The 72,089-nt window shown below is 37.2% G+C and overlaps 1 protein-coding gene across 4 annotated transcripts; it reads right to left on the bottom strand.

Moving 5' to 3' along the window:
• Nucleotides 1-48,723: 48,723 nt before the first annotated feature.
• LOC131166912 (transcription factor BIM2-like) lies at nucleotides 48,724-71,625 on the bottom strand. 4 transcript variants are annotated; one of them, XM_058125546.1, is made up of 9 exons: nucleotides 71,460-71,625; nucleotides 71,269-71,358; nucleotides 71,095-71,185; nucleotides 61,487-61,556; nucleotides 61,313-61,408; nucleotides 54,321-54,742; nucleotides 50,822-50,951; nucleotides 50,092-50,198; nucleotides 48,724-49,229 (listed from the first exon to the last, which is right to left on the bottom strand). In XM_058125546.1, the coding sequence occupies exons 2-9, from the start codon at nucleotides 71,354-71,356 to the stop codon at nucleotides 49,190-49,192; spliced, it is 1,044 nt and encodes a 347-aa protein (XP_057981529.1). In that variant the 5' UTR covers nucleotides 71,357-71,358; nucleotides 71,460-71,625; the 3' UTR covers nucleotides 48,724-49,189. The 4 variants fall into 4 exon arrangements, with proteins under 4 accessions (XP_057981529.1, XP_057981536.1, XP_057981543.1 ...); XM_058125553.1 differs by having other exon boundaries at nucleotides 48,724-49,219; nucleotides 71,460-71,616; XM_058125560.1 differs by having other exon boundaries at nucleotides 61,313-61,381; nucleotides 71,460-71,616.
• Nucleotides 71,626-72,089: the final 464 nt, after the last annotated feature.

Genomic DNA, 72,089 nt, shown 5'->3' with positions numbered 1-72,089 from the left:
AAGGGTAAGTTTTGTATCTAGAGATGTATTTGGAGTAGTCCCTAGAAGTTTTTGTGGATTTTTTGGGAGATGTATATGTATGTTTTAGAAAATACTAAAACTCTGGTATTGTAAAAGGTTAATGTATTTTTATGTTATCCGCTGCAAAGGTGGTATGCTTTGTGAATAGGTATCCTCGGTACCACTTGAGGTCCGAGACGTTATAGTGGATATTATTATACGTAACAAGTTGTATATATATATATATATATATATATATATATATAATTAGAAATAATTTTGGGGTCGTTACAAGTTTGGTATCAAAACCTATAGACTTTAGTGCACAGCAAAAAATAATACCGGAGTATAGGAATAGATTTTGATGAGGATAGGTAGAGGATGGACTAAGATTTTGGTAAAGTCAATGTGAGGGATTAATATGAGAATTTAGGGTTTTGTCTCGCAGTTTGGAAGCAAAAACTTCGTTGTGGTTTCTGTGATTCGTTTTATTGCAGGATGGACCCTGGAAATAGTAATGCACATGTCGGTGGTAGTAGTGATACAAGGCCTTATAGTATGGGTGGTAATAACTCTGACCATGTGCTACGCAATGTAGCACAAGAAGTTATGGCAAAAATCGCCCGGAATACCAGAGAACAAGATACCCACTAGCTGATTGGGGATGTATGATCCAGCAGTTCACCAACATGAATCCTCTAGCGTTCTCAAGGGGAGCCAACCCTACAGCTGCCAAAAATTGGATGCAGGAAATTGAGAAAATATTGACGGTACTACACTGTAATGATGATTAGAGGGTCCTCTATGCCACGTACAGGTTGACGGGTGAGGCTGAGAGGTGGTGGATAGCTATGAGACTGTTAGAGGAATAGAGACATGTTCCAATAGCCATGACCTGGAACCAGTTCAAGGAGGTGTTCTTCGACTAATATTTCCCTACCATTGTTAAAGAAGCTAAGGTAGAGGAATTCTTGAATTTGATGCAGGGGCATCTAACGATCCAGCAACATGCAGCAAAGTTTATTGAGCTGTCATACTTTGCCCCATATATTGTCCCAAATGAGGCGAAGAGGATAAGGAAGTTTAAGAGATGCCTAAGGCAAGAAATCTATGAACAGGTGGCAGTTCTGAAGGAGCATGATTTCTCAAAATTTTTCGACAGAGCCTCTGTAACAGAGGTGAGAAGGCAGAGGGGTACTATGATACAGAGCCAGAGAAAAAGGCTCACACCTCTTGGGTTTCAGGTAGGCACTAGTCGAGGCCCATAGAGGGGAGAGCGGTACGGCAGAGGTTAAAGGCAAGTGACGGGAAACTTGTGGATATCAAGGTGAGCATACTTTTCCTATTTGCCCTAGATGTGGCAGGAGGCATATGGGAGAATGTCGTGTGGGAGAGAACATCTGGTATCAGTGTGGGGGACCTGGACACATTGCACAAGCATGTCATGGGTCATTGATCAATGCACTAGCTCCTAGACCATTTCAGAAAAATAAGCAGGCACCCCGAGGAAACCAGTAGATGAACATAGCCCCAGCGAGGGTCTATGCGTTGACACCAAAAGACGCTGAGGCTGCGGGTGATGTTGTGACAGGTACTATTACTGTTTTATCATATAAATCTGTTGTTTTATTTGATTTCGGGCCACACATTCTTTCGTGTCTATAGACTACGTCAAATTTTGTGGGGTAGAAACTCAACTGTTAGACACCGAGTTGCTAGTAGCTACATCGACAAAGTCAGTAGTGAGGTGTCGAAAGGTGCTTAAAGGTTCAGTGAGAACTCAAGAAAGAGTATTACCAGTTGATCTCGTGGTATTAGATATGCGGGGGTCTGATATGATTTTGGGTATGGACTGACTAGCAGCAAATTATGTCAGTATTGATTGTCATCAGAAAGAGGTGATATTTAGGCCTCCTAGAAAGAAGGAGTTTAGTTTTGTGGGGTCGTGCTTGCGTTCCTCGCCACACTTAGTGTTGGCCATACAAGTGAGGAGACTGCTCTGAGACTAGTGCTGAGGGTACATAGTTTGTATAAAGGAAATGCCAGAGGGAGAATTGAAACTTGCTGATATTCCAGTAATCAGGGAATTTTCAGATGATTTGCTAGAGGAGTTACCCGATTTATCACCGGATTATGAAATTGAGTTTGTTATTGATTTACTTCCAAGGTCGACACCCATTTCTAAAGCACCCTACAGAATGACTTTAGCCGAATTGAAAGAATTGAAAGACCAGTTGTAAGAATTATTAGACAAAGGGTTTATTAGGCCTAGTGTGTCGCCCTAGATTTGTAAAGAAGAAAGACGGGACGATGAGGATCTGTATCGACTGCAGAGAGATAAATAAAGTGATAGTAAAAAACAAGTATCCTCTTCTCTGTATAGATGACTTATTTGATCAACTCCAGGGAACCCGGGTCTACTCTAAGATTGATCTTCAATCAGGATACCACCATGTAAAAATTAAAGCAGAAGATGTTCCGAAGACAGCCTTCCGAACTAGGTATGGCCACTCCGAGTTTTTGGTTATGCCCTTCAAATTGACCAATGCACCGGCAGCATTTATGGACCTAATGAATAGGGTATTCTACTAGTATTTGGACCAATTTGTTGTTGTTTTCATTAATGATATTCTGGTCTACTTAAAGAGTTTTAAGGAGCACGAAGATCATCTAAGGATGATGCTACGGGTGTTAAGAGAAAAGAAGTTATACGCTAAGTTTAAGAAATGTGAATTCTGGCTGAGGGAAGTTACGTTCCTTGGACATGTGATCTCTAGGGATGGTATTTCGATAGATTTGAGCAAAAAAGAAGCGGTGGTGAAATGGACGAGACATAAGAATGTTCGAGAGATCCGAAGTTTCTTAGGTTTGGCGACATACTACCGACGGTTTGTAGAGGGTTTTCCAGATTATCAGGTCCTCTAACACGACTCACAAGGAAAAGTTTGAAATTCAAGTGGACCGATGAATGTGAGCAGACCTTTCAGGAGTTGAAGCAATGACTTGTCACCACACCAGTTTTGACCATCCCATGAGGGGATGGAGATTTTGTGATCCATAGTGACGAGTCTCTAAGAGGACTTGGATGTGTATTGATGTAGTAAGGAAAAGTTATGGCATATGCTTCTCGGAAACTCAAGGAATATGAAAAGAATTATCCGACGCATGATTTAGAGTTGGTTGCAATGGTGTACGCCTTAAAGATCTGGAAGCATTATATCTATAGTGGGAAATGTGAGATCTTTACAGATCATAAAAGTTTGAAATATTTCTTCACATAGAAAGAGTTGAATATGAGGCAGAGGATATGATTGGAGTTAATTAAAGATTATGACTATACCATTAGTTACCACCCACAAAAAGCAAATGTGGTAGCTGATGCCTTGAGTCAAAAATCAAGGAATGCCTCTATGTCAGCAATGGTGATGCAACATTAGATAAGAATGGATTTGGAAAGGCTTGGAGTAGAGCTAGTATAGGGAGATCACTAGGCATTTATTGCTAGTCTGGTACTTCAGCTAACTTTGCTGGAGAAAATTAAGATCGCCCAGATGCAAGATAATACAGAGTGGATAGGGAGCCGATTTTACTATTTCTGATGATGGTGCTCTGAGGTTTTGTACCATATTGTGCGTACCTGCAGATATTGAAATTAAAAGAACCATTTTAGAGGAGGCGCATCGATCCTTGTTTACAGTGCACCCAGGAAGCACTAAAATGTACACGGATCTTCGGGAAACCTTTTAGTGGAATAATATGATGAAAGAGATAGTTGAGTACGTAGAGCATTGTTTGACGTGCCAGCAGGTAAAAGCTGAGCACTAGAGAACGGTGGGACAATTACAGCCACTCCACATTCCTGAGTGGAAATGGGAATATATTTCTATGGATTTCGTTACAGGATTGCCGCCAGCACTTCATGATCAGGATGCTATCTGGATAGTCATAGACTGGTTGACAAAGACTGCCCACTTTCTTCCTATTAGAGTTGGCTACTCCATGAGTAGGTTGGCAGAGATATATATACAAGAGATAGTGAGACTACATAGAGTGCCTGTGTCCATCGTTTCTGACCGAGACCCACAGTTCAAATCTCAGTTTTGAAAAATTTTGCAAAGAGCCATGGGTATACAGCTGACATTCAGAACAGCCTTTCATCCTCGGACCAATGGACAGACGGAGAGGACGATTCAAATTGTCACGCACTGAACCCGCGAACGGGTCCCAGGTGTGAATATAGTGACCTAACCTGTCTCTGTATCAATTAAACATACATGATACAATACTGAATGAGGGTCCGACCCTGTGGGGTACACGTGAACCCTATACACATTCACATACACATCCATACTCATCAAATATGCAACGAAAAATGTTCTTTTTATACATACGTCATACCATACCAGAGTCTATGCAGAATTAAAATATACGTTCCCAAAATTACAGTACATACTCCGGGTGTCTACAAAACCCAGCACTGAAAAATTGGTTACAAAACTCGTACCTACACAGGTACTAAATGTAGCTAAATGACACCCCCGCTTCCGAATGCTAGGATGCTAGTTTCGGCTACCCGAAGGACCTGAAAAATATTTGTATATTCAGGGTGAGACACCTCTCAGAAAGGAAAAAAGCAAGTTATATCAGTGTGTGACATACGAGTGTTATTTCAGCATAAAACATAACACAATACAATACGATACGATACAATTCAATGCAGTTCTGGTATTTTTCACAATCCAGTTCCAGTACATACGATATCCAAACATACAGTTAGTGTCATCACACTCAAGCACCCGATACCCTGCAATAGCTGAATCCTCACAATGATATCGTTGCCAGTACGGTATAGTTCACACCCATTAATGACCAGCCAGAAAGAATAGGCGATATTTCACACCCTCAGATATAGAGCCGGACACTCTCGCTCACGGTAATTAGCCGAGACATGGCATCAGCGTATGGTAATTAGCCGCCACTAGCTGATTTACAAAACCTAGAACAATTTTGGAACTTATGTCCCTATACTCATCAGCGTACGGTAATTAGCCGCCACTAGCTGTTATTACAAAACCTGGAACATTTACATACAACAGTTCATTCCATACTTATTTGGTATACATCAAATCATATCGTTTTTAATTCAAGAATACAGTTTAATACAAATATGGGTACGGTCATCTCAATACTACAATTTTAGTACAACATGTGATTTTCTAAACAAAATAGAGATGATAGCCGAAGCCCCCAAATTTTCCCAAAAACTATAACCCAAAAATCCTGCATTTTTACCCTATAGATTTCCCCAAATAAGTGGCCAAAACATACATACGATCGTAAACTACAGGTTTACTGATCCTGATTTCAAAAATAAACTAATATAAACAGAATCCCCTTACCTTTTTCCCGAATACCAAAATACAAACTCTATAGTTCCAAAACTACGAACCGAGCCACCAAAACCTAAATAACCAAGAACAATACTCCCTTACAATTCTTACTAGTAGACATATTCCAAACCTAAATTGAAATCGGACCCTTACCTCGATTTTTGGGTTGAAACTCGAAAATCCTCAAAATGACTTTTTGATCCACTATTCTTGAAGAGATTCCTCCCTTGATCTATAGAGTAACGTTGGATCGTCAAATCGGGTGATGATCGGTGAAGAATCGAAGAGAGAGAGAGAGAGAGAGAGAAAGAGAGGAGTTTTGGCTTACTTAGCCAAGAAGCAAATGAAACAGATATTTATAGCCCTTTTGACCCGGCCAACCTCGTCGACGAGATGGCGCCTTCGTTAACGAATCATCCATACATTTCATCGACGAGCCAGCCCCTTCGGTGACGAAACCTATTCCGATATTTTACAACACGTTCGGTATCTCTTCGTCAACGAGACTCTGAATTTCGGCGACGAAGAGTATGAGGGCCTTCGTCGATGAGAACAATGGCTTCGTCGATGAAGCCTACAAAATTTACCTTTTTACCCTTTTTCATTTATTCAATCTATATACCTCGGGTCGGGTTCTTACAACCTCCCCTCCTTACAAAAATTTCATCTTTTAAATTTGTAATCTCTCTTTTACCAACTCAACTACATACCCAAACACATACCCAACACTAGGAAGAGTCAGCAGCCACCCACATAGCAACCCCATCCCAAATACATACATACCCTCACTTATGGCAGAGGATTACTGTGGTTACATACATACATTGTCTCGGGAGCTCACAATATTACAGAACTCTCCTAGAGACTAACCACAATTTACTACTACGATAACAGAGTATTACATACATACATACATACATACATACATACATACATACATACATACCGACCCTGCTGTCAAAATTACTACTCAGAACAACTACAGATATTTTTGGTGTATTTTTGTCTCTAACACCCAAGAAGCTTCCTCAATGGCGTGATTCAACCATAATAGCTTTACTAATGGTATCTCCTTGGTATGTAACTTCTAAACTTTACAGTCCATAATCTAAATGGGTATTTCCTCATATGCCAAAGCATCCCCAATCTCTAAGGACTCGCAACTATTCACGTGCGACGGATCCAACACGTACCTCCTCAACATGGATACGTGAAATACATCATGGATCCTCGAGAGTGCTGGAGGTAGTGCAATCCTGTAGGCTACCGGACCCACTTGCTCAAGTACCTCGAATGGTTCGATATACCTCAGGCTCAGCTTACCCTTCTTCTCGAATCTCATCACTCCTTTTATCGGAGCGATTCTCAAGAATATCTTACCCCCAACTTCGAATTCTAACTCACGATGGTGAACATCCGTGTAACTCTTCTACCGACTCTGAGCTGACTTAATCCTATCTCTAATCAATCTGACCTTCTCAAAAGCCTGCAGTACGAGTTCGAGACCCAATATCTGTTGTTCACTGACCTCATTCCAATACAAAGGAGACCGACACCTTCGACTATACAATGCCTCGAACGATGCCATCGCGATACTAGCCTAGAAGCTATTGTTATAGGCAAACTCCACTAATGGTAGAAACTGAACCCAACTACCACTAAAATCTAATACACAAGCCCGTAGCATATCCTCCAAGATTTGTATCGTCCTCTCTAACTGTCCATCAGTATAGGGGTGGAATGTTGTACTGAAAGTAAGCTTCGTCCCCAGTGCTTCCTGTAAGCTCTTCCAGAATTGAGATGTAAACCTCAAGTCTCGATCTCAAACAATGGACATCGGTACCCCGTGCATTCTGACTATTTTCTGCACGTACAACCCTATTAGTCTACTCAAAGAGTAGCTAACCTTTATCGGTACAAAGTGAATAGATTTAGTCAATCTGTCCATGATTACCCAGATGGCATTCTGCCCGTGTAGTGCTGGTGGTAACTCGGTAACAAAGTCCATGGAGATGTGCTCCTATTTCCACTCTGGAATACTTAATGGCTGCAATGGCCCTACCGACCTCTGATGTTCAGCCTTTACCTACTGACACGTCAGACATTGCTCCATAAATCGAGCAATCTCCCGTTTCATGTCACTCCACCAGAAAGATTCGCGCAAATCTTGATACATTTTCGTACTACCCAGATGTACCATATACAAAGAACGATGTGCCTCCTCTAGAATCATCCTCTTTATCCCCTCATCGTTTGCAACACACGGCCTAGTCCCAAACCTCAGCACACCTCCCTCAGAGATGTTAAAGTCTGTAGTCAACACTTACTGCACTTTCTCTACAATCTCGACTAACTCCGCATCATTAGCCTGCACGACTTTAATTCTCTAAAATAATGTTGGCCTGATCACCAAGCTAGCAATGAAAGCTTGATGATTACCATTCACCAACTCCATGCCAAGACTCTCAAGATCTCGTCTGATATGATGTTGACCTACTACTGTAAATACTAACGCATGCTCTGACTTTCGACTCAACGCATCAGCTATCACGTTAGCTTTTCCCAGGTGATAGTTAATCATGCAATTGTAGTCCTTGATCAGTTCCAATCACCTCCTCTACCTCATATTCAACTCCTTCTGTGTGAAAAAGTATCTGAGGCTCTTGTGGTCTGTGAAGATCTCACACTATACACCGTACAAGTAGTGTCTCCAGATCTTCAACACATATACTACTGCCACCAACTCCAGATTATGCGTAGGTTAATTCTTCTCATACTCCTTGAGTTGCTGAGAAGCATAAACAATTACCTTACCCTTTTGCATCAGCACACATCCCAACCCCTTCAGCGATGTGTCACTTTAAATCACAAAACCACCGTCCCCAGATGGGATGATTGAAACCAGAGTCATGACCAGTCAGTGTTTCAACTCCTAGGAACTCTACTCGCACTCTTCTGTCCAATAAAATCTCACACCCTTCCTCGTCAACTGTGTCAGAGGGCCAGATAACTTAGAGAATACCTCCACGAGTCATCGGTAATACCTAGCTAGTCTTAGAAACTCCGAACATTCTGTACGCTCTTCGGTGTCACCCAATCAACCACTACTTCTATCTTACCAAGATCAACTGAGATACCACCCTTCGACACGACATGGCCTAGAAACACAACCTGATTCAGCCAAAACTCGTATTTCTTCAGCTTAGCATACAGTTTCTTCTCCCGCAATACTTGAAGTACCAACCTCAGATGGTTTTTATGCTCTTCTGAACTCCTAGAGTATACTAGAATGTTGTTGATGAACACTACTACAAACTGATCCAAGTATTCATGGAAAACCCTGTTCATTAGGTCCATAAATAATGTCGGAGTGTTAGTTAACCCAAAAGGCATGAATAGAAACTCATAGTGACCATATCTGGTTTGAAAAGCAATCTTCACAACATCCTTAGTCCTAACCTTCACCTAATGATACCCTGACCATAAATTGATCTTCGAAAAGACCTGCATTCCCTGTAGCTAATCAAATAGATCATCTATACGAGGCAGTGGGTATTGATTCTTCACTGTTACCTTATTGATCTCACAGTAATCAATGCACATTCGCATCGACCCGTCCTTATTCTTCATGAACAACACTGGAGCTCCCCAAGGTGAAACACTAGGTCAGATAAAGCCCTTGTCTAGTAGTTTCTGTAACTACTCCTTCAACTCTCTAAGTTCAGCTAGAGCCATATGGTATAGATCTTTAGAAATCAGTGCCTTACCTAGCAGCAGATCAATAGGGAACTTCACCTCACGATCAAGAGGTAAACCGGGTAAGTCTTCCGGGAAGACATTCAAAAATTTGTTAACCACTCGGATATCTTCAAGTTTCACATCATCCCGAGGTGGTTCCTTAACACAAGCTAGGTACCCCTGACAACCCTCTAAGAGTAACCTTCTCGCCTAAATATTTGATAGACTCTATGGCATCGAACGCACACACGATCCCATGAACTCATACTCCTGCTCTCTAGGAGGTCTGAATGCTACTACCTTCCTACGATAATCAATTACCACATAACTAGAGAACAGCTAATTCATACCCAATATGACGTCGAATCCACACATGTTGTATTAGGTTCCTTAATAGTTGTTTTCCCTAAATAACCACTGGACAATTTCCTAATATTTTACTACAGATCGTTATAATCCCAGTTGTTGTAGTCACCGACAACCTTTCATCCATCACTTGGGTTTCAACTCCACACAATTTCACTAAACTAGTAGATATAAATGAATGGGTTGCTCCTGAATCAAATAAAACAATAGATCTATTCGAAAGCAATAACATGGTACCTGTCACCACGTTCCTAGCGTGTTTCGCATTTTCTGGAGTAAGGGTGTACACCCTCATCGAAGCTGTGTTTGCCCAATAGTTTCCCCAAGGCACCTTATTACTCCCACGGTTCTAGCTCTGTGTAGGCATTTCGCTCCTTTGAGCCTGACATTTTCGAGACATGTAGCTTGATTTGCCACAATTGCAGCAGTTACCCCAAAATGGCGGGCATTCCCCATCATGCCATTTACGGTACTTGACGCATGGTGCGGAGGATAAATCCCTATAAGAACTCAGCCGCTCGGTATTCTACTGATAACCTGAACTATAGTTCTTCTTCTTCTTCCACTGTCCCTATCAAGGACCATTTTGAGAACCAGAAGATACTGGCCTCTTCCTCTGCTCCTGTACCACCTCATCCCCTTGGAGGTCAACCTTGACTATGGTGGTTTTGTCCACCAAAATAGAAAACTCTCGAATCTGTAGCATCCCCACAAGTCTGCGGATGTCCTTCCTAAGACCCTTCTTGAACCTCCAAGCCTTCTCATACTCATTCGAGACCAAGTACGGTGCGAAACGAGATAACTCGATATATCTGGAAGCATATCTCTGCACTGTCAAGGTTCCTTATGTCAAGCTTGAGAACTCATCAGCCTTTGCATCATGAGTGGAAGCCAAGAAGTATCTCTTGAAAAATACCTCCTTGAAGCGGCTCCACGTCATATCAGATGGACTAGCTCTCTGCTTCTCAAGCAGACTCACCGTTGTCCACCATCTTTCTGCTTCTCCTACTAGATGAAAGGTAGAATAGAGAACCTTCTGCTGGTCAGTATAGTGCAGAAATTCCAATACCTTCTCAGTCTTCTGCACCCAATTCTCTACCATTATTAAATCAAGTCCTCCCGTAAACGTCAGAAGGTGCATGCAGGTGAACCTCTCTATAGTATACCCATAGCCGTAGGAGAGTGCTCACATCTCCTAACACTCCATCCAATCTCCCACATAACCTGTCTCTTCAAACCTCGAGGCACAGAAAGAGACCCATCACTCGCAATCCCCTTGAAGCTACTACCCAAGTTATTATCCATGGGCTCCATTCTGAAAATAAGATAAGAATCGGTTAGAATTCTTATATCTTACACAGATAACACAATCATTGAAAACTAATCATGTCAACTACAACTCTCACGGGTCCAGGTTAGTCCTACCACATTGACACGAAGCCATCAATTGTTTACCGTGATTTTACAAAAATCCTCATTCCTATAAAAACACAGAACACCGCCAATGAGTCTCCGTCCAACAACAAAACAACCCTGGACCTACTCTACCCATTTCCTACATCCTATACTCTGGTATGTACTCAAAGCTACGCCTAACCAAGTCTACAAGACCTAATAACCTAGTTTTGTTCTGATACCAAGCTGTCACGCCCCGAACCTGCGAATGGGTCCTAGGTGTGAATATAGTAACCTAACCTATCTCTGTATCAATTAAACATACATGATACAATACTGAATGAGGGTCCAACCCCGTGGGGTATACGTGAACCCTATACACATTCACATACATATCCATACTCATCAAATACGCAGTGAAAAATGTTCTTTCTATACATACGTCATACCATACCAGAGTCTATACATAACTAAAATATATGTTCCTAAAATTAAAGTACATACTCCGAGTGTCTACAAAATCCAACACTGACAACTCGATTACAAGACTTGTAACTACACAAGTACTAAATGTAGCTAAACGACACCCCCGCTTCCGGATGCTTGGATGCTAGTTTCGGCTACCCGAAAGACCTAAAAAAAGTTTGTATATTCGGGGTGAGACACCTCTCAGTAAGGAAGAAAGCAGGTTATATCAGTGTGTGGCATACGAATGTTATTTCAGCGTAAAACATAACACAATACAATACAATACAACACAATGCAATATAGTTATAGTATTTTTCACAACCTAATTCCAGTAAATACGATACCCAAACATACAGTAAGTGTCATCACACTTAAGCACCTGATACCCTGCAATAACCGAAACCTCACAGCGATATCGTTGCCAATACGGTGTAGCTCACGCCCATCAGTGACCAGCCGAAATGAACAAGTGATATTTCACACCCTCGGAAATAGAGCTGCACATTTTTCGCCCACAATAATTAGCCAAGACATGGTGTCAGCGTACGGCAATTAGCTGCCACTAGCTATTTTTACAAAACCTGGAACATTTTACATACAACAATTCATTCCACACTTATTTGGTATACAGCAAATCATATCGTTCCTAGTTCAAGAATACAATTTAATACAAATATGGGTACGATCATCTCAATACTACAATTTTAATACAACATACTGTTGACCCTATGGGTCATACCCTGTTTTGATTATGACAAATACTCAGGTATTTAATGATTGCCAAGTTGATGTGCAGGTTTATCTTGGCAGTATCCTATGATGGCACTCGGAGACCCGGAGGAAAACGAAGACTCTGAAGACCCTTGATATAATTGATTTGTTGTAATTTATATTCGGGTCTGTAATATTTAAGTAGGAAAGGTCTGTAATAGTAAATAGGTCTTTGGTTTGTAATAAGCTCACACACATCACATGCATGATAATACGTAAGCTCAAACAAACCATGAATGACAATGGACTTTAGAAAGACCTTAGGGTTTTCCCTTCAGTCGACCTTGGTCTACCAACACCTGACTTTTTTGGTGTCTCCAAATTGGACCCCAAGTGCCCCTAGGACACTCACACTTTCACATATAATTGTTAGGCACTTGAATAGGGCTTGTTTGTTTCAAATGGGACTGAATTGCACACACGATGCACTTTCGGTCGACCAGCCAAGCCAGTTCATTTTGGCCTGGTCGACCGAAGACATCCTGGGTCAAAGTTTGACCACCTGGTCAAGCAGCAAAGGTAGTTCAAAAGGGCCTGGTCGACCGAAGCTCCTTTGGGTCAAAGATTGACCACTCGGTCAACTGAAACTTGTAGTTCAAAAGGCCCTGGTCGATCGAAACCCTCCTGGGTCGACAGTTGACCATCTGGTCGACCGAGAACATTTGTACTACAACTACCTGATCGACCAGAGGGTTCTCGGGAGAATTCCCAGTACTCTGGTCTACCGAACCAGGCAGTTCAAAATGCCCTGGTCAACCGAAATTTGGAAAATTGGGAAATCGCCCTCTCCGGTCGACCGAGCCTTTCAATTCAAAAGTCCCCTGGTCGACCGAGCCATTTGAGTCCTAGTCGACCAAACCATTTCTGGTCGACCGGACCTCTCGGGTTGCTCCTATTTTTTTACCGCGATTAAATGGTTTAAGCAGGGTTAAAATACTTGAAAGGTCATTAAACTTTCCTAATTATTCCAAATAGGTCCCCAACGGTTATATTTCAAGGGTTGTCTATAAATACCCCCTCATTTGGGATAATTAGCATGGGATTAAAAATATTGATTAAGAGAAAATTCTCTGAAAATCCCAAATCCTATAATACTCATATCCAATCCCCATTCACTCATGCTTACCTTCTTCGATCTCTTAAATCCTCTGTAAGTCGATTGAGTGTTTATATTTAATAGGTTTGCTCTCCCATTCATATTTGATTGATTTATTTTCATTGAGAGCTAAACCTAGGTATTCTTAGGAGACTTTGTTAATAAGTCTATCCTAAGAAGACTTTGATAGATCTTCTAAGATTTGCACCTTCATTGCAACATCTTAAGAAGATTGAATTTGTTTTTGGTTACAAAACATTTTCAAAATACTTTCAAATATCTAGTGTGCTTTGTCTTGATAAATCTTTAAAGAGATATTTGTTTGTGTGCGAAAAATCTTTGTTGCAATATTCATTGATTTATATCTACAGTTGAATACAAAGATTAAACTCTTTTTGCAAACCGAACTTATACATTGCTAGAGCTTCATATACATATATATATTGAGAAAACTTGTTGATTGAAATATATGAAGTTTGGATAATATCTTTGTTTGAGCACTTAGATTGAATATCCTGTGATACAAAGATCATTTAGGTTTGCACTCTCACGCACTCATTACAACGATAGTAAATCTATTTGAGAGTTGACATCTTAGACCACATTGAGTTTACATATTGAATCATACTGTGGTGTATGTTATTACGCGCATCTGGGTACATATCTGCTTTACACGAAAGCACAATCACTGTACCATTTGATTGTAATACACTTTGGTTGTATTTCCAAGCACGGGCCTGAAGAGGGAGACTAGCCTTGGAATAGTCCCGGATTGGCTTAAACCCGGTTTGGAAAGCTAGGTGCGTCGTCCTGTTAAGGCGTGTAGGTTGAGGTCAGCCCTGCTAATTGACCTGGTTAAGGTTGAGGTCAGCCCTGTGTTAATTTGACCTGGTTGTAAACGGTGCTGCTCCACCCTTAAGTGAGCTATTAGTGGAATCCTCTAACTTGCGAGCTTGAGGCGGGGACGTAGGCACAGTTGGCCAAACCTCGATAACATATCGTGTGTTTATTTACATTTCTGCACTTTACATTTACCGCACGTGTATGTTATTATGTGAATGATGCGCTTAATTTAAATTTTCACATATCTTTTATATCCGCGCATTTGGAATTATATAGACCAACTCTAGGTTGTTTTATACGAGTATTTTATTTAACCTAGGTGATAAATTTGAAAATTCCAATTCACCCCCCCCCCCTCTTGGGAATACACCAATTCTAACACATACGATTTCCCAAAAAAAATAAAGATGATACCTGAAGCCCCCAAATTTTTCCAAAAACTGTAACCAAAAAATCCCGCATTTTTACCTGATAGATTTCCCCAAATAAGTAGCCAAAACATACATACGATTGTAAACTATAGGTTTACCGATCTTGATTTCAAAAATAAACTAATATAAATAGAATCCCCTTACCTTTTTCCCGAATACCAAAATATGAACTCTATGGCTCCAAAACTACGAACTGAGCCCCAAAACCTAAACAACCACGAACATTACTCCCTTACAATTCTTACTACAAGACATATTTCAAACGAAACTAAAATCGTACCCTTACCTTGGTTTTTAGGTCAAAACCCGAAAATCCTCGAAACGACTTTTCAATCCACTATTCTCGAAGAGATTCCTCCCTTGATCTATGCAGTAACGTTGGATCGTCGAATCATGTGACGATCGGAGAAGAATATAAGAGAGAGAGAGAGAGAGAGAGAGAGAGAGAGATCCCGCTGGTTCTGAAGAGAGAGAGAGAGAGAGTTTTTGCTTACTTAGCTAAGAAGAAAATGAAACAAATATTTATAGCCCCTTTGACCTAGCCAACCTTGTCAACGAGATGGTGCCTTCGTCGACGAATCATCCATACATTTCATCGATGAACCGGCCCCCTTGGCGACGAACCCTATTCCGATATTTTACAACATGTTTGGTATCTCTTCATCGACGAGACTCTGAATTTCGGCGATGAAGGGTATGAGGGCCTTCGTCGACGAGAACAATGGTTTCGTCAATGAAGCCTATAAAATTTACCTTTTTACCCTTTTTCATTTATTCAATCTACATACCTCAAGTCAAGTTCTTACACAAATAATGGAGGATATGTCGCAAGTCTATGTATTAGATTTTTGTGGTAGGTGGATCTAGTACATGCCATTAGTCAAATTTGCTTATAATAACAGCTACCAGGCCAACATTGGGATGGCACCATATGAGGCATTATATGGCAGGAGGTGTCGATCCCTGTTATATTGGGATGAAACTAGTGAGAGACAGGTTTTGAGGTCAGAGATGGTTCAGCAAACTTCAGAGAAAATCAAACTCATCAGAGATAGAATCCGAACAACTCAAATTCGGCAAAAAAGTTATGCAAATACTCATCGGCAAGAGTTGGAATTTAGTGCACGAGATAATGTATTCCTGAAAGTGGCACCAATGAAAGGGATTATAAGATTTGGGATGAAAGGTAAGCTGAGCTCTAGGTATATTGGGCCATTTGAGATTTTTAAGAGAGTGGGTCCAGTTGCCTACAAGTTAGCTTTACCATCGGTTCTGTTTAGAATCCATGACGTATTTCATGTATCCATGTTGAAGAAATACGTCCCAAATCCCTCTCATGTAATTAGTTATGAGGCACTAGAGTTTGGTGATGCCTTGTCTTATGAAGAAAATCCAGTGCAAATTTTGGATCGAAAAGAACAAGAACTTTGCACCAAGAAAATTCCACTGGTGAAAGTTGTAATGCCCCAAACCCACAAGTGGGGCCCAGAAGTCACATGTTACATTCACCTATTACTGATACCATACTCCACAATCATGCAGCGGAATTAAAACATACAACCTCAAATTTAAATACCAGATTCTACCTATATACATATTTGTACCTCATAAACAACTGCCAGTAGTTATTTATTACATACCAGTACTTAAAAGCATAAACTATACATAAACTGTTTATACAAACTTTCCAAAATTACCCAAAACACTACCCTACCAGAGGCCTAGGCTCGATCTCCCGATGGACCTGAAAACATGATTACCCACTAGGGCGAGACATATCTCAGTAAGGAAGAACAAATCATAGCAGTGTGTGGCAGAGTGTTTAAATATTATAAAATATATATTTATTCTTTTGTCATTCGCCATCAACCGCAGCTAAGAAACACATCATTAATATCAACATTTATCTTTGATTTCATACTCACATCTAATATGCATAAAGACTGGCTTCTAATTTCATACTCACATTCATAATTATTTTTAATAATAAAACCCGAGAATAGGGAAGATTACCCGCCCATACAAATAGCTTCCCTCTGCTCAAATACTAGTATCAGGGCAGTCACCTTACTCAGTAAGCCCTCCGGCTATGTATATAGACAAAGTCTCTAAGAATAAGGAAGTTTATCCACCCATACAAGTAGTTTCCCTCTGCTCTGGCATCAAACTAAAAATACTAGGGCACTCGCCTTTCTTAGTAAGCTCTTAACAGAAAGTTTTACCTTGCCATATATATATATATATATATATATATAAAATTAAATTATTATATCATTCATCATATCAAATCATATTCCACATAAACATACTGTCCACACAAGACTCTCATTCATACAAAACACATGGTCCACACAGGACTATCATCAACACATGGTCCACACAGTACTGGTCCACACAGGAAAACATCAACACATGGTCCACACAGGATTGGTCCACACAGGACCAATATCAACACATGATCCGGATAGGACTGGTCCACATAGTACAAACATCAATGCATGGTCCACATAGGATCGGTCCACACAAGACTAACTTCACACAAAAACATATCGTGGCCCACACCGGCACCACTAACCACCAGCAAGAATCCCCATGACCTACCCGTAGTGTATCAATAGAACAACCTCCTCAAGCCTACCAATGCTCTACCCCAATATATAATGACAATATACGAACTCTTCAAGCCCGCCAACTTATATTGTGATTACATCTAGGCAATATAACAAACTTCTCTGGCCTGCCAACGTTATATTGTGATATACACAAATAACCACACAAAATGACCCATATACACACATCGCAATGTTTGTCACACAACAATCTCAACAACAGTATTTACAATCAATCAAAATTTATCACACATCAGTATTCACAACATACCAGTATCCATCACCAACCAGTGATCACAATCCAACAGTATATTTCCTCGTTCTATACCCACAATAGCCATTTAAAATTGTGAAAGTTGTATTCCGACCACACAATTTCTTTTCCATATACATATATATATATATATATATATATATATTATCAAAGGTCAATATTTTTTTCCCAAATGATCAACTTGTTCAAATACATCATACCTATATATATATATATACATATTTTATATTCCCAAATTAACCGGTTTAAACTTTAATAAAAACCCTACTATAATTAGTTCCCCTTACTTGGTTTTCCTAGGTTTCGCCTACGGAAACCCCAATACATCGTCTGCAGCACTCACTTGAACCCTAATTCAAAAACCTGAGTTTATCAGCACAAACTTCAATAAAATGCTATTTTATCATTTCCTAGGCCCTTTATACTCCATTTTATTAATGGAACTTAAAAATACCCTACTTACCCTAGTTTTGGAGTGGTTCCCAAGTACTCCAAACCGAAAATCTGCTTCGCCTAAGTTGTATAGAATCACCCCAGGATCATCGTCGTAGCTTTTAATCATCGAATCAGGGAGAAATGGGGCCGGAATCATAGAGAGAAGGTAGAAGGGCCGAATTTTAGGGAGAGAAAAGAGAGAAAAGTAAATTCTCTCACTGAAACCCGTCTTTGGCATATTTATAGGTGACTTGCCACGTGGCCTCGTCAATGAGATACGTGGACTTGTCGACGAGCCCAAGAAGACCATTCGTTAGCGAAGCCGAGAGTTCGTCAACGAGATTCAGAAGATCTAAAACCTCTCTCGGTATATCTTTGTCAACGAGACACGGATACTCATCGATGAGATTCAGAAGATCACTCATTAACCAGAAAACTAAGTTTGTCAACGAGTGCCTGTTTGCTGCCTTTATTAAATTCCTTTTCCCTTTCTTCTATTTTCCCTATTTCATTTATTATCTTTCTTATTATTTTAATAGTTAAAATTTTTCGAGTCATTACAAAAGTGCTCTAAAGGAACCATGTAGTGGAGGAAGCCTTATAGGAGTTAGAGGAGGAAATGCGTCAGAAGTACCCACATCTGACTTAGTGGGATTCAGCATCAACCAAAGGAAGGCAGTGGTTCAAGTAAGAAATTATGTATGTATGTAATTTTGTGCAGGTTAATTAGTGAAATGTAAGAGTTTTTTGTTTTTATAGTTTTGAAGAGTTTTGTTTGGATATTGTAATCTCCCAAAACCCTCACTTGTAACCATAGTATTTCTCTATCATAAGTGAGGGTAATTAATAAAATTGCAATGTTTTCCCTTAAGTTGGAAATGTGATAGATAGCAAATTTCGAGGATGAAATTTTATGAGGGGAGAATGTAAAGACCCAAAAAAATAATAACAATGAAAATGATAAAGGAAAATGGAAAAGAAAAGAAAGAAAAATAAAAGTAAAAAAAAAATATTTAAAAATGGGCAGCAGCAGGGACTCATCGACAAACCCATTGTCTTCATTGACAAACATCCTTCTTGGTCTCGTCGACCAGTACACGTGTCTCATCGACGACGAGATACCGAGAGCAGGAATTTCAGACCATTAAGTATTCATCGATAAACCTATTATCTTCATCGATGAATTCTTTCTATGGTTCTTCTACGAGTACGCGTGTCTCGTCGACGAGACCATGTGGACAGCTAACTATATATAGGCTTAAAATCATTTTTCAGCGGAAAAAATTTCTCTCTTTCACTCTCTCTCTCTCTAGGTTCCAGCTCAACCCCCTTCTCTCTTCAATTTTGGTTCCGTTTTAACCTGTTTCAACAATCAGGAACTACCACGATGATCTAGGGGTGATTCGCTGCAAGTTTACCAGAGCAGATTGTTGATTTGGGGTACTTGGACACCACTCTAAAATCAGGGTAAGGAAGCTATTTTTTAAGATTTTTCTAATTATTTAAGGAATATGGGTTAAGGAATGTTAAAAAGAGAATGTTTTTGGGGTTAATGCGAGTGGATTAGGGTTTATAAATACAGGGGTTTTGCGCGGACATCACAGGCACAGATTTAGATCCCTGCGTGCGTTTCCTCAAAGAATAAGGTAAGAGTAATAAATAGATGATTGTTTGATGTTCCTATGATTAAATGGAGTATGTGGGCTCAGAAAAATGTGAATGTGATATTATTATGGGGGATACATGATTTCAAGGTTTTTGAGTTTCGAACGCCGCGGGCGTGAGTATAGTGTTTTTGCAGACCTCATAATAATCAGGTAAGGGGAATAAGTTAAGCCAGTTAATTTTGGGAATTTTATTAATTAAAGTATAACATGTGTTGATGGGATTTGAATTTTACATCTGTTAAATGTTTGTGAAATTTGGAAATTTTGGGATACAAGAAAGTTTTACAAGTGATATATATTATTTTTTTATAGTAGGAAAATACAGTTTTTCCTGTACAGAGTATAGTATAAGAGTTTCATTTAAATTATGTGCCATGAGAAATAGCAGATATAGTACAGAGATTTAATACATAAATTTTTAAAGCTTTTACAAAACCATGATTTACAGTTATTACAGAACCATGATATACAGTTATTACACAGCTATGATTTACGGTTATTATACAGAATCATAGTTATTTCAGTTTATACAGAATCATGGTAAAACAGTAATATACAGATATAGTATTATATAGTATCAGATCCCTGATGGACCAGAATAGATTATAGAGCACGGTACCATAACTAATACAGTATAGATAGTGCAACCATACATCTTAGATAGAGTATGGAATGATAGTCGATTGTGCCCAAAGGAGAGACGAGGAACTCCCTAGTAGTCAGGACCAAGTTGAGGGGGCTAATCATACTATAGAGGTTTACAGTTTGACTTAGCCTAATAGGCCAGTAAGAGTTAAGTCCAACCCACGAGTTGCACAACTTGAGAATGCAGGGTTAATTCATGCATACAGTTATCCATCCAGGGAAGCTTTCACAGTTATATAAATAAATGTATATAGTTTTACAAAGAACAAAAACTATCTATTACAGTTAAAAGTATGTTCAAATAGAAAGCTTATTTTAAAAGGCATAGGTGTGAGTTATGATATGTTTTACATTGAATTGTTATCACAGTTATAGTTGAATTAATAATTATGTTATTCAAGTAAAACTCATTTTCTACACACTGGTTGTAATTTATTCCATCTTACTAAGAGGTGTCTCACCCCAGAATTCCAAACTTTTCAGGTGATCCAGATAGACGTGCGGAGCGAGCCCCGAGATAGAGGGAACTTTAGTACTGCCCTCGCTGAAGGGTAAGTTTTGTATTAGGAGATGTATTTTGAGTAGTCCCTAGAAGTTTTTGTGGATTTTTTGGGAGATGTATATGTATGTTTTGGGAAATACTAAAACTCTAGTATTGTAAATAAGGTTAATGTATTTTTATGTTTTCTGCTGCATGGGTGATATGTTTTGTGAACAGGTATCCTCAGTACCACTTGAAGTTCGAGACGTTATAGTAGATATTATTATAGGAAACAAGTTTTTATATATATAAAGAATTGGTAATAATTTTGGGGTCGTTAAATTGAGGGGGAGCAGTTTTTTCTTTTTTATTTTTTGCCATCTGATTTTCACTTTATCTAATGGTATTTATTTTAAAACACTTTTTTATTTTGGTCATGTTTTACGACTTTGTGCGAACAACATTGAGAATATTGTCTATGACTTGTTGAATGTTTAAACTTATCTGATGGATGGTTAATTTATTTTTATTATGGCATGATTTGTTCATTGGAGATGCTGACTTGAATATTTTTCCTGTTGTTATCTGTTATATATACAATTGAGCATCTACATGCTTAATGCAGAACATGATATATTTGCGTTACCTATTATATATACAAATGAGCATCTGCATGCTTGATGTAGAAAATTTTTTTAATATACAACTGAGCATCTACATGCTTGATGCAGAAATTTGTGATTTGTTTGCTGGATAGTTAACTCGGATATTGCATGATGGTTGAGTTAATAGCATCTGCATGTAGAACTTGAGAATTGCATGCTGCTTAGTTGACTAGAATATTGCATGTTACTTGAATGAACAAATTAAGAACTGCATGTTGTTTAGTTGACACTAGGTTGATGCTTGATGATCAAAGTGTTGTTATGCTAAATTCTGAACACTGAATGCACAAATGAATTTCATCATGTGTGTAAGCTGAAAATTTAAACCATTGTGTAAACAAATGCATGCTAAATGGATCATTTGCATGCTAGACAGTTAATGATATGCATATTACTTCATAATTAATGCATGTTGATTAAGTATAGCTAGGGGTGGCAAAACGGGCGAGCAGGCCGGGTCCGGGCGGGTCACCAACGAACCAGGTCATAAATGGGCCGGGTCATAAACGAGTCAATACTAAATGGGTTAAACACATGCCAACCCTAACCTGCCCGTTTAATAAATGGATGGGTCATGGATCACTCATTTAAAAAATATATTTTATTTATTTTATATTTTTTAAAAAATTTCATACAAAATGACATTTAGGGGGAAAAAAAAAAAAAAACACTCCACCTATTACCCAGATGGCTAGAAGAAGAAGAATACAACTTCTGCAATTCTGCATCAATGTTAGAGATGAAGCCTCGGAGACGCAAAGCTAGAGATTGATCGGTCAGACAAAAGAAGAAGAAGAAAAAGAGGAAGAAGACAAAGAGGAAGAACTGAAGAGGCGCAGAGTTAGAGACCGATCGACCGAACAAAGGCTAAGGCTACCCCCACCGCATTCTCGCTGGCTTCATAAAGGAAAAGCACAAGATTCTAGACTTTAAGATTGAAATCATGGACAACGTAAAGTGATATCCAGCAGGACCAGCCCGTTGGAAACTTTGGCTTTCAAAAGCGCTGCTTTGCTGGTACTTGAAATTTTCACAGTTTAGGGTGGTTTCAGGGAAAGGTGGGGCTGATCCAGGATTTGGGGATTCTGGGCATGGCAGAGGTGTCAGCTCGGGGAAGATAGAAGCACGCCACCAGATTTCATAGTGAGATTGTTGTTCAACTGTGTCAGCCTACGAGGGTCTAGGGAATCCTAAATTGGGATTGGGAATTTGGGGATAGGGTTTTATGTCATTATGTATAAGGTGGGAAGCGTGGACGACCTTGTAACTTTGTTTATAAAGGATCTAATAAACTGGTCACCCGGCCTAAACCTGATTAACCCATTTATAAACGGGTCAACCTGTGACTCGACCATTCATTAAACAAGCTGACTTCCCTAAACCCGAACCCATTTTAAATAGGTGGGTCTGGGTGACCTGACGGGTCATGACCCGTTTTGCCACCCCTAAGTATAGCTTTGATAACTATTGCGTGCTGGTTGGACTTTGTTCAAATGAATATCATTATGATGGAAGTTGTTGACTTTTTAGGACCTATCTCGTTTTTTATAATGACAAATATAAGGTATTTAATGTTTGTCGAGTTTGTGTGCAGGATCAAATTAGTGAAATCATATAGCGACACATATTGACTTGAAGAAAAAGAAGACCCAAAGTGTTTAATTTCTTTATATTTTTAATTTGAGTGTATAATATTATTTAAATTCCAACGATCTGTAATAATTGATACATATCATGTATGTAGGAACCTATAAGCTCAAGACCGTTGAATGACCTCAGATCCTTGCACGCAACAACACTCAAAATCAAGACCAAAATATTAAGTGTAAACAAGTTTCAGTCGACCGAATTCAAAGCGTTATAAACGCCTCGGTCGACCGAATTGACCAAAAGTCAACTTGTTGACTTAGTTCGGTCAATTATATCTTTTTGAACATATCTTCCTCAGTCGACCGAATTCGCTTGTGTCTGACAACTAACGGTTCAACCATTCGAACTTCCAAGTTCATTCATGATTGAGTCGAATGAATCAGATGAATAGCATACCAAACTCAGATACAGCTGACCGAACCTTGAAGGGTTCCAAAATCGCCCTGATTCGGCCAACTGTATTCTGTAGTTCAAAAGTGGCTCGGTCGATTAAACTTATAAATATAGTCGACCGAACTTAAAATATAGTTGACCGAAACTCTCGAGTTGCTATATTTTTAACTGCGGTAACACTGGGTTATTAAGGTTAAATTGGTTTAAAACAAATTTAATAATCCCCTCTATATTCCAATGGTCAAAATTTTGAGTATATCTATATATATGAGTTCATTTGCACAAATTAAGCTATGATTAGGGATTTGATTAGCCAAAATTTTCTCTGAATTTTTGAGAGCCCCTCTTCATACCCAAAGCCAAAAACACTCATCCTTTACCATTCCTTTGCTAAATCAAAGTATCTTCGAGTGATTTTAAATTGTCCCACTTGCTAAAACTCTCATTGTGTTGATTGTGTGTTTAATTTATGATTGAGAGTTTAGCCAAAGTTTTTCCCCCGATTTAATTAATAAATCCTTGTGTAGGGAAAAATTTTAGTTAGTGAGTCTTTGCATCATTATTGCAAGACTCATTAAGCTTGTGTTTTGATTGTGCAATAATAAATATTTTGAAAAGCTTATACTACAATATCTCTTGTACTAGATTTTTAAGAAAATCATTTTTGAGGTATTTTGATAACACTTGTTGAATATCTTTGAAACCATACTTGTGATTGATATACTTTGGTTCATTGTTTTAAAGATTATTTGAAAATACACTCTTGCACTTGATTGCCTATTGACATTAGATTGAGTGTGATTACACTTCATTGACACTGAGCTTATAGTTCTTATTTGTTGGATGTGCATTGATTATACTGTACTGTATTGGTACAAATCTGCTTGTGTTTAGAAGCATTAAAATTGTACGCAAATTTAAATTTTCTATTGTATTCCAGGCGTAGCCTAAGGAGGTTTGATCTAGCCCGTAAGGATCAGTTGGTAGAGCATTCTCCGCCCTGTAAGGAGAGTTTTTAAAGGTTGAGGTCAGCCTTGAGAATTTGACCTGGTTGTATACGGTGTTGCTCCACCCGTTAAGTGAGCACTAGGAATAATCCTCAAGCTTGCGAGCTGAGGCGGGGACGTAGGCAGTATTGGCCGCACCCCGATAACATTTCTTGTACTTGCTTTTATTTTCCACACTTTAAATTTCAACACTTGAATGTTTGCATTTAATTGTTTAAATATTTGATTGAGTTTATGATTGTATATAAAGTCCCTCGATTTGTGCAATACTAGTTTAAGGAATCTAAATTGACCTAGGAGAAAGTTTTAAATTTCCAATTCACCCCCCTCTTGGGAATACACCAATTCCAACAAAACTTGTATGCTGAATAGTTAAATAGGCTGTTGCATGTTGATTGAATTTTATTGTGCACAATGCTAAATGATGGATGAATACATGAACTTCATCCTTGATAGAAAATGCATATATGTGTGTAGAAGAACATACAGGGGAGCATGAGCTCCATCCTAGGAGAAAAAGCTTTAAATTGAATTTCTTATGGATTCATATGCACCATAAAAATCATGAATAGATATGATTATCCTTAAGAACTTATGAACACCATACACATTGGTATTAAGCTTTCTGGCTTACTTGTGTTCTATAGGAATAATTATACTGATTAGATGATAAAAATGGCTTAATTAATACTCAATATAATTGTTTTATAGATTCAAAATGAATTCATTACATCTAAGCTAACCTTAAGAACAAAATGGGGAGATTTTGAAGCAAGAATTTTATTAAAATTCCATTCTTTATGCTCACTCATGCTCACCCAACTTTTGGCTTAAATTTCTATTTAGAGCTTATTGTGGCGTGTGCTTTAAAGCATAATAACTTGTTTCTTGCTCACAGTAATCTTAGGTGGAAATATGATACTTATGCACAATTGTTCTAGGCTTCGCTATATGATCTACCATTAAATTTTCTAATGTATTTAGGATGTATATGGTTGCTCCTTCTAGTTGAAGTATAAAATTGACTTGATATATGTTTAAATGCTTACTAGGAAAATGAATTTATTACATCCAAGCCTAATTGAACCTTGTTTTAAAACCATTTTTGTAATTTACTGCTAGTATAGTTCCTAGCACCTTTTAATGATGCCCAAAGGGGGAAAGTTTACAACAAAATGAAAATTTTATGGCAAGAAAAGAATTTAGGACACAAATATAAATCGTATTGATTCTATCTAGCCGACAATTGAAAGATTAAAAGCATTCATGATATGTGGTATTAGAAATGTTATGAAACTCAAATTTTTGAAGTTCAAAAATCAAAGCCCATTTTTTTCCAAATTAAGGAGGTGTTTATCAATTAAGGGTTTTTTTGATTAATGATATTCATGAAAGGGGAGAAGTTTAATCCTTTAGCTTATGAAAAAAGGGGGAGAAGTTTTTGAGCAAAATTCTCATAATTCGTTCACAAACTTGTATCCTCCTGCCTTTTGTTTTTCAAGATTGGAAGTGGTTTTAGGCAGAGGTTACTGTGACTATTGTTATTAACTCTTTATTAAACTCACAGGTATAGTAAAACACAAACATGATACTTGTTACACAATTGTAATCATTTATGTGTATCATGTGACTTACTATGCAAATTGAACCAAACTCAACTCAAATTGTTCAACTCAAAAATTCAGAAGTCTTCAAATTTGAATATGCTTAAATTACGTTGCCTATTCTTTTAAAATTATGTATATTGTAAGGGGGTGCCTTGCCAAACTGACCTCATCTTTCTCATGTGTTTGTCATCATAAAAAATGAGGATATTTTTGACTTTTTGAATATTATCCCGTTTTGATAATGATAAATCACAGCATCTCATTTGTGCATTGAGTGAATGGACAGAATTAAGTTTCTGAAAGCACAAATGGTCGATGCAAAATGGAAGCCATGAAACTCTTAATCGAGCACATCATTTGGCACATTTCATGGAAAATTGAAGAGCAAAGCTTGAAGGCATGTATTTTCAAATGTAATGTTTGTAGGTTTCAATTGTGCATGCATATTTCATTTGATTTGATGTAAAGCTCTCATATAACCTTAGTTGGACCCTAGGAACTCTATATTTCATATAAAATAATTTTAACAAATGTGTAAAAATTATTTCAAGTGTAAAAATAATTTTTGGAATGAAAAACTCCAAAACAAGATTTTCAAAATCCCCTTCAAGTTTCAGCTGCCGCATTTATGAACACTTTTCTCGATCAACCAGTTATCATCTTAATAAATGTTCAACATAAACATTGTGGGATTTTCTCTTAGCTTTCTTGTAATATCAAGAACATCAAATTTGGATTTTTTTTCTTTAAAAAGTACTACACAATACACTGAAAGGTGTCCTTAGTAGAAAATTCCCTTAATGTTTTTGTCATCGCATTGATGAGCCCTTTTCTTGATCAATAAGTTCTCATCATAAAATATGTTCAACATGAAAGTGTTAGGATTTTCTCTTAGCTTTCTTTTGATACCAATAATGTTCCATTTTTTAGTTTTCTAAAAAAAGTTATGCCTAAAATACTGAAAGGTGTCTGTTGACCTGATAGGTCACACATAGTTTTGATTATGACAAATACTCATGGTACTGATGATTGTACTAAGGCTTGCATGTCGGTTCACCTTGTGCGCGCTTTCGGACTAAAAGACATACCTTAATGGAGTGCGATGTTTGTGTCGATGAATGAAGAAGTTTATGTTATATTTATAATTCTTTTTCATTTTCTTCATTTTGGGATATAATTTTATTATGGATTGTACACTTCTATGGCTTGTAATAATTTGCATCATGCATGATAGGTAGGTATGCTAAAAAATGTCGTAGATTGACCTTAGGCACCGAATGACCTTAGGTTGGGCATACTTGAAAAGACCTTAGGTACCAAGACATATGTACACAAAGTCTCCAACATCACTCTTCATATAAGGGGACTTAAATTAGCCAAAAATGAACTTAACTAAAAATGTTGAGAGGGTTCGGGCGACCAAACAAGTCAAAATATTGACTTTGTGTTCGTGCACCCGAACCTGATTTGAGTGTATCTTCTTCGAGCACCCGAACCTATGTCAGAGCACTTTTCATCTACTCGGGCGACTAATTGATCACGTTCAAATTGGGCTCGGGCGACCGAAATGGTTAGTTCGGTTAACCGAACTTGGAACCAGGCACCCAAATTTACGAACAAAATGCTATTGACTTTTGTTCAGCCAACCAACCATTCCTTTGGGCACCCGGACCATTAAAAATTAGATTTTTGATTGAGTTTATTCGGGCACCCGAATCTCGTGGGTTAAAATATTTTTTAATGATTTTTTAATGGGGTAAACTGGGTTAATTTTCTTAATGGCTTTTAAAACAAATTTAATTATCCCCAATGAATCCTCAATGGTCAAAAATTCCTCCTTGCCTATAAATATCTGTTCATTTGTCATAATTAGTAAGGATTAACATTTTGATAAAGGCAAAAATTTTCTCAATTTCCAAAACCCTAGTTTAGCCTATACTACTCCAAAACACTCAAACACTCCATAGTTTTTGATCTTTCAAGTGTTATGAGTATTTCTAAACCTATTGTGCTTAATCTTACTAGCTAGAACTCTCACTTGTATTATTTTCTAATTGATTTTATTTGAGAGTTTAGCATTAAAGTTCTTCCACCGATTTCATTTGATAATCTTGTGTGGGAAGACTTTGAAGGTTTTGGTTCTTACATTGTCATTGCAAGATACCCAAACCTATATTTTGGTGTGCAAAAATCATTTTCAAAAAGCTAGTTTTTCAAACAACTTCATTGTGCTTTGTATATTGAAATATCTTATTAAGTTTGTTTGATTCAACTTGTTTAGCATATTTGAAACCCTGATCTGATTGTGTGTTATTCACATATTGTGTTTCAAATCTTGCTTGGATATACACTCTAGATCTGGACTGATAATATATACTTGATTGAGTGTTTAGCACACATTAGAGTATTGAGCATATTTACATATTATTTGTGCTTGCAATATTGTTTAAGTTGTACTAGTGCACATATTTGCTTGTGTAGAAGTGTATTTTCGTGTATAAATTTTATACACATTGGTTGTATTTCAGGTGCGGGCTTGAAGAGGGAGAATAGCCCTATTGAATAGTCTCGGACTGGTTTAGACTCGGTTAGGAAAGTTAGGTGCGCCATCTTGGTAAAGCATGTTGGTTGAGGTCAGCCCCTTGAATTGACCTAATTGCAACCGGTGCCGCTCCACTTGTTAAGTGAGCTTTAGTGGAATCCTTGTACTGGTGTGGCTAAGGCGGGGTTGAAGACAATTTGGTCGAACCTCGATAACATATTGTGTGTACTATTTACTTTTTCGCACTTTACTTTTATTGCACATGTATGTTTATTTGTTAATCGAATAGATTGACCCTAGGCTTATGTAATACTAATGTTAGTGGATTGACCTAGGGGATAAATTTTTTAAATACCAGTTCACCCTCCCCCCCCCCCCCACCCCTCTTGGGATTGCACCAAAGCTAATTGTGTTCACAGCAAAAAAACCCAGGATTAGTTGACCAAACCTCAGCTCAATCGACCAAAGTTCATCATTTTATGATTCGGTCGACCAGGTCATTGGGTTAGTTGACCAAATCGTGCTAAATTGGAAAATGGCCTTGGGTTCAGTCGATCGAATCTCTTGGGTTTCACTAATAACGGTTAGAAAACGGTTATATTTTTCAAAGATAATAATATTTTAAAGGCCCAATGGTCACATAACGGCTATATCTTGGTTTTGCCTATATATATCAAGCTTAAACACTTGAAGAAGGTTGGCAATCGATCTTGAAATAATTCTTTGATCTATCTTGAATATTTGATCCTAGAGCATATTTTATACTCATTTTCACATCATCTTCAAAGTTCTCCTACTCTTGTTTTGAAAATAATTTTGGAGAAAATATTTTGAGGTATTCTTGAAAGCTTTGAGCATATTTTACACTCACATTTATTACATCAAAGCTATCTTACTTTTGATCTTTCAAAATTCTATTTTGAGAAAATCATTTCCATACTCTTTTGAACTTCATATTTCAAATCATTTGAGAGTGCATTAGAAAAAAAATTTCATTGTACTAATTAGCTCTTGAAGGAGCATTCTTTGCACACCAAATTTATTTCCATTCATTTCTTTGCGGTTCAGGTTTTGAACCATACCAGGCGAGGGTGTATCACTTGGAGAGGTATCTCCGCTTATAACGAGGGATTATGGGTTTGAACCGTACCGAGCGAGGGTATATCGCTTGGAAAGGCTTCTCCGCCTATAAGGACGGATAGTAGTAGCAGCTCCGCCCTGGTTTAAAGGAGCAATGTAGTGGAAATTCTCAGGTGGTTTGCTTGAGGTAAGGACGTAAGTGGGTATAGCCGAACCTTGTAAATCACAGTGTCATTCTCTCTATCCCTACTCTCTTTAAATTTCCGCAAGTGTGTGTTTATATTTATATTGTTGTGATTGTTGTATATGCTTTAGATTTGTTGTTGATATTGATTAGGAATCGACTAAATAGTCTTTAAGTTTATAAATATCCAATTCACCCCCCCCCCCCCTCTCCCTCCCTCTTGGGATTACACCAATCCTAAAAATTTTTTTATCAAAAATTCCTTATACATAATTATTTAATTTTTTATTTTTATTTTATAGTTGTGATTTTTATTAGTTTTAATATTTTTTTATTACTATTATATTTTCATTTTATATACTAATTATTATTTTTAAAATAATAATTTTTATTTTTTCTTTTTCTATTGTTATTGTTCTTTCTCTTACTATTATTTTATAGTAACAATTGTTATTGCCATTGTAATTATTATTAATTACTATTATTTTTATTTTATTTAATAATTATTGTTTTTGACATAGTAATAATGATTCTTATTTTTCCATTTTGTATTATTATTTTCCTCGTTGTTATTATTATTTTGATAGTAGTAAATATTACTATTAGTTATTTTTAATTTTTTATTGTAATCATTATTAGTTGCTATTGTTTTTACAATAATTATAACAATTAGTATTGTTATCATTTGTTTTTGTTTTTGTTTGATTATGATTTTTTTCTTATTTTCATAATAGTGATTATTATTAGTGTAGTTATTATTTTTTATCATTATTATTTTTTATTTTTACAATAATTATTATCCTTAAAATAATTATTATTTTTGCCTTTTTTATTATTGTTGCTCTTGTTGTTATTATCATTTTACAATAATAAATATTATATTTATTAATAGCTATTATATTTTTTTATAATAATTATTATCCTCAAAATAATAATAATTATTTTTTGGCCTTTTTTATTCTTAATCTTGTTCTTGTTGTTATTATTATTATTTATAATAATATATATTATTTATTATTATTGCAATTATCATTAGTTATTATTTTTATTATAATAGTAAAAAAAATAATTAGTACTAATAGCATTTGTTGTTGTTTTTAGAATTTTCTTTATTATAAAATGAGTTTGATTCCATAAAATAAAAATCAATTCCAACCTATCTAGAATGAAATTGATATTTCCCTATTTGCAGAAATCGTATTATAGCCGAAATAATCTTGTCCTTGATTCGACAAATCAAACACACGAATGCAATTTCATTCTTAAAAATTTCATTCCATTTTAGACATGATTGCGCAAACCAAATGGAGGGTTACTGATCTAAGAATGGTGAATGGTTTTTTTTTTTTTTTCTTTCTCCTTTTAGGCAATCCAGTATGCCACCCTGACCTCTGGAAGTGGGCAACTGGAGAGATACTTGGACAACGACGCCCACACCACTAAGCTGTGTTGGTGATGCAGAAGAGTCCACCGTAACTTTGTGTCACGAGCTAAGCTTGTTCAGGGCATTATGCTTTCCTATGACAGCTTGTCTCTTGTACTTGGGATGGGTTTCCATCATGTAAATACTAGTGTAGGGTTATTTTCTGCTAGTAGTGTCTTTGTATGCCAAATAAGACAGTATGACTCCTCGGTTACTTTGATGTTTCCTAGTGCTAGAGTGGGAATGGCCTAGAAAGCTCTTTAAGGGAGGGTGAGTGTTCATAAGTTATTGTAAAACTCACTAGCTTTTATCAACGTATTTAGCCTACTTGCATCCCTTGCTAAGCGCACAATGTCAATAGAGGTGTTGTTAATGAATTACGTTTGCTTCAATGTTTACTAATTGTTTGCCACAACTTTCATGAATTGATTACTATTTCCGCTACCATTTGAATGAATGTTAATGAAAGTGTTTCATGGATGAATGTTTGTAAATGATAGGCTGGCTAGTTAAGTAAGAGTGCTTTAGCTAGCTCCGCACGTACCTTTACAAAGCTATGAAAATAGTCAAACCGTGACACTCAGTATCAAAGCCAAGGCTTAGTTGCTACGAGAATTCAGTTACCTTCGTTGTGGGATTTGGAAAGTTTTGGTAAGTGACCATGGCACCAAACAATGCTGAGAGGATTAGCGTGCTAGAAGCACAAGTTGAGGCAACAACCAACACTGTGGCCGCAGAGGTGGCCCAAATGAGAGAACTTGTTGATGAAGTGACGGGATCACAAAAGCATCAAGCAAGTTTGCTAGGTGAGATGTCATAGGACTTTCACCACACAGTGGAAACTGCAATCTCGGATGGTGGATTTGGATGCAAAGTTGAATCTGATGGTTCTTGCTATGGGAAACTCCAACACTCCAGGAGTTAGCAAGACCAATGCACCAGAACTCGGGACGTATGGGGGTGCTCGTGATGCCAATGAGTTAGAGAACTTCTTGTTTGATGTGGAGCAGTACTTTCGCGCTGTGAGGATGGCCTCATAACAGGAAAAAGTCGATACTGCAACTAGGAGTGAGCAAAGGGTCGATTTGGTCAAATTTGGTTAACTAACCAAATTAACCAAATTTTTTTGTTAATGAGAACTATTAACCAAACCGACCGAATAGAGGAGCCTCATTGAACCGAACCGGACTGAATTACCTTTTCAAGTAATTCGGTTAACCAAATTAATTTGAAATTAATTAATAAAAACATAATATAATTGTAGATTTTTTACCAATTCCAGCTTAATTAAGCACCTCATCTATTAATTTTATTAATAAAAAGGATATTTTGCTATTGAACTATAAGAGCAGAATTTACACTGTTACGTTACCCACCATCAACTTAATTAAGCAGCTCTTAACATATACTAATTTATATTTAAATTTTAATTAATTATTAAATTGGTTATTTTGGTTAACCGAATTATCATTCCTTTTAATCGAACCGATTAACCGAACTTTATAAAACTATAACCGAACTAACTAATCCTATTTTCTTAACCGAACCGAACCAACCAATTTCGATCAGTTAATTCGGGTTTCCCCAACTAACTACAACCATGTACTTGGTTGGTGACGCCAAACTGTGGTGGCGTACCAAGTACAAAGAAATTGAAAATGGAAGCTGTGTAATTGATAGTTAGGCAGACTTAAAGAGAGAGCTCAAGGCCCAATTCTTTCCTAAGAATGTTGAGTATAATGCAAGGAGAAAGCTAAGAGATCTCAAGCATACGAGGTCAATTAGGGAATTTGTGAAACAATTTTCTGCTTTGATGTTGGATATTCAGGATATGTCAGAGAAGGACAAGTTGTTCTTATTCTTGAGGGGATGAAATTGTGGGCAAGGACAGAACTTCATAGGCAAAGAGTTCAAGACTTGTCTACTGCATAAGCTGCTGCAGAACGCTTGACTGACTACGCTGGTGATGATATCGCTTCGTCCAAACGGTTTGACAGAGAGGGAAACAATGGAAAGTCTTTCAAGAAAGGCAAACCCAAGAGTGGGAGAGTCGACTCTAATTCATTAACCTCAAAGGAAGCTTTGTCGTCTCAAGGAATCAACACACCCAATGGAAAAGGGAAGAGTAAAATTTCATGCTATTTGTATGGAGGACCTCACAAAGTGAGTGAGTGTCAACACAAGGGATTACTCGATGTCTTACAAGCTTCCACTTTTGGAAAAAATGGTGGAAAGCGAGGAGGAAAGGATGATGCACTAAGGGTAGGTTCAGTGCGGCTGGTGAACGTATTGGAAAAGTAGGCAAAAGCAGATAAAGTTACACGAGCAAAAGGGTTAATGTTGGTGGAGTTGAGGATCAATGGGAAGAGTACCCGCGCTATGGTGGATACGGGGGCTACTCATAATTTTGTTTTGCAATTGGAAGCATGGAGACTTAACTTATCCTTAGAGAAGGATACAAGACACATGAAAACAGTTAATTCTGTAGCCCAGCCTACTTTAGGAGTAACCAAGCAAGTGACTATGAAGCTTGGACAATGGGAAGGTCATGCAAATTTCACAGTGGTGTCATTGGATGACTCTCCAATCATTCTAGGAATGGAATTTCTAAGAGGGATGAGGGGAGTGTTGATGCCTTCGGCTAGTTCCCTATGTCTAATGGGAGATCACTGGTGCATAGTACAAGTCGTTTCCACGAAAGGAGACGACGGGAAGTCTCTTTCAGCCATACAACTCAATAATGGATTAAGAAAGGGTGAGCAAACATGTCTAGCCATGGTGGTGGTAGACAAAGAAGTAGGCCAAGAGTTAGCGCCTACAACCATCCAAGCTGTGTTGGATGAGTACAAGGAGGTGTTGCCAGATAAGCTACCTCACAATTTGTCTTCATGACGGACTGTGGAGCATGCGAAAAAGTTGTTGTCGAGAGTGAAACCACCTGCTAAAGGGCTATGTCGGATGGCGCCTCCAGATATAGTAGAGTTGGGGAAACAGCTTGATAAATTGGAAGTGGGATGTGTTCGTCCTTCCAAAACACCTTTGGGAGCATCGATGTTGTTTCAGAGGAAACATGAAGAGCATCTACGGAAGGTGTTCGATAAGATGAGGGGAAATAGTTTGGATGTGAAGAAAGGAAGTGTTCCTTCGCTCAGCGGAGCAACAAATTCCTTTGCTAGGTGGTTGAACAAGGTCATATCCGGCGGGGTATGAAAAAGGTAAGAATGATTCAAGAACGGAAGATCCCCACAACAGTGAAGGAGTTGCGTTCCTTTCTTGGCCTTACTAGATATTGCAGGAAGTTCATTGAGGGGTATTCATGGAGAATGACTCCAATGATAGGACTACTAGGGAGGTATAGTTGGCCGCACACGCGAGATGATGTGGTTGATATACCAAAACTTGTCTCACTTACCAAAAAGACAAGGGAGAGCAGAAGAAGTATGGTACTTTCATGGCCGCACCAAATGTAATGACCTCAAAAATCTTAATATAAAATGTAACATAATAAATAGAAAATTCAACTCGAGCCCATGGGTAACGGGGACACCTGTCAATCATAGCAGAAACCTAAGCAGCAGTAAGTATAAAATCTCAATCATTCAACCATAAAACATAATACCAAAGTTTACTATATCATCAAAATACGGCATTTATATACAACCTCCAAAACATCAAAATAACCCTAGGATCATACAACAAAAATCTCCTGACCCTAGATCAAAATCTTACCCTCCTAGTGGGGTAACTCAATAAGCTCAACGGCAACCACAACCCCCTGGTCTCTCAGGGTCTCCTGAAAAATTAATTATATTCGAGGGTGAGACACTTCTCGGTAAGGGAAAATAAACTAAATACAGTTGTGTGACAACATGAATATATAATGTAGTTATACATATACAATACATTTCATATATCTGTAAACATTTGTCATAGCATACTGAGTCATCATATACTTTCATATTTTTCTTGTAACTCATATCATTCATAAATTTTCTATTATATCTGATAATACTGAAAACATACCCAAGATGAATAGCTAGCTGATGTCATGTATTACCCCCTATGACGGGTTGTGCAGTCCGAAGGCGGGACCCAACAATGGCTGGTCAACCATTGACGAGTCAAAAATGTCTATAAATACGATGGGCCCGCCACACCCTAGTCCGAACTGCCAGGTGGACGTCCACACTCTAATGAAAGCCACATCAACTATCCATCTCCCACCCCCTCGTGGGGTGGTTAGCACCAATCTAATTATAGATATCTAATCTATAAGCTACGGTATCGTGCTCCTGAACTGAACTAAACTAACATCCAGGTTCTGATAACATATAATACATGATATTATAGCATTTTTCATCATTTCATAAGTACGGCCTCATGCTGAAATCATTCCATATATACGGCCTCACGCCAAACATTTCATAAATACGATCTCGCGCCAAAATCATTCCATATATATGGCGTCATGTCGAACATTTCATAAATACGGCCTCGTGCCGAAATCATTTCATAAATACGGCCTCACGCCGAAATCATTTCATATATATATATATATATACGGCCTTGCGACGAAATCATTTCATAGATACCATTCTAAAAATAGATCAATTATCATGTATTTTCAACATCATTTGTACTGTAACATTTCATATTCCTAAAAACATGCTTCATTCGTAACAAAGTCATATCGTAATACATTTCACGTAAAGTAATATTCATGCCACACATTTGCTGTATAAAGTCATACATTGTATTCTAAAATCATAATTCTGGCATCTCATACATATATATACATTTCAACATAATAGCAGTATTTCCCAAATGTGCATTTCCTTTGTAATATACAGATATAATACATGCTTTCCTGAAAATAAATTTACTCATACATAATAATAATTTTCATGAAAAATAACTACTTTAATTTATTCTCTTACCTGACTACTGAGAAAAGCCCCTATAAATTGTAGACTCACACCCGTACGATTTCCTGATCAATACCCTAAAAATGAAAACTCTCGGTACTAAACTTCAATATTTTCATGTGTATATCATTTCCTATAACTACCATAAGACCAAATTTGGCTTAAAAAGTCTTATCTCAACTCAGGGATGATTTTCAACGGAGTTCCACCAACAATCCGCTCTGACAGATATGCAGAGAACTTCTCCAGGAGCGTCGTGGTGGCTTCAGATTGTCGAATCGGTGGAAATCTAGCCTGAAATCGAAGAGAGAAGAGAGAGAAACCGTAGGGAGAGAGAGAGAGAATGAGAGAGATTTCTTAATTATGAAGTTAAAATCCAGGTTTTTGATATTTATAGGAATGGATTCGTCAACGAGCCATGTCATCTCGTCGACGAGTCCTTTAGTAATTTCGTCGACGAAACCGACTCCTCGTCGACGAAATTCAGACTGCTCAAAACCTCTCTCGGTATTTCCTCGTTGATGAATCTTGCCTTCGTCGACGAGACCCTCTTATACTCTCGTCGATGAATCCCCTGTGTTCGTCGACGAGGCCCTGGTAATTTCCCTCGATTATTCCTTCTGTTACTATTTCCATTTCCCTTCTTCTTTATTTAAATACCATTATTATTCGGGTTGTCGCATTCTCCCCTCTTTATAAAATTTCATCCTCAAAATTTACTATTCATATAATTCATCATCCCTTATTAGGCAAAATGGTATACTTATTTTATTACTTACCCTCACTTATGGGAGAGGAATACCGTGGTTACATTTTAAGTCTTGGGAGATTACATATACAAAAGAAAAATTTCCCCCAAAACTAAAATACCTCTTACTACTAGAGTATTACATGTACCTGAAAAAAACATTACATATTTACTTACATTTCTTATTTACATATGGACTTCTTGGAATAATTGTGGGTATTTCTGTCTGATCTGTTCCTCAAGCTCGCAAGAAGCCTCTTCTACTACATGATTCCTCCATAGAACCTTTACTAAAGGAATCTTTTTATTATGTAGTTCCTGTTCCTTTTTGTCCAGAATCTGCACTAGTATCTCCTCATAGACTAGCGAATCACTGAGCTCTAACTCACCGTAACTGATAATATGAGAAGGATCTGAGAAGTATTTCCTCAACATAGATACGTGGAATACGTCATGCATCCTGGATACTATAGGTGGTAAAGCTAACCTATAGGCCACTGACCCCACTTTCTCTAAAATCTCAAATGAACCGATAAACCTAAGGCTTAGTTTACCCTTCCTACCAAACCTCATAACTCTTTTTAATTGAGTTATCTTCAAAAATACATGATCACCCACATCGAACTCCAAACTCTTGCGGTGATTTTTGACATAACTCTTCTATAGGCTCTGAGCTGCACTGATTCTATCCCTAATAAGTCGAACTTTATCATACGCCTACTGTACCAACTCTAGCCCCACAACTCGCCGCTCACCCATCTCGTCCCAATACAAGGGAGATCGATATCTCCTACCATACAGTGCTTCAAATGGTGTCATGCCAATATTGGACTGATAACTATTATTATAGGCGAACTCTACCAGCGGCATGAACCGAGTCCAACTACCCCCAAAGTCTAATACACATGCTCCGAACATATCTTCTAGTATATATATCGTCCTCTGAGTCTACCCATCTGACTGAGGATGGAATGTCGTGCTAAATGATAACTGAGACCCCAGAGCCTCCTGCAAGCTCCTCCAAAATCGTGACGTGAATCGCGAGTCTCAATCTGACACAATAGATACAGGCACCCCATGAGAACGAACTATCTCCTGAATGTAAATTTCTGCTAAATGGCTGAGGGAATAACTGATCTTGATAGGGAGAAAATGGGTGGTTTTAGTTAACCGATCTACTATCACCCAAATCGTATTCTGGCCATGCGATGTCAACGGCAGCCCTGAAACGAAATCCATTGATATATGATCCCACTTCCACTATGGGATAAATAGCGACTGCAACTGGCCTGCCGACCTCTGGTGCTCAGCTTTTACCTACTGGCATGTCAAGCACTGGGCTACATATTCGACAATCTCCCTCTTCATACCACTCCACCAGTAAAACTCTCGCAGATCCCTGTACATTTTCGTACTGCCGAGATGAACCATATACAATGATCTGTGAGCCTCATCTAAAATAGTCTTCCTGATGTCAAAATCAGCAGGAACACATAATCTGGAATGGAACCACAAAACTCCATCATCTGAAATACAGAGTTCCTCTCCCTGACCACTTTGCACTTTGTCCATTACCTCTACTAATTTTGGATCTTCTTTCTGGGCGGCTTTAATTCTTTCCTGCAGAGTAGGTTGTACAACTAGGTTGGCGATACATACCGAAGTATTACTCTATCAATTCAATGTCGAGTCTCTCTAGATCTATCATGATCAGGCGCTGGATCTCCATAGCTGACAACCCTGATTCCCCAGACTTCCTGCTCAGTGCATCAGCTACCACGTTTGCTTTCCCTAGGTGGTAACTGATAGTACAATCAAAATCTTTAATTAACTCTAACCACCTTCTCTATCTCATATTCAATTCCTTTTGGGTGAAGAAATACTTTAAGCTCTTGTGGTCAGAGAAAATCTTATATTGCTTGTCGTACAGGTAATGCCTCCAAATTTTTAATGCATGTACCACTGCAGCCAACTCAAGATCATGGGTAGGGTAGTTCTTTTCATAGTCTTTCAATTGTTTGGACGCATATGCCACCACCCTATCATGCTGCATCAATACACAGTCAAGTCCCTTCAAGGACGCATCACTATAGATAGTATACCCCTCACCCCCATATGGGATGATTAGTACTGGCCCTATGACTAGCCTCTACTTCAGTTCCTAAAAACTCTGCTCACAGCTGTCATTCCATTCAAATCCAGCATTCTTCCTAGTCATTCGTGTCAGAGGCCCTGATAAAGCTGAGAACCCCTCAACAAAACGACGGTAATATCTGGCTAACCCCAAGAAACTCCTGATCTCTTGTACGTTCCTCGGTCTAGCCCAATTCACTACCGCTTCAATTTTACTAGGATCTACAAAAATTTCGTCTCCTGAGATTACATACCCCAAAAACACAACTTTCTCAAACCAGAAGTCGCATTTACTGAATTTTGCATACAGCTTCTTCTCCCTTAGCATCTACAAAGCCTGCCTCAAATGTATCTCGTGCTCCTCATAGCTCCTCGAATAGACCAGTACATTATCAATAAAAACAACCACAAACTGATCTAAATATGGCGAAAGATCCTATTCATCAAATCCATAAATATCGCAGGAGCATTTGTCAGGCCAAATGGTATAACGAGGAACTCGTAATGCCCATACCTGGTCCTGAAAGCCGTCTTCGATACACCCTCTACTCTCACCTTTACCTGATGGTATTCTGATCTAAGGTCAATTTTAGAATATACCCGTGTACCCTGGAGCTGATCGAATAAGTCATCGATACGGGGTAGAGGATACTTGTTCTTGATGGTCACTTTATTAATCTCCATGTAGTCTATGCACATCCTCATAGACCCGTCCTTCTTCTTCACAAACAGCACTGGAGCTCCCCATAGAGATACACTAGGTCGTATGAAGCCTTTATCAAGCAAATCTTGCAACTGATCTTTCAGTTCTGCCAACTCTACTGGCACCATTCGGTACGGTGCTTTAGAGATCGGCGCTATACCTGGAAGTAGATCAATAGGAAAATCTACCTCACGATCAAGTGGCAAACCTAGTAATTCATCTAGAAACACATCCGTAAATTCTTTCACCACAGGCATATTGATAAGTTTCAATTCATTTTATGACATTTCCTTCACAAAAGCCACGAATCCCAAACAGCCATTTTGGAGCAGTCTCCTCGCCTAAACAGCTGAGACCATCTGAGGTAAAGATTGCACTTGTGACCTTATAAATTTGAATTATAGTTTCCCTGGAGGTCTGAATATCACTTCTCTTACACGATAGTCTATAATAGTAGAATTAGCTACTAGTCAATCCATGCCGAAGATGATATCAAACTCGTGCATATCCAGCACCACCAAGTCAGCAGATAAAATTCTCCCCTGAACATCAACTGAACAACCATGAAGCATCCTACTACATCTCACCGCTGACCCGGTCTGTGTAGCCACTAATAACTCGACATCTAATGATTGTGTTTCAACCACACACAATTTAACACACCCCAAGGACACAAACGAATGTATGGTACCAAAATTAAAAAGTGCAATAACTTTAAATGAAAACATATTAACCGTACCTGTCACCACGTCGCCAGCCACCTCAGCATCGCCCGGCGTCAAAGCGAAAACCCTGGTTAGGGCCATATTCCTCTACTGGCCTCCACGTGGCGCCTGGTAGCCTCCTCGAGTAAGTCTAGGAGCAAGAGCAGCACCAATCTGTGCCGGACACTCCCTCATCATATGTCCTGGCTCCCCGCTTCTGTAGCAGACACCTCGCCCGGCACGACACTCCCCCAGGTGTCTCTTCCTGTAAGATGGGAAAGCTAGAGATGGCTGCACACCCTGGAAACCGCGATTCCCGGTCTCCTATCTCCGGTATTTATAATAGCCACCTCTCTTCCACGAAGCATGGCCGACTCCCTGCTGGGAACCGGAAGGTGCGGATCTCTTCTTCTACCTCTGCTCCTCAGCCTCTAACCGCTCCCCAATCTCTACTATAGTGGCTCTATCCACTAGCTCAGCAAAATCCTGCAACTTCTAAATTGATACCTGTTTATAAATTTCTTTCCTCAGGCCTTTCTCAAACTGTCGTACCTTCTTTACTTCATCTAGTATAATGTATGGGGCTAAGCGAGATAATTCGATAAACCTCACCGCGTACTGTTGTACGGTTTGTTGTCCCTACTTCAGATTCAGGAACTCCTCAATTTTAGCTTCCCTGGACGAGGCTGGAAAATACCTGTCGAAGAATATTTCCTTAAACCGCTCCCACGTCATTTCCACAGGTATTGTCCTCCACTGCTCTAAAAGTCTCATTGCCGACCACCATCTCTCAGCCTCCCCAGTCAGTCTATAGGTGGCAAACAGCACCCTCTGCTCTTCTGAACACTGCAGCACTGAAAATATTTTCTCTATCTCCTGCACCCAATTTTCAGTGACTACAGGATCTATTCCTCCTGAGAAAGCCAGAGGATTCATCTTTATGAACTTCTCTATCGAGCTACCATGGCCTGCTGATGGACCACCCTATTCCTTCGAACTCCTGGCAATTTCTTCCATAACCTGTTGTGCCATGCTGCGTAAGACGGCATTTGAATCACTACCCGCAGCGCCTTAGGGTCCAGCACCCTCACTCCCACTAGCGTGGGCACTACTGCCACCAGGGTCCATCCTAAAAAAAAGTAACTTAACTCAGAACCCCTTTTCTATTCATATCACCCAACCAATATAATATATACTTCTAATTAATCCATCCCTTCTGATCTTAATTCAAGGTTCAATCCTACAACCTAGATACCCAATCCGACGATAGTTTACCATGAATTTCCTGAAATTGTCACCCCAGAAAACTCACACAAACCACCTCAAAAGTCCTGCATCTAGACTACAAAACCAGACCTCAAATTCCCTTATCCTATACTCTAGTATTATTACTGCTGCACTCTAGAGTTTACAGAACCTAGTATCCTAGGCTCTGATACCAAATAGTAACGACCTCAAAAATATTAATATAAAATGTAACATAATAAATAGAAAAGTCAACCCGAACCCGTGGGTAATGGGGACACCTGTCAATCATAGCAAAAACCTAAGCAGTAGTAAGTATAAAATCTCAATCATCCAATCATAAAACATAATACTAGAGTTTACTACATCATCAAAATACTGTATTTATATATAACCTCTAAAACATCAAAATAACCCTAGGATTATACAACAAAATCTCCTTACCCTAGATCAAAATCTTACCCTCCTAGTGGGGTAACTCAATAAGCTCAACGGCAGCCACAACCCCCCGGTCTCTCAGGGTCTCCTGAAAAATTAATTATATTCGGGGATGAGACACTTTTCAGTGAGGAAAAATAAACTAAATACAGTTGTGTGACGACATGAATATATAATGTAGTTATACATATACAATACATTTCATATATCTGTAAACATTCGTCATAACATACTAAATCATCATATACTTTCATATTTTTCTAGTAACTCATATAATTCATAAATTGTCTGTTATATCTGATAATACTGAAAACATACATAAAATGAATAGCTAGCTGATGTCATGTATTACCCCCCATGACGGGTTATGCAGTCCGAAGGCGGGACCCAACAATGGCTGGTCAACCATTGACGAGTCAAAAATGTCTGTAAGTACGATGGGCCCGCCACACCCTGGTCCGAACTGCCAAGTGGACGTCCACACTCTAATGAAAGTCACATCAACTATCCATCTCCCACCCCCTCGTAGGGTGGTTAGCACCAATCTGATTATAGATATCTGATCTATAAGCTACGATATTGTGCTCCTAAACTGAACTAAACTAACATCCGGGTTCTGATAACATAAAATACATGATATTATAGCATTTTTCATCATTTCATAAGTACGGCCTCATGCCGAAATCATTCCATATATACGGCCTCGCGCCAAACATTTCATAAATACGACCTCGCGCCGAAATCATTTCATATATATACGGCCTCGCGCCGAAATCATTTCCTAAATACGGCCTCACGCCAAAATTATTTCATATATATATATACGACCTTGCGCCGAAATCATTTCATAGATACCATTCTGAAAATAGATCAATTATCATGTATTTTCAACATCATTTGCACTGTAACATTTCATATTCCTAAAAACATGCTTCATTCGTAACAAAGTCATATCGTAATACATTTTACGTAAAATAATATTCATGCCACACATTTGCTGTATAAAGCCATGCATTGTATTCTAAAATCATAATTCTAGCATCTCTTACATATATATACATTTTAACATAATAGCAGTATTTCACAAACGTACATTTCCTTTGTAATATACAGATATAACACATGCTTTCCTGAAAATAAATTTACCCATACATAATAATAATTTGTATGGTAAAATAATTGCTTTAGTTTATTCCCTTACCTGGCTACTGAGAAAAACCCCTATAAATTCTGGACTCACACCCGTAGGATTTCCTTATCGATACCCTAAAAATGAAAACTCCCAGTACTAAACTTCAATATTTTCACGTGTATATCATTTTCTATAACTACCGTAAGACCAAATTTGGCTTAAAAAGCCTTACCTCAACTCAGGGATGATTGTCAACGGAGTTCCACCGACAATCCGCTCCGGCAGATATGCAGAGAACTTCTCCAAAAGCGTCGTGGTGGCTTCAGATTGTCGAACCGGCAGAAATCCGGCCCGAAATCGAAGAGAGAAGAGAGAGAAATTGTAGGGAGAGAGAGAGAGAGAGAGAGAGAGAGAGAGAGAGTGAGTGAGTGAGAGATTTCTTAATTATGAAGTTAAAATCTAGGTTTTTTATATTTATAGGACTGGATTTGTCGACGAGCCACGTCATCTCGTCGACGAGTCCTTTAATAATTTCATCGACGAAACCCACTCCTCATCGACAAAATTCAAACTGTTCAAAACCTCTCTCGATATTTCCTCGTTGACGAATCTTGCCTTCGTTGACGAGGTCCTCTTATACTCTCATCGATGAATCCCCCGTGTTCATCGACAAGGCCCTTGTAATTTCCCTCAGTTATTCTTTATGTTATTATTTCCATTTTCCTTCCTCTTTATTTAAATACCATTATTATTCGGGTTGTCACACCAAAGTACTGTTCGGCAAAGTAGACGACACAATTATTTTTTGTGACTGTTGTGAAACATTGGGGTGTTCCCCAAGTTATTATTTGTGAACGAGACTTAATGTTCACTAACAACTTCTTGATAGAATTTTGCAGGATATTCAGGTGATATATTGACATCTCTTCAAGTTATCACCGACAGACAGACGAACAGATGAAGAGATTCAGAGAACTGCTAGATGAGTACTTGCTCCATTTTATCAACGACAACCAGAATAATGGGGTGCAATTACTTGATGTGGCTTCTTTTTGTGGCAATTCCCAAAGGAGCTCAACAACCAACAAGAGCCCTTTTGAGCTTGTTACAGGCTAGCAGTCGTTGTTACCTCACACAGTGAGCAATTCGTATAGACGAAACAAGTCCTAGGGCATACATCTTCACCAAAGAATGGAGACAAAATGCAAAGTTTGCCCGAGCCTATCTGGAGAAAGCTTCTAAGCAGATGAAGAAGTGGGCAGATTAGGGGAGAAGACCGCAGTTTCATGTCAGTTGCCTCAAGCCATTCAACGTCGACACCAATTACCTAAGTAGAAGTTAGTCCAACAGAGCATATATGAAGACTGTGCAATCTGACAAATGTGAAGTTCAAGAGATCCTTGCAGATAGGAAGTTCATATCCTTAAGAAAGAAGCGACAGAAGTTCCTAGTGAAGTGGAAATGCCTTGATGACAAAGAAATCGGTTGGATTTCTGCAGAAGATATGAAACAGTTCATGGACAAAGTTGAAGTGTATCTAGCACCAAAGTCTACGAGGACGTCGACTGTATAAGTGAGGGAGAATGTCACAAGCTAAGCTTGTTAAGGGCTTTATGCCCGCTTGTTTCATGTACTTGGGATGGGTTTCCATCATGTAAATACTAGTGTCTTTGTATGCCAAATAAGGCAGTATAACTCCTCGATCACTTTGATGTTTCCTAGTGCTAGAGTGAGAATGGTCTAGAAAGCTCTTTAGGGGAGGGTGAGTGTTCATCAGTTATTGTAAAACTCACTAGCTTTTGTCAACGTGTTTAGCCTACTTGCCTCCCTCACTAAGCACACAATGTCAACGGAGGTGTTGTTAATGAATTATGTTTGCTTCAATGTTTACCGTTTGCTTGCCACGGCTTTCATGAATTGATTACTGTTTCCGCTGCCATTTGAATGAATGTTAATGAAAGTGTTTCGTGGATGAATATTGGTAAATGATAGGTTGGCTAGTTAAGCAAAGAGTGTTTTAGCTAGCGCCGCACGGACCTTCACAAAGGTGTGAAAATAGTCGGACCATGACACGTTGGCACCACCATGCCTACGCCTACTCTTGCGCCTGTATTAAAAAAAACTTCAAGAGATGTATGAAGATTCGCCTCATATTTAAAAACTAAGAACAAATGTATCTATGATTATTTTCTCATCACTTCTACCTCATCGTCAATTCATAAATGCTTTATTTGAACCCATGAAAGGCAATATTTGCAATTGATTGTAAGGTACAATGTCTTACATTAGTGGAGTACTATACACTTACAAGATTGTATGAGGACTAAGTCATAATTTTGGGTTGCAATTCTACTAATATGGAATTCCATTTTATAATTTAGACGTTGATTATCCATTTTATTGGGTTGCCCGAAATTCATATATGATGGTGAAAAGAGTTACAATTTTGAATTTAAAATATATTCTTATATGTTTATTTAAACACTAGCAGAAAAACCAAGAAGTCACTTTTTTGTCATTCATCTTAGACCATCTATATATATTCATTTCATCTAAAAATTTTTAGGGAAATTTGTATATTGCATATACTAATCTTGAAAATCTTGTTTTTAAGTAGGTTATCCAAATTATTTTTAGATGTGCAATGTGCAAACAATCAATTGTATCTTGCATATGATTTGCTCTATTTGCATACTGCTATTAAATCATCTCATACACACAAGGCAAGCAATTACTAGCAAGCATAATGCTCTAACAAAGTTTGACTCGTGACACTCTCCCCCACTTATATGGTCGACATTCTCGTAGACTTTAATGCTAGGTACTCTTCTATTTTGTCCACAAACAATTGCAAGTTTTTCACTAAAATCAAGTTGATTTCTTCATTTCCAAAGCTTTTCTATTTCACTAAGAACTTGTGTTGTTTCTTTCTTGATAATGTAAATTCTCTGTTTACAATGATAACTTCAACTTCTCTTTCGTTAGGTTGTGTTGTTTTTAGTGGTGCTTTGGTTGATTGACTTGTACTTGGATCTTTAGTGTCGCTGTTAAATGGCTTGAGGCAGCTGACATGAAACACATGATGCACTTTCATCAAAGTCAAAAAATCAACCTTGTAAGAGGTCGCCTCAACTTTAGCCAAGATGGAGACTAGTCTTTCATATTTGCAATGTAGACTCCAATCTAAGCCCCATAGTGATCTAATTTGCTCAGGATGAAGCTTAACAAGTATCAAGTCATCCACGTTGAAGTGCAATGGTCTTCTCCCTTGATCAGCCCACTTCTTCATCCACTTGGAGGCTTTCTCAAAGTAGGCTCGGATCATCTCTGCATTCTATCTCCATTCTATGGCGAAGATATATGTTCTTAGATTCTTTCCTCAGTATGGCTCATCCATTATGTAGCGTAACACAAACTCTTGTCTTGTAACAAGTTCAAAAGAACTCTTGTTGGTTGTTAAGGTCTTTTGGACATTAAAAGAGAACTGAGTCACGTCGAGTAACTGCATCCAATTTTTGTGATTGGCGATGACGAAAGATGCAAGCACTCTTCTAATAGCCTATTGAATCTATCTATCTTTCCATCTGTCTACGAATGGTAACTTAAAGAGATATCCAAGTTGTAAATCGATAATTTTGAAAAGTTCTGTTTAGAAGTTGTTAGTGAATCTTGAGTCTCGATCACTGATAATGTCTTGGAGAACACCCAATATTTTACAATATATCTGAAAAATAATTGTATTGTCTCATTTATCGAATAGTGTTGTAGTATGGGTATGAAAGTACCGCATTTCAAAAATCTATCTATATAACAAGTATAGATCTTGCGTCTCCTAACGCAATAGCAAACTAAAGATGAAGTCAAGTGAGACACCCTAAGCGTGAAAACATAAATTTATTTTTATAAATTTTGGATAAATTTTGTATTAAGGAATGTACATAGCTTTGTTTTGTATGTTTTGAAGCATTTATTTGTGAATTTCTAGCGGATGGCTAGAGCATGGGTCAATATCCCATACCTCAAATCATATTGATTTTGGTAGAAATTCAAAATGATGATGCTGCTAAGCATCCTCCATTAGCTTCTTGGCAACACATAAATAATTTAAATTAATAAATTTCGGGACAACTACACGGCTCCAGAGAAATGCGAAGTGGGAGGGAGTGGGCCTGAGGTGGGGCTTGGCTTGCACAAGCTGTTTTTCAAACAACTTTACTTGACACTCACTACGAGTAAAAGAGGGGAATAATGATACAACCACTTGCCGCAACTTCAACTTCAACTTCAAGCACAGGTTAAATGCGCTATCTTTGAAACGCGCCACCTTTATCGACGGACGCATCTTCATTCCCCTTGCTGTAAAATTAAATAAAAAAATCTTCCAATTCCCCAAGTCCACAACTTTCCCCTACAAGTAAAACATCTTGTGGCATCCATTAAAAAGTTCGCTTCGTTTACGTTACAATACAACTTACAAACGCCCACACCACCTTTACATTTATTTTTTTCTGGTGGGGAGCATGAGAACAGTGAGGAATTTATCTATTTTTCATTCCATTCCCAGCTATATAATCCCTTTCACGATTATAACTTTCCAGTTGGCGAAGCATGGCAAGCACCAAAAGATAAAGAAACAAGAAAAAAAAGGGCATTGGTTGACGGTGGCACCTGTAAAATAAAGAAGGTGAAGGAAGAATGCGAATGATTGAGAACAGGTCTCAATTTGCCAAAGCAGACACGGCGAATGGGCCAAACATTCAGAGTCCGTGAGCCGGCGGACACCCATCCAAATCTGCCAAAAGCGAAACCCTCCTAACTGTCGTCATTCACCTTGCATCATCAAGTCCGTGAAGTTCCCATCGCTGTTCCGTCCAAAGTAAAAGATAATAAAGTTTACCCTTTACCCTTTTTCTGTTCCTCATTTTTTTTTTTTTTTTTCTCCTCTTAAAATCCTAAAAGAAAAGGGATTGCCTAAAAAGGTTCAAAAGAAGGGGTGGGGAAGTCTTTAAACAGTTTATTTAATGATAGCAATCTGTCAATGCAAAAAAAAAACAGCTTCTTTATCACAATTAAACAATGGTTTATGTCTAAACCTATGAATCAATTTTTACCATGCCTTAATTCTGCAAAAGTCACCACATCAGACAAACATCCAACCACAAGATCTTCGTGGAACAATATTTTCTTGCATAGTAGATGACATGCTAGTGAACTGCTTCTTCTCATTCATCCAATACTCTAATTAATGTTCTTAGCAAGCTGCATTATTTAATTGCAGATGTCAACAAAGAATTACAGAAACCCACAGCAACTGCTGCTACAAAATACTGGTTGCCGGTCTATATCAGTGTTTTAAAAGGAGTTATTGAGGCGCGCTTGAGGCCTAAAACGCCCTAAAGTGCAAGTGGATATGCAAAATTCCAAAAAAGCGTACACCTCGTATGTGAAGGCTTGCATTTTTACACCTCAAATGTCATGCCTACGCCTTTTAGGCTTCTTGCTATAAAACATAAATCAAAAAAGACAGCATTTTTACGCCTCAAATGTCATGCATACGCCTTTTAGGCTTCTTGCTATAAAACATAAATTAAAAAAGACTTTTACGCCTTTAATGTCATGCGTACGCCTTTTAGGCTTCTTGCTATAAAACATAAATCAAAAAAGACAGCATTTTTACGCCTCAAATGTCATGCATACGCCTTTTAGGCTTCTTGCTATAAAACATAAATTAAAAAAGACACAACCCCAAATGCATCTAAAATCCTTTCCTCCCATCTCTCCCACGAAGCTTCTTCTCTTCTACTCTCTCAACGAAGCCTCCAGCAAGTCTTCTCCTCGACGATAGCCTCTGCTCTCTCTTTGAAACCTCCAGTCTTCTCCTCTCTTGACGATTCCTCTCGACAAAGCCTCGAGTGTTCTACGACAAGTCAACGAAGCTTCCGTCGCTTTCCTCCAACTCCTTCTCCCTCTCTGACGAATCCGCCAACCTTCTCATCTCTCTTCAAGGAATCATAGACCCTTCCAATTTGATCTGCCCAACTCTGTTCTTAGAAATTAGTGGAGAATGCTTTAATTTGACTTTTTTCTATTCTTTTGGATGATGCTTTGACTTGAATTTTTCTATTCTTTGGTAATGTGGCTCATGCTTATTTTTTAACATGTATTATTTGTGTTTGTTATCTAAAATTAACATATATGATATTTTAAATTATGTTTTTCATTTTTTTCTCCATTATTCTTAATTTTTTTTCATTTTTTTACTACACATAAATTGATTTTATTTATTAATTATTTTTAAAAAAAAATACAGCACCAAAATGCTTATGCCTCAACGCCTTGAGGCTTATGCCTCACCACAAGGAGGGTAAAACGCCTCATCTTACGCCCTTGCCTTTTAAAACACTAGTCTATATTAATATAGATTGGTGCGCTTAAATATAGCAAAGTCATGTGGTGCCAGTGCTCCCCAAGAGACTTTCAACACCTGATAAAGTTTGTAAGATTAATGCACAATAGAACAGGGCAAGGGGTTTATGGGCAGAAAACAAAACATTAACACTATGCAGAATGGAAGAACAGGGCGCAAGTGAATTGGATGGCCCCAGTGACATTAAAAAGCAGCTTCTCATTATCTGTATGGAAGCCTTTTATCTGAAACTGAATACAAACAAATGAATATACCACAGCTCTTTTTTCCTTTACTTTTTTCTGAGGAAAAAACTCACAATCCTATCAAATCGAAGAGCGCATAGACATGTACAGTTTTAAGTCATCTAGACCAACAATGCTGTTGAACATGAGGCATAAATGATAGACAAAATGGATCCACACCCCACTAAAAAGAATAGAGGTAACAAGTGAATATTTTCACGGAACAAGGAGACTTAGTAAAGTCCATGCTACCTTCTTTCTGTTCTAACTCTCTTATAAGCTTGATCAGAGTCCTTAACACAACTCCCAACTACAGAATGTAGCATAGCTCGATTTCTAGGAGACAGGCTCCTGTTATCCTGAGCATACACAAAAAAAAAAAAAAAAAAAAAAAATTAAACAAATAAGTGAATAAATAAATAACTTACAAGCCTGGGATTAATATTTTTGTTGGCTACTATCATTCAAGATAACGACCCCTACAGAACAAGGCCGGCATGCATGCACAAACACAGACAGGAAACACAGACATTATGTCAAAGAAATGTAACAGATGTAATTCTACAAGCATCGCTCGAGTCTCATCAACATCCTAAAAAACAGATTGCAGCTGCAATCCAAAGACGATGATACTACCTCTTTAGTCATCAATACGAAATAGGAAAGGCTACCTAGCACAAACTACAACCAACCCCTTAAGGATTGCACTCAGTGTTCCACTTTTTGTTTGAACTAAAAGTAATTTGGATAAATGCAGAAATAATTAACTTCATGGTCAGCCCCACCACTCAATACCCAACAGTAAAGGTGATCAGATTCTGGTACTCAAGATCAAGTCTAACCCCTAAGAATAGATGGATTTACAAGCTCCCAAATCCTCAGCAACAGCAGCAACAAAAATAAAAACTATTAGCTTATGACAGTAGTGCTAATTTATCATTTATAGAAACTGATTTAAAAGGTCAGTTGATTGAAAATAAACCTTCATGTTGTATGTCATAGCCATCACTCGACTATTTGCTTCTTTTCCAACATCAATTTGTACAGATATATTGGCCCGTGAAATATCAACGCCTGAAGATTCCAGTGCTTGGGTCAGAGTATTCAATAATCTGTTAAAACAACAAAAGCCCCCCGTCACTACATATCAAATATCCAGTCTCAGAAAAACAGGAGAGGAAAAAGACCAAAATAAATAAATAAATAAAATAAAAAATAAAACATATCCATTCTCCTGTGCAAAAGCTAAAGAAAGGAGAACAAAAACGAAAATGAAAAAATAACTGTAGTAGAATCTAAATTTTCAAACAATTACAGATTACACTATCCTAAGAGCAATCCACAGTATATATAAATATAAATACCATATTGAGTCAATAAGAATAAGAACGTCAGAAGATTCAACATTTAATCATAAATAGTGACTAATCAATCTTATTTTGAATCGTGTAACCACTAAACTGCACAACAAACAACCTGAGCTTGCCTGCATGCAGATGCCTTGATAGTTGACATTATAACTTCCATTTTCAACATTCATCATGGATTATTAAACATTTTAGCTATGAAACTTACATGGACCTTAAGAAGCATGGCTGTATACAGGATATAGACACATGGGTACACTAACCTATAAGGTCTTGAAATATTAAGATGACACCGATGTATATTGTAGGATGAGTAGCAAATCATTGTTCCATTGAGGCTGATCTCCAAATGACACTTTAAAATAGGCCAGTGTCAGTAGCAAACCCATGTCTGACACTGCCACATCTCCAACATGCCTTCAAGACGCATCAGACACTTCCTCAGTGCCTCAGTTTTTTCCCTGGACACATGTTGGATGTGGTAAATCTTAAGCATCTGACACAGGACACAACAAATATGCATCTGGTTTGTTTTCCAATTTATTTAGCTTTGACTTTTATGTTCCAGCCATACTCTATCACTGTTTTGAGGATTGTATGAGTGCAATGATCTCCCAAGCCCAAATATTTGCATGTACTGAATGCCTATAAAATTCATTGATCTGGTGTTAAGTATCACTCCTTTTTTCTTATTTTCCCCTTTTATTTACCAAAAGAAATCAAGTACTTAAATCATTTTACTTTGTTGTTTAACTATTATGTTATTTACCAAAAGAAATCAAGTTCTTAAATCATTTTATTTTGTTGTTTAACTGTTATGTTTCTTATTACTTTGTTATTTAGATTATGTTTATGAAATTATAAAGTTTACAAGGCATAGTTTTTTAAATAAGGACTTGCAAACACTTGATGCAAATTCAATGGTGATTGAATACAAATTTGTTTTTATAAGCAGACCAAAATTTGATTTTAAAAAATTATTATTTAACATAATTGTATATAATATGTTTTTAATTCCCATTTTCTTGCCATGTGTCTTGATTTTCTATGATTTGGCATGTCAACATGTTAGACATGCATCATGTCGAACAGCCATGTCCATGCTTCATAAAAGATGATTCGAAGAAGGTTCAAGGGTGTGTTGGATCCTAAGCCTAAATTTGTTATGTTTAATTACTAAGCGGGCTTATCTTTGTGTAGGTGTGTCTTAAGGGTTTCTTTGAAATTTTCCCAATTTTGAGTTTTTCCTATTAGAATGTTGTATCGTATCTCCCCCCCCCCCCCCCCCGCCCTCCCCAAAAATAAATAAATAAATAAAAAGAAACAGAACCTTCTCTTTTTCTTCCTTCTCTTCTCTCCTCCCTTCGAGGGGAATAAATTTATAATTACAACAACAAACCAATCCTTGTGTCCTACTAGGTGGGGTTGGCTAAATGAATCATTTTTGCCAATTTACACGATCACGGACAGTTTCTTGTGCCAATTTAAGAGCCTATTAAATTCTTACTTTTTCATTCCAAGCTATTTTAGCTCTACCCCTGCCCCTTCTGCTCTGACTAATAATAACCAGCTCACTTCTTACTTGGTTCACTATTTGGACTAGAGTTGCCCCTCCCTCATTATACCTTCTAAAGGTGTTGTGCCTAACTTGCTGCAAATAATTCTTTAATTATTTATCTTTTAATGTTATACCACCCATCCACCTCAACATTCTCATTTTATGAATATTTACTTCTTGGATATTTTATTTCTTAGTTGCCCAATATTCTGATCCATATAGCATAGCGAGTCTTACAGCCATCTTATAAAACCTTCCTTTTAATTTTCAGAGTATTCTACAAACAAACAACACACCCAAAGAACTCCATTTTAACCCACCTTGGTTTAAATCTACGCATAACATCTTCGGTATCTCCTTCAACTTGCATAATAGATCCAAGGTATCAAAATCTAATAGTGCCATTAATTTCTTGACAATCAAGTTTAATCATTTCTCCAATAATCCTCCTACCACTACTGAAATTACATTTCATATATTCTATCCTATTTCTACTCATCCTAAAACCTCAAGATTATAAATCTTCTCCCCATAATTCTAACTTAAATTCCATTCCAACCCTAGTTTCATCAACCAAGACAATATCATCTGCAAATGACATACAACATGGAACCTCATTTTGGATGTAGTAAGCATGTGGTCCCCTCCCCTTCTCAACCATCTCTCACGACCCTCGCTTCTTTTTCCTTCTCTTCTGTCCTTCCCTCCCTCTTATGATTCAGCATCAAATTATGTACATATACAGATACATATACATACAATATATACATACAATATATATAAATATATATACACACACACACACACACACAATATATAACATGTGAGGGCACCCACACACATATTAATATTTTACAGTATTTTATCTAAAAGACATAACACAAGTATCAAAAGTATTAAAAATAAAAGATAATAACCAGATATAAATAAAAGTGTAAATATTTAAAGGAAATTATACTAACCTGACAAGAATAGAAGTGTTAATAAAGGAAGTTACTTTTTAAGCAAATAAATTTTATATGCTATATAGTTGGTTTACTATAAATGCACGTAAAAACATTTGATGCATTTCAAAGTCAATATACTATTGGATAATTTTTTTAAAAATATTTAAGGATTATTGGCATCCAATCTAGATACAGTACAGATACAAATACCCTCTAGAAAAATACATACTTCATAGCATGGATCCGACTAGAAACTTGCGTGACAGACTAACTGTACTCAAGCAACTGAGTCCCCCTAGTAGACCTGTTCCCTGTCCCAGCCGGGCAAAGTTTTCACACCAGCCAACCACTAGTACTGAAGTGACAAGACCACCATTAGTTTTTGCTTCTCTTGTAATGTGTATATTCTATGCCTGGATGTTAAAAGGATATGCATATTGTAGCAATAGCCAGCAAGGCCATTATTACAGATCACAGTCTGGCTCACAGACTTTGCAGCAAGCACAGCCATTTTAAGTAAATTTATTCCAATTTCCAAAAAATAAAATGGTAATTGAAGGATTTTGAAACTGATGAACAAAATTGTCTGCAACTAATATAAATGCTCACCCTTGAGAGCAGGCATTAGAGATATTAACTGCTCTATTTTCAGTCGCAAACTCCTGTCCATTTGGCGCACCGCTCGAGGCAGCATACTCGGTAGCACATGGTCTATCCTGACCTAACTGGCATTGGACCAAGGAACTCATGTGCTCAGCATCAGGAAAAGATGCCTGCATTGGCATGGCCCCCCTCCCACCAGCAGGGAACATGTTTGGCTGTAACGGCACATTAAGCGGAATTGTTTCAGTTGCTGGTCCATGGGAATGATTCACTGCTCTGTATGCAGCACCTGTGCTTAAATCAGATTCTACAAAGCCCTCTGCATTTGTAAGAACTGTTGGGGTGACAGCATTATTCTCCTGACCAGAGCCATTCATCATGACTTGCGAATGATCAGCAAAACCTTCTACAGGTCCATGATTATTTCTCTGTTTAAAACAAGTATGAGTTTATAAGTTATTATTATGCCCAAATCCAAATGCATTAGATAATACAATTTCCTATTCAACCACAGCATTTGCAAACAGGTAACCTTCAATCAATGAGAAACAACATTCTGCAGGCAAAGAGGATGCACAAAACCCCGTTGCATCCATGGTATTAGACTTTAACTTTAGACTGCATTTTAGTAATAGAAACACGCCTAATGATTAAGAGGGAAAAGTTGCCGAAAATTACAAAAGAATCATAAAATGTAGTGAAAATTGAGGTCGCCCAAAAAAGTTCTAGATAACTGAATAAAACACTAAACACAACAAGAGATTGAGAGAAAAAGGCCAGCTAAATCAATGCACACATTAATATTTCTGAAGTTGAAATTATTGAAAAGGGTATAGCCATTTCACATGATAATTGCATTTTAAAAATAAATAAATAAAATAGATAAAACACTAGCACTCACATTCATATACCGAAAAAACCAACTTAACACACATCAATGAGGTTTCAAACTCGGTTATATAATGTGGTTTCCATTAGAGCAGACCGATATATATATAAAGAAGAGGTTTCATTAAAGAAGAAAGAATGTACAGAAAAAAGAGAATATGACAACCACCTATATAAAATTAAAAACAAAAAAAAAAAAAACAAAACAAAACAAAAAAAACATAATAGTAGAAGACAAAAAAGGAACTCCTATTAAAATAGAACAGCCTTCCAATCTAGCATGCCTGAAGAGGGCACCCCTTTAAAACAGTTTGCTGCAAAGAACCAAATAGAAGCCAAGTACTGCCTTTCCCATAGAAATGGTCAAGTGATCTTCCTCCCTAAAAACATACAAGGTTTCCCTTCCATCTAAATTCCCCATAAGACTGCAAAGATCCCACAAGTCCACAAAATCAAACCATCTCCACTCTTCACAAAGCCTGTAAATAAAATATTAAACAACTCCTTGATCAACTCTGGAAAGACCCAATTCTCCCCAAGTAAGCCAAACAACTTATTCCAAGTCCTCCAAGAAAACAAGCGATGCAAAAGAAGGGTGAGATGCAGATTCCAAACTATCCAAAAACACAAGGTAGAAACATCTGGAGATAATGCCTCCTAATCTGCAAGATTGCTGGAGTTAACTCAATTAGGAACAACCAACCAAATAAAAGCATTTATCTTAGAGGGTACTAGCTTTTGAAATATTATGATGAAGAGGAAAGGATTACAAGTTCTTTTCAAATGCTGAAAGAAAAATTTTGAAGAATAGACTCCTAAAGAATCCAAATCCCACATCAGACTCTCTCTCCCAACTAAGAGATGACATCCCTCCAACAACAACAACAAAGCAGAGAGTTCCTCCACCTCAAAATCATTTAGAAATCTTAAAAATGGAAATCCCAAGTAGTACACTTATTTGAAGTAATATAGCGAGCAATGACATCATTATACACTAGGAAGAGGCAACATAATCAAAGAAAGAAAAGAAAAATGCAATTATTCCCACCCAAAAATAAGTTCAAGTGATGCAGGACAGCATCAAGGAATTGCTGCCAAGAGAGAAACTAGAAGAGAAATAGAGGAGAGGAGAGGGGAAGAAGAAGGAAGAAGAGGAGATGATGGAGATACAATTTAGAAGCAAAGTACACAGGTTCATTTCTCAATTCAAAATTTCAAATTCAACATTACCACCTCTTACATGGCTTCCACACACTATTTATAAGAAAGTTAATGATATACAAAACTTCAGATATACCCCCAAAGATACATGAAATTACAAACTCATGCTAAAATACACAAATATTACAAACAAGCTCCCAAAACACAATCCTACTACAAGCAAACTAAACACACATAATAAACTACTAATTAACTAAGCACATGTGGTTTAGGACCCAACAATCCATTGACCCTATTCTTTGAAATCGACCTCCAAATTGGGTCAAAATGATCCATCAAAGTACCCACTTCGCTACCTACATTATATCGCTCCTTCCGGGAAAAATTTGATTCCGTTAAGTTGGACCAAAAGTGTCCACCACCATGAAAGGACTAGAGGTATGCTTCAATTTGGTGAGTGGAAGAGCTCAAGATGGCAACAATTTATACTTCTTGTTGATGGAGAGGGAAAAATAATTTTAACAGCATCATGCTTAACCCACCTATCACATAACCACAAATGACCCAAAAGGACATGACTGATCTTTAGGACATCACGTTGTACTGTCTCCATAATCGAACCCATCTCAAAGATAAATCAAGAAACAATCATGGATCTTCAAGTTGGTATTGTTCACCCAAGCAATTTTGTATGGATTTCAACTTTCAGATTTAACTTCTTCCCAGCTTCTTAGGAAACTACATTTGTACGACTACCAGGATCAACAACCAAAGTATATGACAAATCACCTAAGTCTGAAAGATGCCAGTTTGTCTCCAATCTTATTTTTCTTCAACCTTGTGGGAAGAAAGTATAATTCATAGCACTAAACTGATTTTCACAAGTCACTTGGGATATCTGTTTCTGCTACAACTACTTGAATGACATCATCATCACCATCTTATTTTTCTACAACAGCCATGACTAGATTAGGACATTGACCAGCTTGACACCCAAAACCTTGACATTTGAAGCACTTGATTGGTGATTGGCCATTAGAAGCTGTTCCAGAAGAATGCTTAGGAATACTCTTAAGGGATATTAGATGCTCCTCTGACTTCTCTCACCCAACTCCACTAATACTTTCTCAATAATATTTCTAGTGATGATATTTTATTCCAAGTGACTAAATTCATAGTTATAATTTTATTACTATTATTGTTAATAATATTATTACTATTATTACATCACCAATTCAACCACCAGTTTCACCCACCAATCTAACCAGTTTGACCAACCCAATGGCTTCACTAGGTCAATCATTGGTCCGGGTTTTAAAACCATGATTGCAAGTATTTTTGTGTTCTTGCAATTATTTTTTTTAGCTGGATTATTTTGTAATTATGAGTTTTAGTTGTATTGTTGGGTGTATAAATGCTTTGCTTGTATAGTATTAGACAGTTATCAGATTTGAATTCAGAACTTCCACTAATTTCCCTCTCTCTCTCATCCAGAATTCTCTCTTATCTTCTCCTTCTTCCTTGTTCCTCCTCTTCCCTCCTCCTTTCTCCTTCTGTTTTTCTCTGTTGTTCTCTAACTAGATTTTGCTATTCCTGTTCTGCTTTCTCAGCCTCTCTGTTCTGCTTCTCCCCCATTCTTCTCTTCTTATTCCTGAATCTCTTTCCTAGTTCTCTCTCAATTATCTCAATTTCTGATTTCTGTTTCTGTCCTACATCTGAAAGGTAGATCAGGAGTGGTGAATGCAATAGAGGTGGTGGTGTGATGAGAAAAGCACAATAAGAAAGGGATTTAAGAGGCGTGACAGCTGGAAATTTTTTGGCCAATGCATGACAAAGAATTTTTGGGGAAGGCTATTCAGCAGTGGCCCACTGCCTTATTGGACAAACGGCTGTGGAGGTTTCCAGTTGAGGAAATTCCCTGGCATAAAGACATGGAAAGTAAATTTGGGTTGCAAACAAATAGGCGGGATGCTAATTTGTAAAGGTAGCAACAACTTACCGTTAAACATTTTTTTGGCCATTTAGAATAAAAAAAAGTCATTCTGTTAATATAATAATGCTTATTCTATAAAAAAGGTGGCATGGTTGGATGAGAGGGTGCTTATCGAATGCATTCTATTCAGTTGTTGTCAATGAAGAAGCTAAGTAGTGGAGGTACATTGTCCATGCCTTTACCGATGAGGCAATTGGCCCAGTGGCAAGTGTAAAAACAAATACACAGGCATTCCATTACAGAAAGAAAAAAAATCTCAACTGAACACTAAAACGACATTTTACCTTGCCAACCTATGGCAGTAAGGCAATTATGTTATTTATGAAAATTGGAGTCGTCTTATGAGTATTATTTGCTAACACAACCTTCATAGGATAAATAAGCATTCAGGAATAAACCAGTTGATGCTGGTTAGGTTTTGAATGTCAATTTTGTAATCAGCAAGAGTTATCATTTGATCAAGAGGGTACTGAAGACTTGTTAGCAAGTCAACAAACTAGCTGCAGTTGACATAATTGTTACCGTTACTGCTTTACAAAAGTACCTGCAAATCATTCACCTCAGAAACTACCACAGAAGTGTTCTTCATTTGCACAGGTAAAATTCAAGAAATAGTTTATTCAAACAGTTCACCAAGTTGCATGCTAGTTAAGGGTATGCTCAACTGCCCAAGCACAAGGCAACAGAAGGGGCTAGCCTCCATGCCTCAAACAACCCCAGCGAGGCGGAATTGAAGAAGCGCTCACCTCAAAGACAAGGCACAGGGCAATTATAGACATGTCTCATGCATTTTTCATTTTCTGATTTGATTTATATTGTATTTTAACTCATCCGCAGATTTGTGTGCAAGAATTTTTGTTAAAAATGTGAACAATAAACTGGGATATTTCTACAATGATCATTTGGTGTGAACAATAAATTAGATCATTTGTTTGGTCCTCTGTAATACTGAATAAATTTGGTCCTCCGTAACACTGAATAAATGTGAAACTCACCTTTGTGAGCGTGCCTGCACTTCTCACTTTCAAATAGCAGAAACGGATAGGATAATGTAGGCAGAAAGTGGGAATAGCTGATGTTGCGTAGTAAGAGTTGGTCATTAAGGGCCTGATTGGTTAAGGATCCAAAAATGAATTCCCGAATCCTTTGTTTTTGAAAATGAAAACTAGGGATTATATCATGTTTTCCCATACTCAAAAGTGTGGTTTCGTTAGCTATTTTTTTAACTGTTTCCATAATTGAAAACAGTGAAACTGCATTTGGTTAAGACTGATCCATGTTACAATTTATTATTATTAACAATAATAACTACTATTACTATTAAAAAGTGGTTAGACACCATACCCAAATTTTTATTGTTGACACAAAGTTGTATCTGAAAAAAGGGAAAACATCTTAAAATTGTTTCCTAAAAATCTATATTTTAAGTGGTGTTTTTGAGTACATTTCCATAACCAGACGCAATTTATGTATTTTTTGAATCTTGCATTTTAAGAGTATATATATCCTATCATACCTATACTAGTTTTTTTGTCACTAGCATAGTTATATAGTATGACCTAACCTATTGAGCTACAAAATATGCAATCTAATATTGTAAATACAATTACAAATTTTCAATTAATTTTTCACTTTAATTGCAAAAAATAAAAATAAAAAATAAGAAAGATTAAACAAAAAAACTGTACCAGTCTCACCCTCGTTACCCTGCCGTCCCCCCCCCCCCCTCTTCCCAACCAACACATACACACACACACAGCTTTTAATATACCTGTTAGATTACCACTTTACCTAAAAGCTTAAACTGTTAAGTTGTGGGCTAACAAATTGTGTCAAGCCTTAACACTCCTCTGCATGTGTAGCCCGGCAGCACATTGAAGAGATAAACACCCAATAAATAACACCCATTCAAGGGAATACAATAAATTTTAAACACCACAAAATAAATGCAGGATACAAGGCTAGAGCAATACCGAAGGGAAATAAGAGAAAATAGTAAAAAATAAAAAATAAATTAATTTTGCACCATAACAATCATGTAAGTTAAGAATGTTAAGTCGAGACCGACCAAAGGTTCAAATCAGAAAAATAGTCTTTCAAAGCATGGAGGGAAGACTGCATACGGCTTGCCCTCCACAAAACCCCAATGGCGTGGGAGCCTTGAGCAATGGGTGTAACATTTTTTTTTTCCTTCTATTTTTTCAACAATACTTTTTGTGGCACTATGAGGCTGTAGGTCCTTAGCAGCCACCAAAGTTTTATTTTTTATCCATAATGCCACAGCGAAAGAGTACTGAAAACTGCTGTGCAATAATCGCAATCACTAAAACAATTCATTTACATAATTTGCATAAGTGATGCTATACTCCATACGAATGTTCTCACAACATCAAACAACCAGTTTTTTTTTTAATTTTTACTATGTGATAGTGGTATAATATAGAAAAATGCCATAAGAGATGTAACCTTTGTGCAAAAGGTGGGTACAGAACACCACACTGCTAATACTTCAAAAAAAATAATAAATAAAATAAAATAAATAGGAGAATAGGAGATCTACATCAAAATAGTCAGGGAGATGATTGCTATGACTGCAGTGCATTCAAAGGAAAGGCTGCTGATGTCTTCAAAAATGCCATCAGAAAAGGACCAAAATGTTTGAAACGCATATATCTAATGATGATGATTACTACTGATATTACAACCCAGTGTAAAGAGTGTGAAATATGTTAGAAATCATTGGAGCCTGCATGAAAAGAAGGATGACAACAAATTACTTTTACTATGACAATCATATTTGGCGGCTGCAAATCCAAAAGTCCATCTACAGCCACAAACATTAATAAAACTAAGCTCCAGAGTGAGCACAAATTTTACAAACTTCAAAACAATGCTATGCAATAAAAGTACTACACTGAAATGCTAAAGCACAAGCACATCAAGTATTAAGGTTTACCCATGGTATTAACTTTGTGGGCTCCTGGCTCCATCCTTGGTATGATCCTTCATACATTTGTAACTTTTCCTGTAAAAAATGAATGTATTCTATAACCTGCATGTAGATGCAAACAGTCAATAATATTGAGATGCTTCTTTTAAATGAAATCACAAGCAAAAAACAAAATATCACCTCTAACAAAAATGAAGCTTTATCCCTCTTCTGATCATTTTGAGGTATGAGATCTCTTAAAATCTGAAATCTGCAGCACAATTTCCATTTTCAGGCCCACACACAGAGATGATTATAAGAATAGTTAAGCAAGCATCCTCACAATTTTCACAAATCATTTTTATTACATCCATCCTATCTATAATTCTAGATTATATTAGTGCCGAATGTAGTTTGAGTTTTTCCTAAATCCTCACAAACCCAAATTCAAGGCCCCAAACAGAGTCATAGTGAATTCAAAATTGGGAGTTCACATGAATCTGCCCCCCATGCTTCCCCTTCTTCCTTATCCCCTCTCCATCTCCTTTTCCTCCCCTCTTTGATACTACATCATTTGGCACCGAAGTCCCCGATACTACATCATTCAATGTACCAGAATCCCTTCTGATACAAGATTTTTCAAAACTCCACCTACAATGCACTTAATGTCCCAAGTTTTTCACACACAGCTGGTCCCAAGCTCAGGTAAAGGTGGAGGGTTGCGTTAGGTAGCTGACAGTCAACGTAAAATTTTTCAGATAACTATGATATGAATCATTACCGAATATTTGTTGGGGCATCCTCTACGAGCGACGCGTTACACTTGTGCCACCTGAGTATAGCGAAAATGGGCAATGGTGGGCTAGGTTGTCACCCCGAAGCGACACGCCGTGTCGGCGCCTGGGTACGGTGTCAAATATGCAAGAGTTCCTGCATCATTCTGGTCGTAGGCAGGTAAAGACGTTAGTTCAGGAAACTATGATTAGATTAGCAACTTGGAATATAGGGACACTTATAGGTAAAAGCATGAAAATTGTGGACACGACGATAAGAAGAAGAATTAATATAATTTGTCTTCAAGAAGCTAAGTGGGTGGAGGAGAAAGCTAGAGAAATTGTTAAATCAGGATTTAAACTTTGGTACACTGGAAAATAAAAATATAAGAATGGAGTAGGAATTATTATAGACAAAAAATTTAAAAGATAGTGTTGTTGATGTAAATGGAGTAGGGGATAGAATTATGAAAATCAAGCCGGTATTAGGACAAGAGATAATAAATATCATCAGTGCTTATGCTCCTCAAGTCGGCTTAGCAGAAAATCTTAAGAAACAATTTTGGGAAGATATGGATAATATTATACAAGCTATACCAAGGACTGAGAAAATATTTATAGGAGGAGATCTGAATGGACACGTTGGACAAGATAATAAAAATTATGAGAGGATATATAGAGGATATGGATATGGAGACAAAAATGAGCCTAGGGAGATGATCTTTTAGACTTTGCTATGTCATATGATTTTAGTATATGAATACTTGCTTTAAGAAGAGAGAAGAACACTTAATAACCTTTAAAAATGGACAAAATAGAAGTAAAATAGATTTTTTTTAAACTAGGAGGGTAGATAGCTTATCATGCAAGGATTGTAAAGTTATTCCAGGTAAAGGTCTAACCACACAACATAGAATCTTAGTGTTAGATATATGTATTAAAAAATGGAAGAAAATGATAAAATAAACCAGTGTAAGAGAGCTAAGTTGTGAGACCTAAAAGGAGAAAATATAATAAAATTTAAAGATAAAATGATCAAAGATGAAGATTGGACTGTAGAGGATGGGATAGATACAAATACTCTTTGGAGTAGATTAGCTAGCTCTATTAAAATGATAGCAAAAGAGATTTTAGATGAATCAAGGGGAAGATTCTCAAATAGCAAAGAATGTTGGTGGTGGAATAAAGATGTACAAAGAGTCGTAAAGACAAAAAGAATTTGGTAAAAAACATGACAAAAATATAGAAACAGGGATAACTTTGAAAAGTATAAGGAGGCGAGAAAAAATGCAAAAAAGCCCGTTAGTGAAGCTAAATACAGAGCATTTAATAGTTTGTATGATAAATTAAATACAAAAGAATGGGAAAGAGATATATTTAAACTTGCTAAAGCTAGATAAAGGAAGAGTAAAGACTTAGGAAATGTAAAATGTATAAAAAGTGAGGATGATATTATCTTGGTTAAGGAAGAAGACATTAAAGAAAGATGGCGAAGTTATTTTAGTAAGTTGTTTAATGAAAACCAAATGGAAAGCTAAAACTTAGAATTGTCAAATGAGAAAAAGACTAAAAATATGAGATTTATTCGCAAAATTAGAGTTAACAAAGTTAAGTTTGCACTAAAAAAGATGAAAAATGGGAAAGCTATAGGACTAGATAACATCCCAATTGAAGTTTGGAAATGCTTAGGTGATAACGGAATTATATGGTTAAATAATTTATTTAATACAATTATAAAAACTAAGAAAATGTCAGATGAATGGAAGAAAAACACTTTAATACCTATATACAAAAATAAAGGTGATGTTCAAAATTGTAATAACTATCCTGGAATTAAATTTATGAGTCATACGATGAAACTATGGGAAAGGGTAGTTGAACAAAAATTAAGGATAGAAACGAAGGTCTCAAAAAATAAATTTGGTTTTATGCCTGGGAGATCTTCCACAGAAGTTATATATCTTTTAAGAAGATTAATGGAAAAGTTTAGGGAAAAGAAAAGGGAGTTGCATATGATATTTATTGATTTAGAGAAAGCATATGATAGGATACCTAGGGAAGTTCTATGGTGAGTTTTAGAAAAAAATAGTGTATGCAGTAGGTACACTGATGTCATTAAGGATATGTATGATGGAGTAATGACTAGTATAAGGATTATAATGGAGACACTAGAGAATTTCCAATCACCATAGGTGTACATCAAGGATCTGCTTTGAGTCCTTATCTTTTGCTTTAGTGATGGGTCAACTGACTAAAGAGTATTCAAAAAAAGGTTTCATGGTGTATGTTGTTTGCAGATGATATTGTATTAATTGATGAAAATAGGGATAGAGTAGAAGCTAAGCTATGGAGAGAAACTTTGGAATCTAGAGGCTTTAGAATAAGTAGAAATAAGACAAAATATATGAAATGTAATTTTAGTAATGATAGAGGGAATATTGAAGACAAAACTAAACTTCATGATGAAAAAATAAATAGCACTTGTAGATTTCGATACCTTGGATCTATTAGGCAAGTTGAAGGAGAAATTGAAGATGATGTAATGCATAGAGTTAAAGTAGGTTGGGAAAAATGGAAAAGTGTTTCATGTGTGCTCTGTGATTGTATAATACCCTTAAAATTAAAAAGGAAGTTTTATAAGACAGCTATAAGACCAGCTATATGGATCAGAATGTTGGGCGACGAAGAAACAGAATATCCAAAAAGTAAAAGTTACCGAGATGAGAATGCTTAAATGGATGAGTGGTATAACATTGAAAAAAACATTAAGGAATGAACATATTCGCGGTAAGTTAGGTGTAACTCCTATAGAAGATAAGATAAGGGATGGACGACTCGGATGGTATGGACACTTGCAACATAAGCCATATAATGCGCCAGTGAAGAAGAATGAGTTAGTTGCTGTGGGGAGAAATAGAAGGGGTAGAGGTAAACCTAAAATAATTTGGGAGGATATAGTGAGTAAGGATTTAATATCTTGAATCTGTCAAAAGAAATGATCCATGATTGCATAAATTGGAGAAAAAAAATTCATATAGCCGACCCCATCTAGTGGGACTTAAGGCTTGGTTTTTATGTTGTGTTGTTGTATATTAACATTCAAGAACCCAAACACAACCTTAGAGAATTCGAAATTGGACATCACATGAATCTGCCCTCCATCCTTCTTCTTCCTTGTCCCCTCTCCATCTTCTTTTCCTTCCCTCTTTGATATACTACATCATTCGGTACCAAAGTCCCTGATAGTACATCATTTGGTAACACTATACCAGAGTCCCCTCTTATGCAAGCTTTTTTTTGCCTTTCTCTCTCCATTCAATTCCTCCTTTTTGCCATCATAGATACATAGCCAGCACTAATTTAAAAAACAAAAATCCTTTCCTGCTTTTCATATTTGTTTCTTCCTTAGTGCAAATTCAAAATACAGACAGATTGGGGAGCAAAATTCCAAATCAATGATTAGAACTTCAAAGATCAGTTGCATTGACCTCTGAACCTCATTGAAATCAATGCCATTTCTGTAGACCATTCACTGTTATACATACCATTGCTGTAGGAGCACCCTTCCCTTCTTCACAAGGGTTTCATCCCAAGTCTGATTGTCTAGCAGATGACCCATCAAAACAGTAATATTATTAAACCATGCCCACAACTGGATTTGATTTGAGCAATTACCAAGTATTAGATCCAGCATCCTCTTTCAAAAATCAAGTCAGACCCTTTTATTTATTGCAAACTCAAACACCATTTCCTAAACAACCCAGGCCTTTTCCATTATTTCAAGCTCAATCCAAAAAGGATTTAAAAAGCATCCACCCACTTTCCTCAAACCCACGGCATAGCTTCTCTTTTTCCACCCAGACCAAACCCATCTTCACATTGCCACATCATCAGATATGCTATCAAGCTGCTATGCCCTCAACCTAATCCAAACAGGAACTGTAGCCTGATTGCACCCCCAGACACCCATATGCGTTCCAATTCTAACTTCTCTCTCTCAACTAGGGGTATAATCGGTTTGATTCAGTTCGATTTTAGCTGACACCGTTGACCGAACCGAAATAATTGGTTTTCAAAATTCTAAATCAAAATCAAACTGAAAATCGGTGTTTCAATAAAAATGAAGCCATCAGTTTAATCTGTCAGTTCAGTCAATTATCGGTTTTTAAAACAATATTTAAGCTATTTGGGCCAACATATAACTCACATGAATCAAGTCAAGGACCAAGATTCACATTAGTTAAGAGTACGGGTGGACAAGAAAAACAAAATTGAACTAACTGAACCAAAATATCGGTTTACCATCTTCTCAGTTAAATTTCAGTATAACGCTTTCAAGTTTTTCCCTTTATGGTTGGGTTTTGGTTCAGCCATTCAATAATAGCAATTAACCGAGCCAAACCGATATATTATAAATATAAAGAAATACATTTTACACAATTATATATACTGTAATATTTACTAATTTAAATAAATTAAAAACTTGGATTAGTTATGATATTATTATTCAAGAAATAGAACTTAGATTATAGATTTCCTTTATGTTCAATTCATGGGTGGGATGTTTTAAAGCTTTCGTTGGATGCTGATTTAAAGTTTACAAAAGCAATAGAGCAGCTCACTTGAAAAGCTCAGGCACAGGCAGCACAGTTGACATGGGCGCATGGCTGTTGCTACAATTCAGGGAAACAATTGTCCTGCATTGTCTACATACAAGGAGGAGAGCTTCTTGCTCTTCTTTAAAATATGTTCTATACTTCTGAATTCCAACTTTGTTACAGCACACGCCTCCAAGACAAAAAACTAAACAATACAGTTTCAGAATTAAGATAAAATATAAAATGTTACTTAAAATATTTATTTTAATTTTAATTTAAAAAATAGACCTGTAATTCAGGTTTTTATTCAGTTTCCATATAAAACTGAAACCGAAAACTTATTTTAAAATTTTGAAAACCAAAATCGAAAGCCGTTACCAAAAAAAAGGAAACCATTCAGTTTCAGTCTGATTTTTTGTTTTTCGGTAATATTTGTACACCCCTACTCTCATATTTTTTGTTCAATTTACATACAAAATTGAAAATCGATTTAAAAATTTTTTAAACCAAAAGTGAAAGCCATAACTGAAAAATGGGACCAAAGAGAAACTATTCAGTTTCAGTATGGTTTTAGTTTTCCTGTAATTTTTGTACACCCGCCCCCCCCCCCACCCCCCAGGTCTCATCTTTTGGCATTCTAACTTTGACCCGAAGAAAAAGGCCATTTCCTTTATCTCTCTTCTTTTTCCCTCCAATACCTGCTCCCCCAAAGAAAAAGCTACAGTTAAAATCATTTTTTAAAAAACAAAAATATAAATAAGACAGCAACATGGTGGCTAATGTTGAATTGTCTGCAGAAGTAGAATTATGATCTGGCAAGGTGCAGAGCGTTGAGAATCCTTTGGAGAACCTCATTAATATTTGAATAGGCTAACAGTAACAGTTGAATTTGCACCCTTGAGCAAAAGGATGATTGGCTAGTACTATCTTTCCCCACACTCTTAAGCTGCATAGAGACCAAATGATCATTTCAATATAGGAATTAAAATGGAAATTTTAGATTTCAATGATGGTGGTCTTCCTTGTGAGTTAGATGACTGGGCATATTCTTTCAAGAATTATTTTCAATAATATGACAAGAATGAAGCTCAACCATTGCATTTGGATGAGCCCAAATCAAATGAAACTGCTCAAATTTGGTGGATTAAACATCTAGATATCTTTAGAACAAGTTATTATTAGATCAAAACACGGGATGATAAACAAGTCATGCAAGAACCTCCTAATCACCAGCAGCATGTCCATCTGCAACTATTTGATTCGAAGGAAGATTTGATTCGAAGCAAGATCATTTGGAAAACTTGAACACTCACATGCACAAGGGTGGGGGGGGTTCATGGAATATTTCAACATTCCATGAAATGTGATGTCATGATGTTCATGACTTCACATTCCTATGTTTGTCTTTGTCCTGTAATCTTACGTGATGATAATCTCACACTACCTAGAAATGAAAGATTTCCCACAAAACATAAAAATCCTAGTCCCATCCTCTGCCATGGGTAAGCGGAATCTTACTCCCTTGGGAATCCTATTTCTAGAAGGCTGTTTGGATATTAATCCCCCCATAATATAGTTGCAGGCCATTATTATAATTAAAATGACAAATGATTATAATAACAAAAATAATAATCGATAAAATGAAAATAATATTATTATTATATTATAATGATATAATATAATATAATATAATACAATTGTTGAAATTTTATTATTTTGGCTAATCAGATAATTTAAGTGTTGAATTTTTTTAATTTATGATTGCTGAAATTTCGAGGACATCAATTTAACTAGGCACATAGTTTTTGTGCTAAAAATATGATTATTCTTCATATATTGTTTGTACAAACATCAAGGGCATTCTTGAAATGCCTAGCAAGATTTCCCATTGAACCACAAACTGACATGGGTAGGACTACAAATGAGCCAAGTTGTTCACAAGCTGCTCGATACTCAACTAGATAACGGCTCATTCAAACTTGTTCGTTAAGATAAATGAGTCAAGTTTAAGCTTAGATTTGAATGTCAAAATTAAATGGGTCAAGCTTGAGCTAGATGATACTTAGCTCACCAACCTCACATGTTAGCTCATTTAAACTAGCTCGCAAGTTGGCTATGAGTTGAGTAACTCGAGGCTTTTTTAAATAGCTCAAAAATTGACTTATATGTTGGTTCGTTAAGAGGCTCATTAACTTATATATTTGGTTTAGAGCTTATTTTAAACTGACGATATTTTACATAATTTTTAAAAGTATCTTCTATCTAATAATCAAAATCATGTTTATTCTTTATCTTTCAAATTTTTTTCTTAAGATATAAAACACAAATCAAAATATTACACTTATGGTTGTAAATGTACTAAACCGTTCGTTTGTTTACACTAATGAGCAATTTTATGTTTAATTTTAAAGCTTATCAATTAATAAACAATGAAAAATGTGAAGAAGGTTAGACTTGACTCGTTTAGGCTCATTTTAAGCTTGATTAATAAATGAGCTGAATTTGAACAATGCAAGCTCAGCTCATCTAAACAATGAGCCTAGCTCGAGCTCAATTTTAAAATTCATTTGTTAAACATGTGAAGCCTTAACATCTTAAAGCCTCAACTCACCTCAGCTTGATTGCATCCCTAGACATGGGCATCCTATCTACATTTTTGGATATCATGATATCCTTTCTTTCAAGATTTAACACATATTTTTTGGGGCGTCATGGTTGTTTGATAAAATAGTTAAGCATGATGCATATGATAATCCCTATGCCTTTTCCTTTCACAAGAAGCGGAACAAGTCAATACCATCTCATGATATTTTTCTAAACAAGCTGAAACACCATGCCAACTCTTTTCTTATAAAGTCGGGCAACTTCTCATAATGGAATTTTTATTGCTTTCCCAGACTCGGTAGATTCTGCTTCTTTTTGACAGGAGTGAATTGATGCAGGGCAAGAAACCAGCCAATAGATGGAATACTTTAACCCTATTTGAAGGCAAGATTCCAAAGAAAATGGTCAAGGGCTTATTGGGTCCTAAACCCAAACATTTTCGGTACAATTAATTAGCACGCTTATGATTATGAGGGTCGGTTCATAAATAGGCATCTTAGGGTGTTCCTACTTCTTATTTTTCCCAATAAATACATAGTAAAACAATTCATTTCAGTGAATTTGAAATTGGAAATTGAAGTTGGTCCCCACTCCCACCTCCCAGTTTTGATTTTCTTTTGACCCTTTTCTTTCGTTTTTTTTTTAGGAGGGTAAGGAGATGCAGAGGACATCTAGAACCTAAGATCTCTTCCCCAGTGCGGAGAGAGAAGAATCATTGGGTCAAACCCATAGTCAATGTAAAATGTACACATTGATTATTAAAATGTAATGTCCACCCGAAGTTTGTAACTCAGGTTGTTAATTTAAACTCTAATACTCCCACTAAAGTGCTTAATTAAGAGATCAAAACCTTACAAATCGCACATGAATATGTTTGTAAACACAAAAAAGAGTAGCAAAGCCAACTAGTGATCAAAGCAAGAAGTTTTTTGTTGCCACCACTCCAATGTCAATTAACATGTGAGGAAAAGAAGAGCAGTTACTAGTAAGTGAATGAATAAAATAATGCCACTATATTTAACACAGATCACTCAAATTCAAAAATAAATAAATAAATAAGGAAAGTCAATAGTGAACAGCTAAAAAAGAGTGAGTAAATCAAAATCTGAAATCATGAGTTTTTTAATAACTTCTAGGAACGCTTCTACATAATTTTTTATTTTTTTTTATTTTGTTCTTTCAGTAAATGAGAAACTTCAAGTGCACTCTCACCCAGCACCGCTGAATGAATACCAGATGCCTACTCCTAACCTGAACAAGATTTATTTGTAATGCTCTTCAGGACACAGGCCGAAAATATATTCCCTTCTAACATTTCCAAGTACAACACGTGGCATTTTATCCTAACAATAAATTTGTACTTCATATTGGTCTCTAGACCCATCCACAGATCAAACTCAGGCATTGAGCTATTACAGCAACACTTGTTATAGTACAATACCAAGCATGTAAAAAAAATATTTTCACCAAACACCAAAAAAAAAAAAAGTGAAAGTACTAGTGGTGAATAAAAGTTATATTGTACCAAAGAACACAACTTCTGGTGCCTAATTCAACATCTACTCAGGATGCTTAACACAGCATACTCAACAAAACAGTACAAGACAGGCCTTCGAGTCCTAATATTCCTATAGATAAGAGTGACCTTGTTATACAGCTAAAAGCCAACATGGGAAGTATTATAACCTGGAGTTAAGTGCACTTTTGTCGCTGAATTATTTAAAAAGTCAAATTTTTTGAAGCAGCATATCCAGACCCACAGCATTACCAGTTGAACAACACTTGAAACGAAACTGGAGAATCAAGCAATGAAAAGAAACAAAATGAAGCTTGCCTCTCATTGATCTTGCTCCTTCTACGCTGCTCTGTGACAGAATGCTTAGAGCGAGGTGTAGTTGGCTGCTGGATTGTGCTTCCTGCATCTCCTGCCAGTGCCAATTCCGCTTGATGATTCAAAACATATTCATCCACACAAGCGCGCGCCTATACACACGAACACAGAACATACCTTTCTGGGACGAACCAAGGTTTGCTGCGAAAAAATCTTTATCATCGTCCATTTCCTCCTCCTGGTGACTCTTAGAAGATTTCACCATATCTATAAAATTACCACAAAAATCAACAAAATTAAACAAAAACAAACGAGAGCCAGAAACAGAGTACAATTCAATAACAATGATTATGAGACAGAGAGACAACCTTGCAGAAATGGTAGGTTCGACGAACAGTGTCCTAACTTCTCCGACGGTCCTGACTTCTGCGAAATATTAAACAAGGAGGAGAGAATTTGAGGAGTTTTGAGAGAACCGATGCCCTAGAGGAGGAGGACGACGACGCCGCGTTCTCGAATCTATACTTGCGCTTTATTCTCATTCCCTCCTCGCTAATAAATAAATACGGCAGTGGCGGATGCTAATCTGCGCACACCTGGCGATGCTCCTTAGGGTGCGCCCGCCCAGCAATAGTCTTGGAGGGTCTTCGGCGGTCCGGCCCGTTTTAAGGTCCAGTCCACGTGAACATCGAGACGGAAAATATGAGCTAAGCTGAGCCAAATGGGCTGAGCTTATCTCTCTCTTAGGCTTATAGTTGATTTTTATTTTTATACCAAAACATGTGTTTTGAAAATAAATTGGATAAATCTTTAAATTAATTACATTCAATTACAGAGTCAATTTTTCATGTGGCCATTTTGTAATTTAATTCATATATTACGCTCAATTATTTTTCACAAATTTAATTTAACAGTTCTACATGTAAAAAATCGTCCCATAAGGCCCTCTTATAATTTTGCAATTTACTCCTTAAATTTGTAATAAAATAATTTATTGA

Source organism: Malania oleifera, chromosome 1 (genome assembly GCF_029873635.1).
Source record: "Malania oleifera isolate guangnan ecotype guangnan chromosome 1, ASM2987363v1, whole genome shotgun sequence".
Lineage (NCBI taxonomy): Eukaryota > Viridiplantae > Streptophyta > Magnoliopsida > Santalales > Ximeniaceae > Malania > Malania oleifera.
This window is presented reverse-complemented; position numbering and strand designations above follow the sequence as displayed.

Excerpts from the sequence above, each read along its gene's own strand:
- LOC131166912 (XM_058125546.1), bottom strand. The coding sequence starts at position 71,356 with ATGGTGAAATCTTCTAAGAGTCACCAGGAGGAGGAAATGGACGATGAT. Across the intron at positions 61,557-71,094 it reads AGGAGCAAGATCAATGAGAG|ATTTCAGATTTTAAGAGATC; the intron begins GCAAGCTTCATT and ends ATTGTGCTGCAG. Across the intron at positions 61,409-61,486 it reads AAGCTTCATTTTTGTTAGAG|GTTATAGAATACATTCATTT; the intron begins GTGATATTTTGT and ends ATCTACATGCAG.